The following is a 72089-nucleotide window of genomic DNA, read 5'->3' on the forward strand; positions in this document are numbered from 1 at the left end:
TGAGCCGCAATGGTAGAAGTCAAGGTGGACAACTTAGATGAAGCAGTTGCCATCCAGTTGTTAAAGCTATGAAATGTCTGGATCAGCTGATGGGCGGTGATAGGATGGGCCCAGAAAGATGGAATCCCCGGGCCATCTGAAGTCGAGGGACCAACAAAAATGGAAGGTCCGGGAGGCATGTCAACAACTGTGGAAGTAGTCTTAGTGGAGGGCTCTAGCGCAACCGGCTCTTCAGACTGGCCGGTTGGGGCAGAAGTAGGCGGCTTGTAATTTGTGTCCTTGGGGTTATCTGACCCCTTCAAACTGTACCATGAAAACGGAGCCACAGGTTTGACCTTTACGTCAAAGGTCTCTTCTCCACCTCCAGGTCCCGGAAATACATAGTGAGGGTGCTGGGAAAAGGGTAGTTCCGGTCATGCTCAAACCCCCACTGCAGAAATGACGCGGGACATCACATTGCCTACGTTGATATGATATCCTGCCATAATAGAAGCAACAAGAACAGCCCGAGCAAGTGGAATAGTCTGATCATGGGTAGTGGGGTCGAGCCGACTTCACACAAAAGTCAACCACCCTCTAGCCTCAAAATTGAAAGTTCTCCGAAGTATTTTGGCCCCTACTTGCAACCACTCTGGAACCGTACCCGGGATTTCTAGGTATGAAGCTAACCACGGACGAACCTCCTCGCCCATTGCCAACTTTTCATTATAAAGGGACTCATCTTCATCATTGAACCCCAGGTATTCATTTATTGCCTTCCCGGTAAATACCATATTTTTGTTTCTCACTTTCGTCACCTTAGTGCCCTTCAAGATGTAGGCCACATTGCTAGAGAACTCCTTGACCATATGCTCATTCGCCTTCACACAATTATCTTTAAAGAACTCCCAACCCACCCGAGCCTGAAACTGTCTATGTACATTGGGGTATAGGGGTAGGAGGTCTCTGTCAACGAAAATCCTCTCAAGAATCAATTTCCATGCCGGCCACCATTCCCTAAACTTGTGGAATGCCACCTGGCTGATGAATCTATCCTCCCAAACAGCGAGATTTCTAGTCCAGTCAACACCCCCAACCTGCGGCACACCACCCTCCGGTAACTCCCCATCTCCCTCATCACCTTTAGCACCATCTCTAGATATTGATGATGTGGTAGAGGTAGAGCATTCATCCCCACAACCTGCCGCTGAGCCCTCAGACGACCCAGAAGAAATGTTGATTGAGACTCGAGTATCGGGGGAAGATGGGGGAGTGTCTCTATGTATGACGTTCTCCGGATATGGGATGTATAGAGGGACTAAATCTGAAGAGATTTCCCGAGAGGGCTCGTACTCACTCCCCAAGGTGTCAAGGGCTCATCGGCCGCTTTGATTGCTTTCCTCATGTCCTTTATGTTTTGTCTAGCCTGGAGAGTGAGTTTTACCATACGTTGCTTCCCTCCCCGGGAGGAATTACCTCGGCCGGTTTGTTTGGCACCTTTACCTCGTTTTTTGACCATTATCTGCAAGTATACACATCTAACATGGTTAGTATTAGCACAGGCAGTGAAACAAGTCTTAAAATTGAATTGCAGACAGCAGGTTAAATGTTGCAGAAACAGTTGCAGAACATGGCACCGCGGCCCGCCCAAACAGGAGTGTGGCTGCACTGGGGGCACCACGGACCGCGCAAAGGCGACCGCGGTCCGCATTGGGACAAGGCCCTGGACAACATCTTTTTGATTCTCCCCACCGCGGCCTGCACAAAAAGTAGTGCGGCTGCATTGGGGCACCGTGGACCGCATAAAGTAGCACTGCGGTCCGCACTAATGTAAGGACTGTAACACCACCTCTTTGAATCCAACCACCGTGGCCTGCACAAAGTAACACCGCAGCCGCGGTGGGCCAGTGCAGACCGCATAAAGTGCAATGCGGATGCACTGGGCATAGGTTCAATTTCAATCACTTGGGCACCGCGGTCCGCTCAAAATGGAAATACGGACCGCGTCAGGCCACCGTGGACCGCACAAAGGTGACCGCAGGCCGCGGAGAGTAATTTGCACAGGCACTAAGTTAGGGTTTCATTTTTTTGCACAATTGTTCAAATTTGTTCACCTACTTTGTCCCTACTCACTTGCCCAACCATTATGCATATTTAGCACACAAATCTAGCATTTAAAACTACCCTAAGCTAACAACTAAAATAAAGAAGAAGAAACTAACGAGAAGAAAAAGAAGTTATGAGCTAATGATAATAAAATAAAACAAAATTAATCAAGTAAATGTACAAGGACTGAGTGAAACATTACCAGATGAGAAAATGAAATGTAATTAGTCAATCTTAAGCAAGAATCACGACCAAGAGAGGTTATGAACAATACTTTTATTTCTCTGAGTGTAAAAAGTTCGAAAAAGGTAAATAGTGACCCATGAGTTCTATTTATAGAAAACAGTGGGACCCAGCCTTACCTACCAGCGCAGCCGCACAAAACCGACCGCGGACCGCGCTGGGTTTGTTCAAAATGAAGCTCGAGTAGGCAACCTCCGCGGACCGCACAAAACAGACCGCGGCCGCAGAGGTCCACCGCGGACAACACTAAATGGAATACGGCCGCGGTGACAAACTTCAGAGAGCACCACTTTTGACCATCACCAGTATGGACCGCACAAAAGCAACCACGGTCGCACTGGAAATCTTCAGAGACTATTCAACTCTTTTTCAAACTATTTTGTACTGCATCAACTCAATCCCTGCAACATCTCACAATCAGTTAGCTCAAAAATCAAACCTACACTATTAAGAAAACACAGAAAACAACAAAAAGGAAAAAAAAGACATGGGTTGCCTCCCAAGCAGCGCCTGATTTAACGTCGCGGCACGACGCATGTTACCAACACACCACTTTAGATGGAGAAGTGACACCACGTGGCTATCATCAAATTTCCCAAGATAATGCTTGACCCGATGTCCATTGACTCTGAATACTTTACCATTCTTGTTCCTTCGATTAAGAGTACCAAATGGGGTCACAAACACAACTTCAAACGACCCACTCCACTTTGACTTGAGCTTACCCAGAAACAGATGTAGCCGGGAATTGAACAAGAGAACCATATCCCCAACCTTGAACTCCTTGACCTGAGCATATTTGTCGTGAAGGTACTTCATTTTGTCCTTGTACAAAGACGAGCTGGAGTAGGCATGGAATCTAAACTCATCAAGCTCATTAAGTTGTTCAACCCGCAGATTTGCCGCAATATCCCATTCTAAGTTTAACTTCCCCAAAGCCCACATGGCCTTGTGCTCTAATTCCACCGAAAGATGACAAGCTTTCCCAAACACCAATCGATACGGTGACATACCAATCAGAGTTTTGTAAGCCGTCCGATAAGCCCAAAGAACGTCATCCAACTTTTTCGACCAATCGGACCTATTAGCATTAACAGTTTTAGACAAGATACTCTTAATTTCTTTGTTGGAGACTTCCACTTGGCCACTAGCTTGAGGATGATATGGTGTCGAAACCTTATGATTGACATCGTACTTAGAAAGCAACGTGTCGAAAGCCTTGTTGCAAAAGTGGGACCCCCATCACTAATGATAGCACGAGGAGTGCCAAACTTTGTGAAGATACTCTTTTTCAAAAATGCCACAACACTCCGGGCTTCATTTTTGGGCAAAGCCACGGCTTCAACCCATTTTGAGACATAGTCCACCGCCACAAGAATGTAAGTGTTCCCACAAGATCTCACAAAATGACCCATGAAATCGATGCCCCAAACATAAAAAATATCCACTTCGAGAATTGTATTGAGGGGCATCTCATCCCTTTTAGAAATTTCGCCGTCTCTTTGGCACTCATCACATCTCTTCACCAAATCGCACGCATCTTTAAATAGGGTAGGCCAGTAAAATCCGCAACTAAGCACTTTAGAAGCCGTTCTCGCCCTGCCATGATGGCCACCATAGGGAGAGGAATGGAAAGCCTCTAAAATACCCAATTGTTCCTCCTCCGAGACACGTCGTCAAATCACACCATCCATGCAAATCTTGAACAAGTATGGCTCATCCCAATAGAAATCCAAACTATCCCGCTTGAGCTTCTTCCTTTGGTTAGAAAAGAGCTCACATGAGATTATTCTGGTCACAAGGTAATTGGCAACATCGGCAAACCATGGCATTTATTGACACCACAAGGAGTTGTTCGTCGGGAAATGAATCATTGATCTCAAGGCTGTCACAAGGCCTCCCCTCCTCCTCCAAACGGGACAAGTGGTCTGCCACTTGATTCTCACTACCCTTCCGGTCAACAATTTCTAGATCAAACTCTTGAAGAAGTAACACCCATCTCATAAATCTTGCCTTGGAGTCTTTCTTGGTCATCAAATACCTAAGGGCGGCGTGATCGGTGTGCACTATAACTTTGGCCCCCATAAGGTAAGGTCGAAACTTTTCCATAGCAAACACAATAGCCAACAATTCTTTCTCGGTGATTGTATAGTTTCTTTGAGCCTCATTCATGGTCTTGCTTGCATAGTAAACTAGATGAAACATCTTGTTGATTCTTTGGTCCGAAGTGGCCCTAACCGCAGCGTCACTAGCATCGCACATGAGCTCAAAAGGCAAGCTCTAATTTTGTGCGGTAATGATAGGGGTAGAAGTCAACTTGAGCTTAAGAAGCTCGAATGCATGCATACAACTCTCATCGAACAAAAACTTTGCATCTTTTTCTAGCAACTTGCACAACGGATGTACCACTTTACAAAAATCTTTTATGAACCTCCGGTAGAAACCCGCGTGCCCAAGGAAACTCCTCATCCCTTTGACAGAAGTTGGGGGAGGGAGCCTCGAAATAACCTCAATCTTGGCCTTATCAACTTCAATTCCTCGCTTCGAGATTTTGTGACCCAACATTATACCTTCTTCTACAATAAAATGGCATTTTTCCCATTTGAGAACAAGGTTGGTGTCTTCACATCGGGCCAACACTCTATCCAAGTTTACCAAGAACTCCTCAAAAGAATCCCCAAGCACGTTGAAATCATCCATGAAGACCTCCAAGATATCCTCCACCATGTCGGTGAAAATAGCCATCATGCAACGTTGGAAGGTCACCGGAGCATTACACAATCCAAATGGCATTCTAGAGAAAGCGAATGTGCCATAAGGACATGTAAAGGTGGTCTTCTCTTGGTCCTCTAGGGAAATTAGAATTTGATTGTACCCCAAGTAACCATCTAGAAAACAATAGAAAGCCCGGCCCGCAAGACGATCAAGCATTTGGTCAAGGAATGGCAATAGGAAATGATCTTTTCTAGTCACCTTGTTCAGATTCTGGTAATCCATACAAACTCTCCACCTGGTGACCGTTCTAGTGGGAATGAGCTCGTTGTTGTCATTGGTCACCATGGTCATACCACCCTTTTTCGGCATACACTACACCGGAGAAGTCCACGAACTGTCAGAAATAGGATAAACCACCCCAGCATCTAACCACTTGATAACCTCTTTCTTCACCACCTCTTGCATTGCCTCATTTAGTCTTCTTTGATTCTCCAAGGAAGGCTTTGCATCCTCCTCCAAGATGATTTTGTGCATGCAAAATGCGGGGCTTATTCCCCGAATATCAGCTAGAGTCCATCCGATTGCCCTTTTCCGCTTTTGAAGAACCTCCAAGGTGGCCTTAACCTGCATGTTAGTAAGGCAAAAAGAAAGAATAACAGGTAAAGTAGAATTTGAACCCAAGAATTCATACCTGAGGTGTGGAGGAAGTGGCTTCAACTCCAACACTGGTGTCTCCTCAATCGATGGCTTTGTTGGTGGAGTTTTGCGGTTTTCAAGATCCAAAGATAGCCTCCTAGGCTCATATGAATATGAACTCATACCATGCAATGCATTCACACACTCCACTCTACTAGTATCATCATTGACATCCATATTAAGAAGCACAGCCTCAAGGGGATCTTCAACATGGATCATGGAACTTGTGTCATCCACTATCACAGCTGTGACAATGTCTACAAATGAACACACCTCCGTGCTATTAGGTTGTCTCATTGATTTGCAAACATGGAATACCACCTTCTCATCCCCCACTCGGAAAGTCAACTCACCCGCTTTAATATCAACCAATGCCTTCCCTGTAGCTACGAGAGGCCTACCAAGAATAATCGAAACTTCAAAGTCCACCTCACAATCCAATATGACAAAGTCGGCCGGCAGTATAAACTTATCCACCCGGACAAGTACATCATCGATTATGCCAAAGGTCGTTTCATCGATCGATCTGCCATTTGAAGTCTCATTGAGGTGGGTCGAGGTTGTCCAATTACCAAAGTCTTGAAGACCGAGTACGGCATCAAATTTATGCTAGCCCCCAAGTCACAAAGGGCCTTGGCAAAATTTGCACTTCCGATAGTACAAGGGATAGTAAAAGCTCCGGGGTCCTCAAGCTTGGGTGCCATTGAATGCACTATGGCACTCACTTGATGAGTCATTTTAATTGTTTCACACTCCATCGACCTCTTCTTTGTTACCAAATCTTTCATGAACTTAGCGTACCCCGGCATTTGCTCAAGCGCCTCCACCAAAAGCACATTGATTGTGAGGCTCTTCATCATGTCAATGAACTTTTTGAATTGATTGTCACTCTTTTGCTTTGCTAACCATTGAGGATAAGGTGGAAGTGGCCTAGGAAAAGGTGCCTTATCCTTTTGTACAACCGGCTCGGGCATGTCAATCACGTATTCCCTAGACGGGTTCACAACATCTTGAGTCTCTACCTCAGCTTCATCATCAATGTCAATCTGCACATTATTGTTCACATTTTGATTAACCACATCATCAACAATCAAATGTACATCATCATCCCGCAATTCAACATCTTCTTCCATAATTTGCTTTTGCTTTGAGGCATTTACATCACCGCCTCTCCCACTTCTTGTTGTAACCACCATCACATGATTATTATTCCCACCCTTCGGGTTCACTACCGTATCACTCGGTGGCGCACCCTTGGGATGAGTATTCAACGCTTGAGAGATTTGGCCTAATTGCACCTCCAAGTTTCGGATAGATGTATTATGAGAAGCTAATTGGGCATCCGAATCTTGGTTCTTTTTCATCATTTGCTCGAACATGCTTTCAATTCGCCCCACATCACTCCCGGAGGAACTCGGACCTTGAGAAGAAAAGAAGGTGGATTGTTCGGTTGTTGGTATATGGGGGCATTTGAAAGCCTTGCCCCCGGTTGCCTTGGTTCCCGCTATTGTTCCACCCTCCTTGATTGTTGTTGTTGCCCCAATTATTGTTATTACCATTCCAATTCCCTTGGTCGCTTTGATTACCCCAATTGTTGTTTTGGTTGTTATTATTCCAATTGCCACTACATTGTTGTTGATTGTTGTTATTCCAATTACCTTTGCCTTGTTGTTGATTTCCCTAATTTCCTTGAGGACGCCATTGTTGATTCGAAGAGTTGCCTCTATTCCCTTGGTAGTTATTGACATATTGGACCTCTTCGCTTTGATCATCATAACACTCATTTGAATAACCACCACCATCATTGTTGTTGTCATATTGTTCACAATTACCTTGAGGATGTTGTCCTCTTTACCTCCTTTTCAACATAGAAACACCTTCCATTGCATTGACTTGGCGCGGGTTTTGGACTTGTTGCAATTGTGCCTTTGCCAATTGATTCATAGTTGTTGTAAGCTCGGCAATAGCTTGGCCATGATCGTGCAATTCCTTGTGCAAATGGATGACTATAGGGTCACCTTGGGGCACATTTGCTCGGCTTTGCCATACCGAAGAGGTGTCGGCCATTTCATCAAGTACATCACATGCCTCTTGGTAAGAAAGTTTCATAAAGTTCCCTCCGGCCAATTGGTTCACAATGCATTGATTTGTGTTTTTGATGCCCCGATAAAAGGTTTGTTGAATCATAGCCTCGGTCATGTCGTTATTGGGGCACTCTTTCACCATTGTTCTATATCTTTCCCATAGCTCGTGCAAAGGTTCCTTTGGCTCTTGCTTGAAGGCTAGAATTTCATCCCGAAGAGCCGCCATATGACTTGGAGAAAAGAACTTGGCAATAAATTTGTCCGCCAATTCATCCCATGTTGTAATAGAATGATTGAGGAGCCTTTCTAACCAATCCAATGCTTTACCCGGAAGAGAGAACGGGAAAAGCCTCAATCTCAATGCATCCTCGGACACGTTTGTCTGCTTGCTACCCCAGCATGTATCCACGAACCCCTTCAAGTGCTTGTAGGCATTTTGATCTAAAGCGCTCGTGAAATACCCTCTTTGCTCGAGCAAGGTCAACATAACATTTGTGATTTGAAAGTTCCCCGCCCGGATTCAGCGAGGAACAATAGCACTGGCGTATCCTTGATTTGGTAAAACTCTGGGAGCCACTCTCTGCGGTTGCGGAGGAGGGTCTGGAACATTGTTGTTCTCATTAGCATTTATATTGGCATTTCGTCCTCTCCGTGGAACTTGAGGTAAGACCTCATCTTGTTCTAGATCCTCTACCTCCTCCCTCGCTATCACGTTGCTGAGAGGGTCATTTGCATTAAGATCCATTTGTACCTGATTGATCGACACAAACAAAATTAGTAAACAAGAAGGAAAGAGAAGCAAAACACAAAACTAAATAAACAGATAGTCAACACCGTAAGATCCTAGGCAATGGCGCCAAAAAGGGATCACTGCCAACTCAACGCTACACTAAGGTAGGAAGAGTGGGTCGCAATAGCTTTTACCCGATATGAAGGTCGGGATCGAATTCCTCAGGGAGCTAGTAGTGGAGTTGGATTGTCTATCTATCCTAGAGATGTGTTTGTACTCCAAATGTCACTTCAAACATTTTTAGGTTTTCAAATTATAACTATTTTTGTAAAACTATTGATTAACACTAAATTATGCTACGAGAATATTGCTAAGTTGTATCTAATGGGAAGTCGGGCACTAGGGTCGTGACACTACCTAGGTGACTAATTAACGGGTAGATGTTACTAAGGTCCGATTGACATAATTGGGGCTTATGCTATAACCGTTGCGCAATTTTACCCACTCTCACACCTCTTGGTAGAGAAAGTGACTTTGCCCAATTGACTCTCTCGAGACCAAATGGGTAGGCAAATTAGACCAAGCAACTAGGGTTCAAGTAGGGTAATTACTCTCTCGAGGTTTAACCCGTTAATTGGGACTATCATTTCTCACGAGTCCATCCCAATTCCTTGTTGGGTCAATTTTGGGGTTATGGACTCTCTTTCTCAAGAAGAGTTAAACCCACAAAGCTTGAATAAGTGTTTGCAACCACTAATTCTAGATTAAAATATAAAATCAACCCAAATAGCAAACACCCACAGTCAATCTAACACTAGATGGCAACACCCATCAATTACCCACACTAGGGTTGAGCCACAACCCTAGCTAATGGGTTTAGCTACTCATGCTAGATAAAGAAATTGAAGAAATAGATGAAGAACTAAGCATATTAATTAATTGCTAAAATTAAATGACAAAAATCTATCGTAAATGTAAAGCAAAAGTGCCAAAAATGGCTACAAAATACGTTCTCTCGAGCGTAGCTCTCCACTGATATATCTCATTACCTAAAAATGGTAAAATGTTCTATTTATACTAGGCTAGAAAAACTGGACAAAAATACCCCTGCGGGGTCAGTGCGGGCCACATTAAATAGACCGCGGTCACACTGGGCTCACTCCTGCTTCTCTGAACTTGGACTCCGTAGACCGTGTAGAATGGACCGCGGCCACGGAGGGAGCTGGTGTGGTCCGCGCAACCACGACTGCGAACCGCATGGCACTGGCTTTGCAAACTTCATCTCTTTGAACCTCATTACCGCACAAAAGAGTAGTGCGGCCGCGGAGCCTTCACCGCGGATCGCGAGATGTGTACCACGATCGCGCTTCTTCTAGCCTGATTCACCAACTCTCTGAACCGTCTAGTGCGGCCGCATTCCACTTTGCGCGGTCCGCACTAGGCCTTCTTTTTTTTAAATTTCTTGGTCTTTGGTACTTGAGTAGGTTTCACTCCTTTTTGAGCCGATCTTTGACATTTTGTCACTTTGTCGATCAAACCTGCGATCAAGCACAACTTGTGAGCCTTTTAGGACTATTTTGTAACAATATATGATCAAAGAATAGGCAAGTAGGGGCATAAAACATGTTAAAATCCTAACTTATCAGTCTCCAAGGTGACGCCCTCGGCCAGGAAGGGCAGTGTGATCTCTCCAGATGTCCGCTCGACTACATTGTTAAAACCTGGTAGCGTGATGCAGCGTGGAACATCTTGTCCTCGAACTTCATTTAGGTGAGAACTCGAGGATGGATGATGCACACGCCGCTTCCATCATCGACCATAATACATCTTACGTAAAGTTCGTAGAGGGCATTTGACCCTTCCTCAATCGCTCATCAACTTTTTGGTCAGTGATAATAGGCGAAATCTAGGTGATTTAGCTATTGTTTATGCTTCCGCTTGATTATATTCCAATGACATATTATGGTTAATTGATTAAAAATAGGCTTTAATTGTGATATGTATACATTGCAGGACGAGGAGCCTGTATGATGCTTTCAAGAGGATATTGGAATGATTTATGAGCAAGAACAACCCCTCAGAGTTGAGTGCGCGCAAGGACGAGATGAAAAAATGGACGAAATCAAGCTCCAGGTGCGCGAAGGCGCGCAGGAGTTCACGCGTAAGAAAGGCTAAGGCAGAATCATGCGCAAAGAATCGCGTGAAGTTATGCACGAGCTCGCGCGTGTCCGGTCAGGAAAAACATTATTTAGGGGTAAAATTGGAAATCTGGAGAGAAACCCACTTAACCTATATAAAGTCAAGCTCGCCCAAGGTTAAATCAAAAAGGGTTTTCATAGTTTAGTGCAAGAAATAGAGAGGCAAGAGGCAAGGAGGAGTTTTTACCATCAAGTTCTTCTTTTCTTCTCTTGTTTTTGCTATTTTGTGATGAAATTGAACTTATTTGGGATGAACACTAGTATGAGTGGCTAAGACCCATTGTTCTGGGGTCATGGATAAAACATAAATGTTGTTGTTTGGAGTTTAATTTGACAAAGTGGGTTTATCATATTGGGTTGTTTATTTAATTCTGCGTTCAATTATTCTGCTGAGTAGCTAACAGTGAAATACTATCTACGAATCTTTAGTTGAACTCGAAAGTGGGAACTTTAGATTGCATATAGAATTAAATAGAGCAAGTTCTTGAACCTGGGTCTCGGGGAACAGATTCGCAATTGGGATAGACATATACCCAATTGTCTTGCTTGGTTGAAATACAGGAATTGTAAATGTGTTCTTGTTAATCTTAATTCCATAGACATATAGGCATTGAGTTGACTTGAATATTCGAGTAAGAACTCGACAGATTCTTATGAGTAATATCAACCCTGTCAATCAATAACCCAGATAAATTGATTAGTCATTCTAAGCCAAGAACACAACACGATTGTTAACTATGCCCGTGACCCTGGAATATCCTATCCTACTGTTTGTTACTCGAAAGTGGTATTTGTTTGGTTACTTGCTTTAGTTAGATTAATTCTTTATAGTTTAAGCAGTAAAACAATTACATCTCTCTTTTGTGAACAATCTCTTGGGTAGATATAGAAATTGGGTTTGAATCAGTCAACAGTTAATCATAAGTCTTCGTGGGAATGATACTCTACTCACTACTCTATTACTTGATGATCACGTGCACTTGCGTGAGTGTTTTTGGTCACAACAAGTTTTTGGCGCAGTTGCCGGGGACTTAGAAATTAGCTACTTGACTGAATTGAGCTTTTATTATTTATTTATTCGAGTTTTAACTCTCAGTTCACTTTGTTTGTGCTAATACAAGAGTTTCTATTGAATGTGAAGAAGTAGAAGCGCAAACAATCTCCTTCCTCTCGATCCTGAAATTGAACGAACACTTCACAGATTGAGGAGAGAGGTGGACACTAGAACCAGAATTGAAAGAGAGTTGGACATCGTAGTTCAACCACAGCCAATTGAGATGGCAGGTAATGAGGAACGCGCGGTGATTGAAGTCGCAAGGCCCAGTCTGGCTAATATGACTCAGGCTATTGTGAAGCCTGACATCACTCGACACTTTAAGCTGAAACAATACATGGTGCAGCTGATCCAATCCATAAGGCTGTTTGTGGGTTTACCTCATGAAGACCCCCAGAGGCATATTCAGAATTTCTTGGAAATTACGGATACCTACAACTATCCGAACGTTTCCAAGGACTATGTCAGGCTGACACTTTTCCCCTTTTCAACCATTGGGGAAGCTAAGGAGTGGTTGAATAAAGAGCCAACAAATTCAATCCGCACTTGGGATGATTTTCTCGAGGAAATTCTTAATCAAGTTTTTCCCCATTAAGAAAACAAAGGTATTGAGGAGTCAAATTCTTGGGTTTGAACAACGAGCTGGCGAGACACTGCGTCAAGCATGGGAAAGGTACAAGAAGATGCTCAGAGACTGTCCTCATTATTGCCAGACGGACGAGGTATTGGGTCACACTTTTGTAGATGGGTTAGATGATGCTTCAAAGATGAATCTTGATTCAGCTTGTGGGGGTAGTTGCATGGCCAGACCGTATAGTGAAATCCAAATCTTGCTGAATAACTTCACTGCTAATGATAAGAACTGACAAGGTGAGGGTGATTCACGAAAGGCAGTTAAGCAAAAATCAGCTGGGTTACTTGAGTTAGACGAAGTGTCAGCCTTGAGAGCCGATATTTCAAAGCTGGCCAATCTTATGACTAAGATGACAATGAAGCAACCACAGACAATGCAACACGTACAACAAATGACTATTTGTTGCGAACTTTGTGATGACAGTCATATGAGTGATATGTGCCCCACGAATCCAGAATCCATCTATTATGTGGGGCAACAGAACAGAGGTCCACCGAATCAGCATGCATAATACGGAAATTCTTACAATCCAAATTGGAGGAATCATCCCAACTTCTCAAGGGGTGGAAATCAGCAGAATCAGAATCAGCATAGACCCCAAGGGAATTTCAATCAGCCTCAGAGAACACCCCAACAAATGGAAGAAAGTACCAATGATCTGCTAAAGAAATTGTTGATTGACAATCAGCAACTCAGGATCGACTTCAGAAATCTTGAAAGGCAAATGGGGCAGTTAGCAACAAATCAAAACACTAGACCTGCAGGCGCCCTCCCCAGTGATACATAAAAGAACCCTCAAGTGAATGCAGTTACACTTAGAAACGGGAGGGAGCTAGAGGAAGTGCCAAAGAAAAAGAAAGATAAGCCCATACCTGAGGGAGAGTTGATCCCTAAAGTGACTCAAGAGCCAAATAATGCTGCTGAAATTTCAGAGCCAGTGGAGGCCCCAAGACCACCACCACCTTTTCCCCAGAGATTGCAGAAAAAGAATGATGATCGCATGTTCACAAAATTCCTCTCTATGTTGAGCCAGGTTCAATTGAATATCCCACTTGTTGATGTGCTTCGTGAAATTCCAAAGTATGCTAAATACATAAAAGATATAGTGGCTCATAAGAGAAGATTAACTAAATTTGAGACAGTGGCACTTACTAAGGAGTGCACTTCAAGGGTCCAAAATAAGCTCCCTCAAAAGCTTAAGGATCCTGGCAGCTTCACGATTCCTGTGCGCATTGGAAATATTGATGTGGGTCGTGCTCTTTGCGATTTGGGGGCGAGCATAAATCTAATGCCCATATCCTTATTCAAGCAACTGGGCCTGGGAGCTCCAAGGCCCACTACTGTGATGTTACAACTGGCTGACAGATCGATAGCACACCCTGAAGGGGTGATTGAAGATGTGTTGCTGCAGATTGGGAAATTCATCTTCCCTGCTGATTTCATTATCCTCGATTATGAGGCTGACGAACTGGTTCCAATCATATTGGGGTGACCTCTCTTAGCTACTGGTGATGCAATTATCAAAGTGAGAGAGGGAAAGATGATTTTGAGGGTAGATGATGAGGAAGCACTTTTTAATGTCTACAAAGCAATCCAACTTCCCTGCCACTATGAGGAGCTCTCAATGATATCTGTTATTGAGGCCGATGAGCAGATTCATTATCCGAGTATATATCTAGATGATTCTCTAGAGAAAGCACTTATGTTGCTTGATAGCCTGGGGGTTGATGAGGAGGTTGAGGAGATGATACACATCCTTGATACATCTTGTGCGTACCTGCAAGGGACGCACCCCTTCGAGCCTTTGAATAGACCAGAAGGGCCTCCTTCAAAGACGTCAATTGAGGAAGACCCAAAATTGGAACTTAAACCCCTTCCACCTCACCTACAATATGCTTATTTGGGTGACTCTAACACTTTACCTGTTATTGTCTCGTCTGACTTGTCTAAATTGCAGGAAGAAAAGCTGTTGAGAGTGCTACGTGAGCATAAGCGAGCACTTGGGTGGACTATGTCTGACATTAAGGGCATTAGTCCAGCCTTCTGCATGCACAAAATCCTCATGGAGGACGGACACAAGCCCAGTGTAGAGCAACAACGCCGACTCAATCCAATCATGAAAGAGGTGGTAAGAAAAGAAGTTATTAAGTGGCTCGATGCAGGTATTGTATTTCCTATCTCAGACAACAAATGGGTAAGCCCCGTCCAATGTGTACCGAAGAAAGGGGGATGACTGTAGTAGTTAATGAGAATAATGATTTAATACCTACACGAACTGTCACCAGGTGGAGAATTTGCATTGATTATAGAAAATTGACCAATGCCACCCGGAAGGACCACTTTCCCCTCCCCTTTATTGACCAAATGCTTGATAGATTAGCTTGCCAAGAGTACTACTGCTTCTTATATGGTTACTCGGGGTATAATCAGATTGTTATAGCCCTAGAGGACCAAGAGAAGACCACTTTTACGTGTCCTTATGGCACGTATGCGTTCAAGCGAATGCCCTTTGGTCTGTGTAATGCACCTGCGACTTTTCAAAGGTGTATGATGGTCATTTTTACTGACATGGTTGAGAGGTTTTTGGAAGTGTTCATGGATGATTTTTCTGTGTTTGGATGTTCTTTTGATAACTGCTTGATGAACCTTGATAAAGTACTTGCTAGGTGTGAAGAAACTAACTTGGTGCTAAACTGGGAAAAGTGCCATTTCATGATACGTGAAGGTATAGTCCTGGGGCACAAGGTTTCCAAAGATGGTTTGCAGGTGGACAAGGCAAAGGTGGAAGCGATTGAAAAATTACCTCCACCGATATCTGTCAAAGGCATTCGCAGTTTCTTGGGCCATGCAGGTTTTTATCGTCATTTCATTAAAGATTTCTCGAAAATTTCCTCTCCCTTGTGCAGGTTGCTTGAGAAAGATGTCGCCTTCAAATTTGATGATGCCTGTCTGAAGGCATTCGATGAGCTGAAAGGAAGGTTGGTTACTGCACCAATCATAATTGCTCTGGATTGGGAGCAGCCATTTGAGTTGATGTGCGATGCGAGCGACTTGGCTATTGGTGTTGTCTTGGGAAAATGAGAAATAAGATATTCCACTCCATCTACTATGCGAGCAAAACTCTGAATCTAGCTCAGATGAACTATACCGTCACGGAAAAAGAGTTGCTTGCAGTGGTGTGGGCATTTGACAAGTTCAGGTCATATCTTGTGGGGACCAAAGTCATCGTCTACACAGATCATTCAGCTATCAGATACCTATTTGAGAAGAAGGATGCCAAGCCGAGACTGATTCGGTGGGTCCTGCTCTTGCAGGAGTTTGATTTAGAGATCCGAGATCGCAAAGGAACAGAGAACCAAGCGGCTGATCACTTGTCCAGGTTAGAAAATCGGAACCATGTGGTTGAAGGGGGTGCAATCAAAGAAACATTCCCTGATGAGCAGTTATTGGCAATCACCTCAAGCACAGACCCGTGGTATGCAGATTATGTGAACTTTATTGCAAGTGGGGTGACACCACCAGAATTGACACCAGACAATAGATGAAGGTTCTTGCATGATGTGAGGCTCTACATGTGGGATGAGCCATTCTTATACAGGCTATGTGCAGATCAGTTGATGCGGAGATGTGTACCTGAGGAGGGGATGAGTGCCATACTTCATAGTTGTCACGCCTCGTCATACGGAGGTCATCACGGTAGAGACAGGACCGCCCAAAAAGTGCTACAATCAGGTTTCTATTAGCCAAAATTGTTTAGGGATGCACACACCTTTGTTAACATGTGTGACAGGTGCCAAAGAACCGGGATGATCACTAAGAAGCACGAGATGTCGCTGCAAAATATCCTGGTAGTGGATCTTTTTGATGTTTGGGGAATTGACTTCATGTGACCTTTTCCATACTCGAACGGCCATAGATACATCTTGGTGGCAGTTGATTATGTGTCTAAGTGGGTGGAGGCCATTGCTCTTCCCTCTAATGATGCGAAGGTGGTGGTAAACTTTATCAAGAAGCATATCTTCACACGCTTTGGAACTCCCAGAGTGTTGATCAGCGATGGAGGTACGCATTTCTGCAACAAACTGTTAAACAATGTCCTTGCAAAGTACGGGGTCAAGCATAAGGTCTCCACTGCCTATCACCCACAGATGAGTGGTCAAGTGGAGGTTTCAAACAGAGAGTTAAAGCAAATTATTGAGAAAACAGTGAGTGCAAATAGAAAAGATTGGGCCGAAAAGTTAGACGACGCATTGTGGGCGTATCGAACAGCATACAAAACTCCCATAGGTGCTTCTCCTTATAGATTGGTGTATGGGAAGGCATGTCACTTGCCGGTCGAACTTGAGCACAAGGCCTATTGGGCAATAAAGAAGCTGAATATGGATGGGGACTTAGCTGGAGAGAAGAGGTTGCTGCTACTCGATGAGCTCGAGGAGTTTTGATTACATGCATATGAGAATGCCAAATTGTATAAAGAGAAGACTAAGAGGTGGCATGACAAGCACATTCAACATCGAGAGTTCGAGCCAGGGCAAGAAGTTCTGCTGTTCAATTCGAGGTTGAAGTTTTTCCCCGGAAAGCTTAAATCTCGTTGGTCGGGCCCTTTTGTTGTGGTAAACGTGAAGCCTCATGGAGCCGTGAAGTTGAGAGATATGAGTTCAACTGGCACTTTCTTGGTGAACGGTCAACGGATAAAACATTACTGGGGTGGTGACTTTTCACGTCACAAGACCTCAGTGGACTTGAAGGATGCTTGAGAACATGTTGAGTCGTGCCGCGACGTTAAATCAGGTGCTGGATGGGAGGCAACCCATTGAAATGTTGTAACCGTCGTGCCACGACGTTAAATAAGACGCTGGTTGGGAGGCAACCCAACGATAGTAGTAGTGTTTTAGTTTGAGCTTTAACTTACTAACAAATGCAGGCAACGAAGGGCGGGTGAAAGGACCATCAACTACAAGCAAACCAGGTGAAAATAAATGCAAAAATAAACGCCCAGGAGCGTGACTTTGCGCCCACTTCGCGCACAAGTTCACGCGCCTGGGCGAACTATTCTGCTTGGAACTCAACAGCACCACGCGAAGAAACGCGCGAGCTCCAAAACTTCGCGCACAAGTTCGCGCGCCTGTGCGAACCATTCTGCCTGGAACTCAACAGCACCGCGCGAAGAAACGCGCGAGCTCCAAAACTTCGCGCACAAGTTTGCGCGCCTGGGCGGACCATTCTGCCTGGAACTTTTCAGGCGTTTTGTTTTTCTTTTTAGTTTTAGTTTTTCTTTTTAGTTTTTTTTATTTTTGTGGTTTAATTGGTTATTTGTTTTAGACACAATTACCCCCCATTCTATTAAACAAAACCCAAATCCCCTCTTCCAAACTCTCCCAACTCCTTCAAAAACACCAAATTCCAGCACCCCTGCCCCCATCCCCCTCTCTCATGATTTTCAACAAGGTATGAGCCCTAGTTGTAGTTTTCTTTATTTTTCTCTTTCTACTTTCAGATTTTTTTATGTTGTATCTTATACCATTAGTGTAGATGTGTTTTGTGATTTGGTGTTCAAACTTGGTGAAATATGTTTTGGGGTTAGTTTGTTGTAAGTGTGGGGTGGGTAGCACTTGAGTTGGGTTCTGGATAAGATTTTGTGGGGGAGCCTTGTTGCAAGACACTTAGAAAAAAGTTGTGAGAGCCTAATGCCCACAAGGTGTTTGTGGAAAGGCCTCAATGAGCATGATTATGTATTTGTGACCAATTTTGCGCGTGAAGTGAGTAACCACATTAAGTCACACTAATTTTGTTGGGCTGAGCTAATGTGTTCACATTTTGCAGGTATTATGGCACCATCGAAAAAGCGCCAAGCCACAGGTCCATCCTAAGCCGCCAAAGGGTAGCTCCTGCACGTCCCTATGACAGCAACAAATTTGTCTCCCCTGAGGCTCAGACCCGTTTTACAGAGAAGGCTGCCAAGAAGCCAATTCCGGAGAGGGGCATTGACATCAAAAAGGTCAAGGAACGATGCCCCCACATGTACAATGAGTTGATGGAGCAGAGTTTGTAGGCCTTCATTGACGAGCCAGGGGAGGCTAATGTAATGGGTTGGTTGCGAGCTTTGGGGCGTGCGTGCAACGTGAACCCCGAAACCATTTCCGATCAAGAGTGAAGCTTCAGGGAAGTCTCTTTACCTCACTGCTCTTGTAAATTTTAAGCCATGGGGACATGTCTTCTTTTTAAGTGTGGGGTGGGGGATTCCTTCATTGTATGTTGTATGTAGTTGTACAAATTGCCGGGTTGTTTTGTTTGTTTCATGTAGACTTGATAGTTTTTGTTAAGCAGGAGTAGTTTTTTTTGTTAATTTAGATAAATGGCTCGGCCCGACGATGGATCCCTTTCGACGGGGTTCTTGAGTGACTAGGTCGAGAAAGAAAAACTGAAAAAATTGTAGGCTCTTCCTGATGACGGATCATTTAGACGATTTTCTTGAGGGAAGTGAGTCTAGAGAAAACAACAAAAAGATTTTTTCATTTTTTTCTTAGGTAGTGTAGCAATTCCCCCTTGGTTTTTCTTTAAGCCGCGGTTCTTTTCCAAGGGTTTAGCTTGAACCGGGCATAAGTAGTTTTTATTTTTGTTTTCTTTTTGATTTGTAGATTAGGGTAATGGGCTACGAGCTATAAAATTGAAAGAGAACCCATAGCGTTGACACACCTGAACACAATAGACCCTAGAGTGTAACGCTTAGTCCTAATTGCTGAATCTCACAGAAAGTGCCTTAATTTGTATGTTTGTTACTGAATTGAATGCTCGTAATGGAGTGTCTTGATGAGCTGATCTGGAATGAGTCTTATGCCATATGTGGTGAGTTTTGTGTAGTCCATGTATTGTACTTGTGTCTAGAACTTGCCCGGTATGTGAGTTGAAGCGAAATTTTAGGTGATGCTCGGTTTGAAAAATGATGTTAGGCTTTCTTTGACCTTTTTGAGCTTAATTGCTTATCACAAATAAAATTTGTCCCTAGTTAACCTTTTTGAGCCTTTAGACTTTTGGTTGGCACCCGCATTACAAGCCTATACCCTTTTATTCTTAATTGACATTGTTTTGATCCGTTTACCTCTTAAAGCACTTCAATTATGAGAGGAGCGCTAAAAGAAGTAAGAAGGAAATAAGTATGGGGTGGATTTTGAGTGGAACCAATAAAAGGATGAAAGGTGCACTTATGTTGTAAACGAATACAGCACTAGCAGAAATTGAGTGACAAGAAGAATAAACTAAAAAAAAAGGGAGATGATTACATTGTGTCTTGTTCCAGCTAGTGGGAATGAATTAATAGAGTGCTTAAAGAAGAAGGGAGTATTTGTGGGATGATATTGTGTGTGAATGAGAAGTGGGTTGAAGAATTTGCGCTAAAAATTGCTCATGTGATGTGTTAAAGTGCTTATGGGTTGAGTCACTATTCCTAAATACATCATACCCGTCTCTTAGCCCACATTACAACCATGAAAAAATCCTAATTGATTTTGGATCGAGCTAGCCTACATTAGTAGAGATTTACATTAAGGGCAAGCTTATGGTACCAATTGCATGCATGTGACCTCTTTTGTGAGAGTGAGTGATTTCCTTGATATATGTGAGTATATGAATTGAATGTGGTGGATTGAACTCAGTTTTTGTTGATGTAATTGTGAGGGCATATGATTCGTGACGGAAAAGCAAGTCTTGACTTATGTGTAGAGTACTTTGAGGAAGTGTGAATAGTGCATGGCACTTGAGAGTCGACTTTGAGGCTAGGATTGTTCACTGCTAGGCGTAATACATGTACATTGTTCTAGGTGTAATGCATTAAGGGAAATGGTTGAGTGAAGGATTCTCTAGAGAGTATAGTTGATTGCTCGAGGACTAGCAATGAATTAAGTGTGGGGTGTTGATAATAGGCGAAATCTAGGTAATTTAGCTATTGTTTATGCTTCCGCTTGATTATATTCCAATGACATATTATGGTTAATTGATGAAAAGTAAGCTTTAATTGTGATATGTATACATTGCAGGACGAGGAGCCTGTATGATGCTTTCAAGAGGATATTGGAATGATTTATGAGCAAGAACAACCCCTCGGAGTTGAGTGCGCGCAAGGACGAGATGAAAAAATGGACGAAATCAAGCTCCAGGTGTGCGAAGAAACGCGCGAAGGCGCGCAGGAGTTCACATGTAAGAAAGGCCGAGGCAGAATCATGCGCGAAGTTATGCGCGAGCTCGCGCGTGTCCGGTCCGGAAAAACGTTATTTAGGGGTAAAATTGGAAATCTGGAGAGAAACCTACTTAACCTATATAAAGTCAAGCTCACCCAAGGTTAAATCAAAAAGGGTTTTCATAGTTTGGTGCAAGAAATAGAGAGGCAAGAGGCAAGGAGGAGTTTTGACCATCAAGTTCTTCTTTTCTTCTCTTGTTTTTGCTATTTTGTGATGAAATTGAACTTATTTAGGATGAACACTAGTATGAGTGGCTAAGATCCATTGTTCTGGGGTCATGGGTAAAACATGAATGTTGTTGTTTGGAGTTTAATTTGACAAAATGGGTTTATCATATTGGGTTGTTTATTTAATTCTGCGTTCAATTATTTTGCTGAGTAGCTAACAGTGAAATACTATCTACGAATCTTTAGTTGAACTCGAAAGTGGGAACTTTAGATTGCATATAGAATTAAATAGAGCAAGTTCTTGAACCTGGGTCTCGGGGAACGGATTCGCAATTGGGATAGACATATACCCAATTGCCTTGCTTGGTTGAAATACAGGAATTGTAAATGCGTTCTTTTTAATCTTAATTCCATAGACATATAGGCATTGAGTTGACTTGAATAGGCAAGTAAGAACTCGACAGATTCTTATGAGTAATATCAACCCTATCAATTAATAACCCAGATAAATTGATTAGTCATTCTAAGCCAAGAACACAACACGATTGTTAACTATGCTCGTGACCCTGAAATATCCTCTTCTACTGTTTGTTACTCGAAATTGCTATTCGTTTGGTTACTTGCTTTAGTTAGATTAATTCTTTATAGTTTAAGCAGTAAAACAATTGCATCTCTCTTTTGTGAACAATCTCTTGGGTAGATACAGAAATTGGGTTTGAATCAGTCAACAGTTAATCATAAGTCTTCGTGGGAATGATACTCTACTCACTACTCTATTACTTGTCGATCACGTGCACTTGCGTGAGTGTTTTTGGTCGCAACAGTCAGCTTAGCAACTTTTTGGTCGCCCGCAACCCACTTCTGTTCAGCCCATTCTGGAAAGAAGCTACCGTCATTCCTTTAGATACATTCAGGAGGGTCATTCTTACACGGTTGAACTGGGCGAGGAAGTCCCTGAGTCCTTCGCTAGGTGATTGCTTAATAGCGAATATGTCGTTCACCCTTGCCTCCGCTTTTTTGGCCCTAGCATGGGCGGTGACGAACTTGTCAGCCATTTCCTCGAATGTTTCTATGGAGAGCACAGGTAACTGCGAGTACTAAGTCAGGGCCCCGCCGGTTGGGGCCTCTCCAAACTTCTTCAACAATATGGATAATACTTGTTCTTTTGCGAGGTCGTTGCCTTTCACTGCAGTGACATAGTGGGTCACATGATCCTCCGGGTCCGTCGTGACATCATATATTTGCAAGTATGGTGGCATTTTGAAAGTTTTTGGTATTGTGTGTGGTGCAGCCTCGTCACTATATGGTTGCTCGACAAAACGACTGGCGTTTCTTTTTGGCAGCAGCTTTGGGGCACCTCGTATTTTGTCTACCCTTTCTTGGTGCTCTTTCATTTGGCTACGGAGCGTTTTGTTATCGTTCTCCATATCCTCCATTTTCCTCAATATAGCTGTGAGGATGTCATTACCTGCATCACTAACATTGTGAGTAATACCTGATGTGGGGGGAGCGTATTGTTCGTCAGCTGCTGATGCGGCACCAACTCTTGTTTCTTTCCTATTCGATATCCGAGCGGGCTTGACGAGGAAGCCGGTTAGCGTATTTGTCAACCATGCCTCAAGTAATTATCTCACTGCTGGTGGTGCTTCTTCTGTCGTGGACGTAGAGGTGCCCTTTCCGTGCGAGGTCGTGACACTGTCGGGAGGTGGAGTCGAGTTGTTTTGCCTGGGAGAGGTGTTTGGTGTTATATCCACACCCTCCATTTCATCTATTTCGTTGATGGTGTTGAGGAGATTGGCGGTGAGATCGGCTATCGCCTTTCTCTTTTCTTCTCCAGTGCCTGCTATATCAGATTTGAGCAAACAACGAGATACGACATTTTGCAAAGTTTTGTGCGTTTTGCGTTTTTTTTTTATCTAGAAAAAACTAAAAATTTTAACTAGAAAATCCTCACAAATGGCACCAAAATTGTTTGACCAAAAAGTGTTAAGCCTTTTTGTTAAACTAATTAAACAAATGATAATGGGTAAATTCTAATTAAATATAAAAAATCCTAGATTCAAGATTGATGGATAGTAATAGTTTAGAAACCGAATTTAAAGCTATTAAATGCCAAAAGGAGGTTTAATGATATTGTTATAAATGAATGAGGGGATAAGGACAAACAATAAATATGATAGATGACAATAACTGTAAATAGAGAGAATAATTCACCCAAATGTATAACAAGGTGGATGATTCTCCCTCTGACAATGATATAAGGTAACCAAACGTGGGAATATCAAATACTTTATCGGATCTGATGTGGGAAAGCTAGGAATAAACAGCAAATCGAATCTTGTGTAAAGATGATGTTTGTAGTTACTTGAGAGTCAACTTTCAAGAAAGAGCTTATCAAAATAGAAAATTATATGTCACATTCTTTCTCTCTCTATTCCTGCTTATATGAGACATATCTCTTACCTACTGAAAGTACAAATGCAGAGAGTATTCCTCAGAATATTCCTTTAAAAATATCTTATTGCTAAACTAGCCGTTTTTCCCGATGTAAGTGCTCGACCTTGACATTAGCTACTCAGCTCGCCAGTATTGCTTCTTAAACACGACCTCAGCCTAACTGATTCTTGATTGCCTTACTTCAGGCGAGGGCCTCTTGATCATATTTTGACCCGTACATTTTTCTTCTTTATTTTTTCTTGTTTCACTTTTTTTCTTATTTCTTTGGATTCATTTGCATGATCCTTAAAAGACCAAAATAAAGAAAGCGACAATTTCATGCCAAAAGCTGGTCCAATCTTCAGGCTTTTCTTCTTGTTATAAGAAGATTTTACAAAAGACTAAACTTTTGAAAAAGTAAAAGATAGACAACGAGATGGGCGGGCCAGCAATTTCCTTAAATTATAACTATTATTCATTAAAAATTGAGCTACTTATAAATATATATTTTTTTTGGTCGGACTGATAAGTTTCAATAACTATCAGCTGAGACAATTCAAATTTCAAAATAATAACATTTTTCAAATAAAGATTTGTTTTTATTTTTATAGGCTTCAAATTAAGTATCACTATGAGCACATCCTTCTAATTAACGTGGTCAATTCTATAGGAGGAGAAGTTTTCCTTTGTTCTACTTTGTACTATCATTATCTAGAGAGTCAAACTATTATTTTCTTTTGCCTATAACATTTTTCAAATAAACATTTTTCAAATAAATGTTAGTTTTAACTATGTACAAAAAATTATGAATCATAGTATTTTTTCAAACATGAAAATTTTAGTTCTTAAAGAAGAAACGGAAAAGGCCTAAAAATGCCACTCAACTTTCAGAAAAGGCCTATTCATGTCATCCGTTAAAAAATGTTCATTTGATGTCACTGTCGTTACACATATGGCTCACCTATGCCATTATTGACTAACGACTCAATTTTTATTTGGTTCATTCATGCCACTGCTGTTAGTCAATAATGACATGGATGAGCCAAATGTGTAACGATAGTGACATGAAATGAACATTTTTTTAACGGATGACATGAATAGACCATTTCTGAAAGTTAAATGGCATTTTTAGGTCTTCTCCATAAATACAATGTTTGAGTTCTTGTATGAGCTGAATAATATTGTATTTCCCTGGTCGTTCAATCTTCATGCTTTAAGAATATAAAGATCATCAATTATAGGTCAACCTCTTTTCCCTTTTTATTGTCTTTATATTCCCAAATTTGTTTTTGCTATAACTTGACGTCCCCAGGAAGAATAGTACATATCCCAGTTCTTATTGTACTTGAATAAATCTATTATTTCCTGGCGCCAACCGCGCGCAACTATAGAACCTAACGCCACGAATTGAAAAGAATTATTCCCTCCTTTTCAATTACATTTAACTTGGCACGACATTTAAGTTTTTTTTAAAAAGAACTTTTGTAATTTTAAATATTGCACAATATTCGTATGAATATAAAAATTTCTCACTTAAATTGTTTTCAAATATAAAATAAATTATTCTTTTTAAGCCGTAAGAAAATAAAGTGATGTTCAATTTAGTATATACCGAGATTAATAAATGAAGAACAATTAGTATACGCTAGCTATAAGCAAATAAAATAATACATTTGTCTCATGTACTTCACAGAAGACCTAAACTAATATTACTCTTGTCAAAGAGTGTTTGATAAAAATTATTAAATGGCAGATTAGAAAGTATAATGTGAGGATAATAAGCTTCTATCAATCAAAGGCAAGAATTTAGTTAAAGCATGGGACCAGAAAGTTTGAGTCTTAATTAAGCTAATCATACATTCTTTTTCACGCAAAAGATGCAAATAAAAAGTTGCTTGCTACAGCTACTTGTGTCGGGAATATATAACTAAAAAATAATGAGGGAAAGGGGGGGAGAATAAGTGGTTAATGTCCATAAATATATGCAGAAGATACTGAAAATAATAGTATTTCCTTTTCTGGTGTAGTTATTTAATGAATAGTATTGGCTCTAAATAAGTGTATTTTTGTACACTCTTTTATTTTTGTCTTTGTTAGGGAGTGGGGAGGTTTGTGTAATTCAATCCATGTTTTTTTTAAAACTCAAACAAACAACTTTATTAAACTTAATCAGCCACCAACAAGTTTATAATAAAATTAGGAGCATGCTTTCAATAAAAAGAACTAGTATAAGTTCTCGACTTTCTTGCCAAACAATAAACTACTAGATTTGCTTGCTTTTTAACCCAAACCAAGAAAACATTAGAATTTCTTTTTAATAAAAAACGACAATCATATAACTAATTAACACTCCAAACAACACCAATCATAATTTCCTTAACATCACATTCAACTATACCCGAGCTATCAAAATGTTTAAACAATCAGTCGAGATCAAACTCCATATTTCTCAATTTATTTGAAAGCGATCTTCTTTAATGTCACTTGCTCCTTTTAATTATGTTTTTACTATTAACGAAAGAGGAAAACAAAACCTTAACTGAAAAAAGTACTGTTCTTTCGTAAAATTTTAAAAAGATATCGGACTTGGTAGCTAATGATCAATTAAAGAGGAAAGAAGAGATAGGGGCATATTTTATCCTAACTCGTTAATTAGGATGAGGAGTGCATGCAGTAAGATGACACATTATTAACTTTAAAAGAAGACGAAATTATAAATTTCACTTAGATACAGTAAATTGTCCAAAATGAACTACTTTTTAATCCTTAAGAGGCTAATTAGTTCAAAATCAAGTTATTCAAGGATTATAATCTTGAAATTATAAGCAAAACTAAAATTTGAATAAGTTATCTCACCTTTGTCAAGATCTTGGTATAAAAATAATATACCAAATACGGATAAATTTAATCCTAAAGTTTATATCGAGATAATTAACCCACCTAATTTCTTGAGCCAAACAAGGAGATGTCTCACTAAATAAACTGAATTAACTCTCTTATCCGATGAATCTTGATGAACTACGTCTACTTCTTCCGTGTCATATTATGTGTCGTGTTTCTCTTTTACACACCCCTTAAAAAATATTAATAGGAAAGGGACAAGACTATCTACCCTTATTTATGTCTTGAGATATAATCTTTTTTCATTGAATATTTATTTTATTTATGTGTTACCTCTATCTTCAAGAACAATTATTACTAAGGGTAAAAAGGAAAAAAAATAATCAATTTTGTCTTGAATTTCTAAAATAACAAATAATTTAAAACAACTATTTTTAGTAACTATGACTATTAATATGGGATAGAGGGAGTAATAAGTATTATAGGAGCAATGTCCAGTAAAGTAGGAGCCTATTTTCTTGTTCTTATCGAGCTATAAATATACTCCGCAGTAATAAAATGTTTTAATTACCAAAACAAAGTATTATAGGAAGGAAAAATCCTTTTGGCCACACCGTTTTTGGCCAGATTGATCCAAATGGGGTCATTTAGGTAATTTTACGCCCTTGTCACGACCCTGGTTCGTCCTTCGTGAACCATCGTGATGGCACCTAGTCTCTACGACTAGGTAAGCCTAACTTTGCGAAAGATAACCAAACTTGCAGAAGTAAAACAATTTAAAAACAGAAATAAGGCAATAACGGTGGGTAAATGTGTCGCTCGGCATACACCATGTTTAACTCTCAACAGCAAACATAAATACAAAACCCGAAAACCCATGAATCACAAGCTAAGAAAAGAAATACTACATGGCTCTAACTCCAGAATTTCTAATAAAGAACAGAAAAGTACATAAAGGCTAAATACTAAAGGCAGGAATAGAAAGGGACTCCTTGGTCTGCGGACGCGGCAGATGTACCTCGGAGTCTCTAAGCAGTTGTCTCCCTCAACGATATTAGGCCTGATCAGCGGTACCTGGATTTGCACATGAAAAACATGCGCAGAAAGGGCATGAGTACACCATAGCGGTACTCAGTAAATGCTAAGCCTAACCTCGGTTGGGTAGTGATGAGGAAGGTTAGGGTCCCACTGAGATTAAATACAATATAAGGGTTAACTGTATGGAATACAACAATATAGATAAGTGCAACAGTAAGAAATAACATAGAATTGACAGAACAACAACAACTAGAACAAAGACAACACAAGCCACGGAAAGAAATACAGCTCAACATAAAGATAACAACCGGGGGCACCTTCCAGGATACCATCCTGTAGTCCCATCTTTACATGTCCAGTGGATCTCCCGGGATACCGTCTCGTAGTCCATCATATATATATATATATACGAAAGATCTCCCGGGATACCGTCCCTTAGTCCAACTCATAGTGCGTGGGGATCTATCGGAATCCCGTTCCGTAGTCCCAAATGTAAATACCCAGTACTAGAGGAATCTACCGGGTGCATTCCCATAGTTCCATATAACTGTGTAGGGGGATCTACCGGGAATCTAACCCTTAGTCCCAAAGTAAATATGCAGGAGGATGTACCGGGAATCTAACCTGTAGTCCCAAAGTAAACAGACAAGGGGGGAGCTACCGGAATGCCACATCCGTAGTCCCAATGTAAATACGCAGCAACAACAAGAAGATATTCATAAATGAAATTTCATATCAAGAAAATGAGTAATTCTAGCCTAACATGCTTCACGTAGTGCAATCAAGGCAATTTAAGCAAAAAGGCATTCAAGTCAAGTAAACATGTTTTCTAACTAACAACATGCTAAATTTTGCAAGTATAATAAAGCAGGAAAGGAATCATGCTAATAAATACTTTAAGAAAACTGGATTTCCAACAATTTGCACAAGTACGCGCCCGCCACCTCATGCACAAGGCAATTCAATTACCAAACATATCAATCCTAAGGGGGAGGTCCCCCACACAAGGTTAGACAAGCCACTTACCTCGAACCGGCTCAAAATCAACTTGAAACCACACTTTTGCCACGAGTATCCGACTCCAAATGGCCCAAATCTATTCAATTCAATCGCATATTGTAAATAACACTTCAAGTAACTGATTCTACAATTAAATTCTAAGCTAATACACGAAAACATGTAAAATGACCAAAACGACCCTCAGTCCAACGTCTCGGAATCGAGTAAAATATATATTTTTAGAACTCTCGTACTCTCACGAGTCTATACATAACAAGAACACTGAAATCGGAGTTTAAATGGCCCCTCAAATCCTCAATTAAAGGTCTTTTAATCTCAAGCTCTAATTACCCATTTTTTTTCAAATTTCTCACCATTAATTAGGTTTTAAATCACATAAAAACGAGTTATGAAGTCAAGGACATTACCTCCAATCGATATCCCTTTGATTTCCTCAAGAATCCCTCTCAAAAGCTCCAAACCCGGATGAAAATGGTGGAAGAACAGCCAATTTTCGCAAAGGCAACTATTTATATGTTCTGCCCAGCGATTTCCGCATTTGCGACTCTGGGACCGTATCTGCGGTCCCGCTTCTGCGGACCACATGTCGCATCTGCGACTTTTATTAAACAGCCTAGGAGTCGCATCTGCAATACTTCTTTCGCATATGTGAGACCGCATCTTCGGTGAACCTTCCGCATCTGCGAAACCTGAAGGAGAATCGAGAATCCGCTTCTGTGGCTCATACGCCGCTTCTGCGGCTCCGCACCTGCGGAACCCAAACCACAGGTGCGGTTATGACAGACACTAGCAAATTTTCTGAAATCTCTGACTTCAAAATCTTTCCGTCAATCATCCAAAATCATCCCGAGGCCCATGGGACCTCAACCAAAAACACCAACGTCACCTAATACCTTATTCAAACTTGTACCAATCCTTAAAACACCTAAAACAGCATCGAAACCTCGGATTAATCAAGAATTTAAGCCTAAGAACTCCAAATTTTCTCAAAATACGTTTTCGATAAAAAACCTAACCAAACCACGTCCGAATGACCTAAAATTTTGCACACACATCCCCAAATGACATGACGCAACTATTGCAACTTCCAGAATTTCATTCCGACTCTTGGATCAAAATCTCACTATCGGACCGGAAACTTCGAAAATTCAACTTTCGGCATTTCAAGCCTAAATTAGCTACAGACCTCCAAAACACCTTCCAATCACGCCCCTATTCCGAAATCACCTAACGGAGCTAACAAAACCATCAGTTTTCTATTCCGAGGTCGTCTTCACACTGCTCTGACTATGATCAACTTCCCAATACTTTTAAGCTCTCATTTAGGGACTAAGTGTCCCAAAACTCTCCGAAACTCAAAACCAAACGTCTCGGCAAACCAAAATAGCAGAAATAAACACGGGAAAGCAGTTAATAAGGGATCAGGGTATTAATTCTTAAGACGACCGAACGGTTATCACATCCTCTTACACTTCAACATTCGTTCATCCTCGAACGAGCATAGAGACATACCTCAAGTAGTGAAGAGATGAGGGTAACGGCTACGCATATCCTGCTCGGTCTCCCAGGATGCCTCCTCGATCGGCTGGCCCCGCCACAGAACCTTCACCGGAGAAATGTTCTTTGACCTCAGCTTTCTAATCTGCCTGTCCAATATTGCCACCAGCTCCTCAACATAAGATAGATCTTTGTCCAACTGGACTGAACTGAAATCCAACATATGCGACGGGTCGCAATGATACCTCCTGAGCATCGAAATGTGACGACCCGGCCGGTTGTCTTAAGAATTAATGTCTCGATCCCCTATTAACTACTTTCCCCAAGTTTATTTCTGCTAATGTGATTTGCCGGGATGCTCGGTTTTCAGTTTTGAGGAGTTTTGGGACACTTAGTCCCTAAATGAGAGCTTAAGTGTTAGAAAGTTGACCGAAGTCGGAACAGTGTGGAGACATCCTCGGAATGGAAATCTAACGGTTCCGTTAGCTCCTTTAGGTGAATTTCGGGCTGGGAGCGTGTTCGGAATGTATTTTGGAGGTCCGTAGCTAATTTACGCTTGAAATGCCGAAGTTTGAATTTTTGAAGTTTCCGGTCCGATAGTGAGATTTTGATCCGAGGGTCGGAATGGAATTCTGGAAGTTTCAGTAGCTCTGTCATGTCATTTGGGATGTGTGTGTAAAATTTTAGGTCATTCGGACGAGATTTGATACAGGTTTTGATCGAAAACATAATTTAAGAGTTCTTGGAGTTCTTAGGCTTGAATCCTATGTGAAATTGGTGATTTGATGTTGTTATAAGCATTCCGAAGTGTTGATCAAGTTTGAACGATGTCATGGGATGTGTTGGTATAATTGGTTTGAAGTTCCGGGAGTTCCCGGTAGGTTCCGAGATGTTTTAGTGCAAAAATCATAGCTGTACCAGGTCTACAGGGGTTGCAGGCCCCAGAACTCACTCACGCGGTCCGCTCAAAAATTAGTGCGCCCGCGTTGAGTGTTGTACGGACCGCACAAAAGCGGGCGCGGCCGCGGTAGGCGTCGCGCGGACCGCACAAAGTGGGGCGCGGCCGCGGTGAAGGGCCCTCCCGCTGGTCCTATTTCGGAAGCTCATATTTTTTGATCTACAAGGAATTTTGAGGTGATTCAAAAACAAAAGTTGTAGCCCTTCGTGTCTTGTTTCCATAAAGGTACAGATATTGCAATCGGACATCTGTAGCAAAAGTTATGGCCAAAATACTAAAGCCTGTGACTGCAGAGGGAGGCCTGTGCGGCCGCACGTTGCCTTTGCGCGGACCGCACTGGCTTGCGCTGACCGCGTGAGTTTTGGTGCGGCCCGCACTAGCTGGAAACCTGAGGGGTACCTATAAATACGAGGTTTTGGGTTTTATTTAATATTTTGACCTAGAGAGCTCGGATTTTGGCGATTTTTGAAAGGTTTTTCAAGAAATTCATCGGGTAAGTGATTTTAACTAAGATTTGGCTAGGATACATGAATCTAACACTGAATTCATCATTTAATTCGTGATTTGAGATGGAATTTGGGAAGAAAATTGTGAAACCTTTCAAAAATGTAAAATGATGATTTAAAGGACCAAATAGTGTCGGAATTGTATAATTTTCATATGGTTAGACTCGTGGGAGTGCGAGATTCCTGGGAATATAAATTTTTACCGATTCCGAGACGTGGTCCCAAGGGGAGTTTTGGTCATTTTCCATAATTTCGCGTATTAGCTTTGAATTAAAATATAGGATCATTTGTTTGAGATGATATTTACGATATGCAATTGAATTGATTAGATTTGGGCCATTTGGAGTCGGATACTCGTGGCAAAAATGTGGTTTCTAGTTGATTTTGAGCCAGTTCGAGGTAAGTGGCTTGTCTAACCTTGTGTGGGGGACCTTTCCCCTTAGGATGTGCTATATTTGATAATTGAAATTCCCTGTACGTGAGGTGACGAGCGCGTACTTGAGCTAATTGTTGAAAATCCGGTTTTTCCTTAAGTATTTCAATTGAGTTCTTTTCTTGTTTTATTCTACTTGTGAATTTAGCATGTTGCTAGTCTAGAAAGGCATGTTTAGTTGACTTAATTGCTTATTTGCTTAAATTACCTAAATTGCATTACGTGAAGCATGTTAGGCTAGAAGTAAATGTTTACTTGGTACGAAATTAGCGTTTAATTTAATATTCTTGTGTTGTTGCTCTGTGTTTTAAATTGGGACTACGGGTTAGATTCCCAGGAGATTCCCCCTGCACATTTACTTTGGGACTACGGGTTAGATTCCCGGGAGATTCCCCCTGCACATTTACTTTGGGACTACGGGTTAGATTCCCGGGAGATTCCCCCTACACATTTACTTTGGGACTACGGGTTAGATTCCCGGGAGATCCCCCGTACATATATTGAGGATACCGAGAGATCCTCGGGATACCAAGAGATCCCTAGTACATATTGAGGATACCAAGAGATCCCGGACTTTTATTGAGGATACCGAGAGATCCTCGGGATACCAAGAGATCCCTAGTACATGTCGAGGATACTAAGAGATCCTCGGGATACTTAGAGATCCCCGATTACTTTCCTTATGGTTTGCTTTCATCATCGTTTCCGTTATTGTACTCTTATTATCCTGCATAGATTCTTACTGTAGGTTCTCAATTGCACTGCTTATCTTATCCTGACATCTTTATATTTTATATAACCTCAGTAGGCCCTGACCTTCCTTGTCACTACCCAACCGAGGTTAGGCTTGGCACTTACTAAGTACCGCTGTGGTGTACTCACGCCTCTTCTGCGCATGTTTTCATGTGCAGATCCAGGTACCTCTACTCAGGCACACTATCAGTGAGGCAGGAGGACTACAGAGACTTCGAGGTAGATCTGCTGCGTCCGCAGACCGACGAGTCTCCCTCTTTATTCTATCTTTAGTACTTAGTCCTCTTTCCTTCCGTTTGTTAGATATTCTGGAGTTTGGAGCCTCACTATACATTTCTGTAGCCTGTGTTTTCCGGTGAGTTTCCGGGTTTTGGGATTGTTTTAGTCTTGAGATATTGAGTCGTATATGCCGAGTGACATTCAGTACAATTTCCTTTTTAGATAATTAAATATGGTATTCTATTTTTCCGCAATTATTAGGTTTCCGCAAGTGTTAGGCTTACCTGGTCACAGAGACTAGGTGCCGTCATGACATGTTCACGGTTGGTGAACTAGGGTCGTGACACGAAACATGAAATACCAGATGAACTCCTGCCAAGCTGGGAGGTAAGGCCAGCTCATAATCAACCTCCCCAACATGCCTCAATATCTCAAAAGGGCCAATAAACCTCAGACTCAACTTCCCTTTCTTCCCGAACCTCATAACGCCCTTCATAGGCGAGACCCGAAGCAGAACCCGCTCTCCAACCATATAGGAAACATCGTGAACCTTCCGGTCCGCATAACTCTTCTGTCTGGACTGGGCTGTACATAGTCTATCCTGAATCACTTTAACCTTCTCCAAAGCATCCTGAACCAAATCTGTGCCCAATAGTCTAGCCTCACCCGGCTCAAACCAACCCACCGGATATCTGCATCGCCTACCATATAAAGCCTCATACAGGGCCATCTAAATGATGGACTGATAGCTGTTGTTGTAAGCAAACTCCGCCAATGGCAAGAACCAATCCCAAGACCCTCCAAACTCAATCACACACGCTCGGAGCATATCCTCAAGAATCTGAATAGTGCACTCGGACTGTCCGTCCGTCTGAGAGTGAAATGACGTACTCAACTCTACCTGAGTACCTAACTCATGCTGAACAGCCCTCTAGAACCATGATGTGAACTGGGTACCTCTATCTGAAATGATGGAAACTAGAATACCATGCAGACGAACAATCTCTCGGATATAAATCTTCGCCAACCGCTCCAAAGAATAAGTAGTACACATAGGAATGAAATGAGCGGACTTGGTTAGTCGATCCACAATCACCCAAATAACATCAAACTTCTTCAAAGTCCATGGGAGCCCAACTACAAAGTCTATGGTGATCCGCTCCCACTTCCACTCCGGAATCTCTATCTGCTGAAGCAACCTACCCGGTCTCTGGTGCTCATACTTCACCTGCTGACAGTTGAGACACCGAGATACAAATATGACTATATCTATCTTCATCCGCCTCCACCAATAGTGCTGCCTCAAATCTCGATACATCTTCGCGGCACCCGGATGAATGGAATACTGCGAGCTATGTGCCTCCTCCAGAATCAACTCCCGAAGCCCCTCAACATTGGGTATACAAATCTGACCCTGCATCCTCATACCCCGTCATGACCAATAGTCACATCCCTAGCATCACCGTGTTGAACCTTGTCCTTGAGGACAAGCAAATGAGGGTCATCATACTGTCGCTACTTGATACGATCAAATAAAGAAGACCGAGAAATCACGCAAGCTAGAACCCGGCTGGGCTCCGAAAGATCCAATCTCATAAACTGGCTGGCTAAGGCCTGAATATCCATCGCCATAGGCCTCTCTGATGCTGGTAAATAAGCCAAACTCCCCAAACTCTCTGCCCGGCGACTCAAAGCATCGGCAACCATATTAGCCTTGCTCGGGTGATACAAAATAATGATATCATAGTCCTTTAGCAACTCCAACCACCTCCTCTGGCGCAAATTTAGATCCTTTTGTTTGAACAAATGTTGCAAGCTCCGATGGTCAGGATAAATCTCACAAGGCACACCGTATAAGTAATGGCACCAAATCTTTAGGGCGTGAACAATGGCAGCTAACTCAAGGTCGTGAACATGGTAGTTCTTCTCATGTATCTTTAACTATCTGGATGCGTAGACAATCACCCTACCGTCCTACATCAACACCGCTCTGAGGCCAACCCTCGAGGCGTCACAATAGACCGTATAAGACCTTGAACTTGTAGGCAGTATCAAAATTGGGGTTGTAGTCAATGCTGTCTTGAGCTTCTGAAACCTCGTCTCACACTCCTCCATCCACTGAAATGGAGCACCCTTCTGGGTCAATCTGGTCATGGGGGCTGCAATCGATGAAAACCCCTCCACAAAACGATGGTAGTAGCCAGCCAAACCAAGGAAACTACGGATTTTGGTAGCTGAGAATGGTCTGGGCCAACTCTGCACGACCTCTATCTTCTTCGAATCCACCTGAATACCCTCACTCGATACCACGTGGCCTAAGAATGCCACTGAATCCAACCAAAACTCACATTTCGAGAACTTTGCATATAACTTCTTCTCTCTCAGAGTTTGAAGCACGGTCCTCAGGTGTTGCTCATGATCTTCCCAACTCCGGAAATACACCAGAATATCAACAATAAAAACAATGATGAACGAGTCAAGATAGGGCCGGAACACACTATGCATCAAATGGATAAAAGTTGTTAGGCATTGGTCAGCCCAAATGACATAACAAGGAACTCGTAATGACCATACCGAGTCCTGAAAGCAGTCTTCGGGATATCTGGCTCCCGAATCTTCAACTGATGGTAACCTAAGCGCAAATCAATCTTATAAAACACCCGTACGCCCTGAAGCTGGTCAAACAGATCATCAATACTAGGCAAAGGATAACGATTCTTCACTATAACCTTGTTCAACTGGCGATAATCAATACACATACGCATAGAACCATCATTCTTCTTCACAAACAAAATAGGAACACCCCAAAGTGATACACTATGACGAATAAAACCCTTATCAAGCAATTCCTGTAACTGATCATTCAACTCATTCAACTCAGGAGGAGCCATACGATACGGAGGAATAGAAATGGGCTAACTGCTCGGCAATAGATCAATGCCAAAATCAATATCTCTATCAAGCGGCATGCTTGAAAGGTCAGCTGGAAACACATCAGGAAAATCCTGTACTACTGGAACTGAATCAACTGAAGGGGTATCAATACGGACATCCCTTACATAAGCTAAATATGCGTCACACCCCTTCTCAACCATACGAAGAGCTTTAAGAAAATAAATGACTCTACTGGGGGTGTAATCTAAGGTACCTCTCCACTCAATACGTGGTACACCTGGCATAGCCAGCGTCACGGTTTTGACGTGACAATCAAGAATAGCATAATGGGGCGACAACCATTCCATGCCCAAGATAATATCAAAGTCGACCATACTGAGTAACAATAGATCGGCTCTGGTATCAAAACCACTAAGAGAAACCAAACACGACCGATAAACGCGGTCTACAATGAGAGAATCTCCCACAGGAGTAGAAACATAAACAGGGGAACTCAAAGAATCCTGAGGTACACCCAAATGCGGAGCAAACCAGTATAATACCTGTGATGACAGAATCGGAGGCAACAGCCTCGGTACGGGCAGGAAGGGCATAGTATCTAGCCTGGCCTCCCCCTCTAGGGCAACCTCTACCTCCCCGACCTCCACCTCTACCTGGCCGAACAGGTGGGGTAGCAACTGGAGCTGTGATCATAGCCTGAGAACTCTGTGGGGCACGCTGTGGCTGAGAAGTCTGTGAAGGTGCGCCCCTCCCAAGTTTGGGGCAATCCCTAACCATATGGTGTGTGTCACCACACTCAAATAAAGCTTTGGGAGGACGTGGTGGTTGTGACTGGCTAGGGCCAGGCCTGCTGGACTGACCTCTGAAAGCACCCCGCGCAGGAGACGCGCTAGATACCAACGGTGCATAATAAGGCTCCTGAGATCTAGGAGGAGCTGGAGCACTACTGGCTGCTCGAAGAGCTGAATGAATAGGGTGACTCATATAACCCCTACCATGACGACCTGTAGCTGGAGTACGGGCACCAGAATAATGGCCCAACTCTCGAAACCTCTTGGCCTCTCTCCTCTCTCTCCCTAGCATGCATACCCTCAATCCTCCTAGAAATGCTCACCACCTGCTGATAAGAGATGTCCATCTCCAACTCACGAGCCATGCTAGACCTGATGCTAGGAATGAGCCCCTCAATAAACCGGCGAACCCTCTCGCGAACAGTGGAAACCAAGGCTGGTGCATGCCTATCCAATCTAGTGTAACGGATAACATACTCTGAAACAGTCATAGCACCCTGGCGCAAATGCTCAAACTATGTGAGCCGCGCGTCCCTGAGGCTCTGAGGAACAAACTCTCTCAGGAACAGCTCTGAGAACTAAATCCAAGTAAGTGAAGCAGCCTCGTCTAGACTGTCTAACTCATAGGTGCGCCGCCACTCATAGGCAGCTCCCGAAGCTGGAAAGCAATGAAGGAAACCCCGCTCGATCCTAATATACCCATAGTGCAAAGGATACAGTGACACTTCTCCAGAAATCCCAGGGCATCATCTGATGCTAGTCCACTGAATACCGGAGGATCATACTTCTTGAACCTCTCAAGTCTCTGTTGCTCATCCTCTGAAGCAGCTGCCCCGTCCTCGGGCTGAACTGGCACTGCAGGTGGTGCTGGAATGATCTCTAGGACCTGCTTAACATGAAATCGCTGCTCAGGAGTGCGGGCGGCGGGAGTCTGTGCTCCTCCTCCGGCCTGGGATGTGGTTGCAGCAAGGGGAAACAGCCATGCCTGAGCTAAGGTGGTGTACATACTCATGAACTATGCCAGAGTCTCCGGGAGAGTTGGAGTGGTAGTAGCAGTAGGCGTGTCAGGTGCCTGGACTCCGGCTGGATCCGCTGGTAGTACCTCGGCGGCAGCTCGTGCAGGTGCTCTGGCTGCACCACATGCGCGTCCTCGACCTCTACCCCGACCCCAGCCTCTGACGGCTGCAGTAGGGGGCGCGGGTGCCTGATCATCTCGGGTAGCACGTGTCCTCACCATCTGTGAGAGAATAGAAGATAGAAGTTTAGAATGGTGATGTCAAAATATCGCATGACAAGGAAATAAAATGAAGTGGAATTTTTCCTAAGAGTTACATAGCCTCTCTTAGATAAGTACAGACGCCTCCGTACCAATCAGCGAGACTCTAATAAACCGGCTTGTGATCCATGACTCCTATGAACCTAGAGCTCTGATACCAACTTGTCACGACCCTGGTTCTCCCTCCGTGAACTATCGTGATGGCACCTAGTCTCTACGACTAGGTAAGCCTAACTTTGCGGAAAATAACCAAACTTGCGGAAGTAAAATAATTTAAAAACAGAAATAAGGCAATAACAACGTGTAAATGTGCCACTCGGCATACACCATGTTTAAATCTCAACACCAAACATAAATCCAAGACCCGGAAACCCATGAATCACAAGCTAAGAAAAGAAATACTACATGGCTCTAACTCCGGAATTTCTAATAAAGAACAGAAAAGTACAGAAGGGTTAAATACTAAAGGCAGGAATAGAAAGGGACTTCTTGGTCTGCGGATGCGGCAGATGTACCTCGGAGTCTCTAAGAAGTCGCCTCCCTCAACGATAGTAGGCCTGATCAGCGGTACCTGGATCTGCACATGAAAAATATGCGCAGAAGGGGCATGAAAACACCACAGCAGTACTCAGTAAGTGCCAAGCCTAACCTCAGTTGAGTAGTGACGAGGAAGGTCAAGGCCCTACTGAGATTAAATACAATATAAGGGTTAACTGTGTGGAATAAAACAGTATAGATAAGTGCAATAGTAAGAAATAACATAGAATTGACAGAACAACAACAACTAGAATAGAGACAACACAAGCCACAGAAAGAAATACAGCTCAACACAAAGATAACAACCGAGGGCACCTTCCAGAATATCGTCCTGTAGTCCCATCTTTACATGTCCAGTGGATCTCCCAGGATACCATCCCGTAGTCCTATATATATATATATATATATATATATATATATATGAAGGATTTCCTAGGATATCGTCCTGTAGTCCAACTCATAGTGCGCGGGGATCTACCGGAATCCTGTTCCGTTGTCCCAAATGTAAATACCCAGTACTGGGAGAATCTACCAGGTGCATTCCCGTAGTTCCATATAACTGTGCAGGGGGAGCTACCGGGAACACAACCCTTAGTCCCAAAGTAAATATGCACGAGGATCTACCGGGAATCTAACCCGTAGTCCCAAAGTAAACAGACAAGGGGGGAGCTACCGGAATCCCACATCCATAGTCCCAATATAAATACACAGCAACAACAAGAAGATATTCATAAATGAAATTTCATATCAAGGAAACGAGTAATTCTCGCCTAACATGCTTCAGGTAGTGCAATCAAGGCAATTTAAGCAAATAGGCAATTCAAGTCAACTAAACATGTTTTCTAACTAACAACATGCTAAATTTTGCAAGTATAATAAAGCAAGAAAGGAATCATGCTAATAAATACTTTAAGAAAACTGGATTTCCAACAATTTGCACAAGTACGCGCCCGCCACCTCACGCACAAGGAAATTCAATTACCAAACATATCAATCCTAAGGTGGAGGTCCCCCACACAAGGTTAGACAAGCCACTTACCTCGAACCGGCTCAAAATCAACTTGAAACCACACTTTTGCCACGAGTATCCGACTCCAAATGGCCCAAATCTATTCAATTCAATCGCATATTGTAAATAACACTTCAAGTAATCGATTCTACAATTAAATTCTAAGCTAATACGCGAAAACAATGACCAAAACTCCCCTCAGGCCAACGTCTCGGAATCGGGTGAAATTTATATTTTCAGAACCCTCGTACTCTCTCGAGTCTAAACATAACAAGAACACTGAAATCGGAGTCCAAATGACCCCTCAAATCCTCAATTAAAGGTCTCTTAAGCTCAAGCCCTAATTACCTGTTTTTCCAAATTTCTCACCATTACTTAGGTTTTTAATCACATAAAAACGAGTTATAAAGTCAAGGACATTACCTCCAATCGTTTTCCCTTTGCTTTCCTCAAGAATCCCTCACAAAAGCTCCAAACCCGGATGAAAATGGTGGAAGAATAGCCAATTTTCGCAAAGGCAACTATTTATATGTTCTTCCCAGCGAATTCCGTATTTGCGGCTCTGGGACCGCTTCTGGGGACCACATGTCGCATCTGCGACTTTAAATAAACAGCCAAGGAGCCGCATCTGCGATACTTCTAACCGCATCTGCGGTGCTTCCGCATCTGCGGTGCTTCCGCATCTGCGGAACCTGAAGGAGAATCGAAAATCCGCTTTCTGAAATCTGCGGAATCTGCGGTTTGGGTTCCGCAGGTGCGGTTATGACAGACACTAGCAAATTTTCTGAAATCTCTGACTTCAAAATCTTTCTGTCAATCATCTAAAATCATCCTGAGGCCCATGAGACCTCAACCAAAAACACCAACGTCACCTAATACCTTATTCAAACTTGTACCAATCCTTAAAACACCTAAAACAACATCGAAACCTCGGATTAATCAAGAATTTAAGCCTAAGAACTCCAAATTTCCTCAAAATACGTTTTCGATCAAAAACCTAACGAAACCATGTCCGAATGACCTAAAATTTTGCGCACACATCCCCAAATGACATGACGGAACTATTGCAACTTCCAGAATTTCATTCCGACCCTCGGATCAAAATTTCACTATCGGACCGGAAACTTCGAAAATTCGACTTTCGGCATTTCAAGCCTAAATTAGCTACGGACCTCCAAAACACCTTCCGATCACGCTCCTACTCCGAAATCACCTAACGGAGCTAACGGAACCATCAATTTTCTATTCCGAGGCCGTCTTCACACTGCTCCGACTACGGTCAACTTCCCAACATGTTAAGCTCTCATTTAGGGACTAAGTGTCCCAAAACTCTCCGAAACTCAAAACCAAACGTCCCGGCAAACCAAAATAGCAGAAATAAATACGGGAAAAGTAGTTAATAGGGGATCAGGGCGTTAATTCTTAAGACGACCGGTTGGGTCGTCACATCCCTAATTAGGGTTTCGGGCGTATTTTTATACCCAAAATGCCCTTTCAATAACCTTTTGAATATTTCTCTCCCACTATTAAATATTTGTCTTCCCAATACATGGAAGATCTCAAGGGTTCAAACCCTATTTTCTATAAAGCTTTTTTTTTTTTTTTTTACGTATTTCCATCCTTTTTTTGTAGTATACACTCATATAATTCGAAATAACTCATCTATATACATGTATTTAATTGTGCATTTCGTATATGTTTAGTATTGAGTGTGTATTTCTTATATTTTTTAGTAGGTCTTCAAAGCCCTACTATTTAAACACATGATACCCTACTTAATCACTACAACAAATTTGATTATCTGTGACGAATTATTTTGTCACTTAAAGCTTATATTTCGTCACAAAAAAATTTTGTGACGAAAATTAATTCGTCAATTGCTCGTCCTTAAAAGAGGGTATACAAAGACAACTTCGTGTTTTGTCGCTAAATATCGTTATATTAACAACGATGTTTTTTTTCCAACCCCTTATTCGTAAAAAAAATATAAAAAATTTATAGCTGGTTGTTTGTTTTCGTCACTAAAAAGGTTATTAATGCGGACAAACGACCTTTGTCACTAATTATTTAGTTTAATTAGTAACGATATCAATTGTCTCTAAAGTTACGTATATTTCATAGTTGAATAAATGTAATTTTGTCACTAAAGATCGCCTTTTAGATACAAATAATATTTCGTCCCTAAATATATAAATTTGTGACAATTTACTTTTATAAAAATGGTTTACAATTTTGTAGTTAAAACTATCATCTGATCACTAAATATATTATTTTACGGACAAAAAAAATTATCATAAAATGTCATAATTAGTGATAAATATAATAGTCACAAAGTTCAAAGTTAATCCATCGTCAATAAGATAATCCTTGAAAAACTTTATTTTGTCATTAGTTACCTAATTTTTCTTTAATTCTAGAAATTATTATTATATAAATTGGAAGTAACAGGATATAACATGCAAGGTAAAAACAAAAATCTCCATCCATGAACATAAAATTAAAAAGAACTAATACTATATTGAGATAATATTTCGTTACAAACTTCATAAGTTAAAACACAAATAAAGTAAAATATATCCAACATTAAAGTCTAATGGAAATACAAGAATATTGTCAAATTAAAAAATATATAAAAATTTGTTGCTTCCTCAAATTGCTAATGTAACCACTTGTCTAATATTCAATCCTGAAGAAATTTCCACCTTCATATACCTGTGAAAAGAAAATCAAGTAATAATAAATTAAACTTTCAAACATTAATAGTGAAGCAAATGGGATATAAGTAAAGATATTTACTCGAGTTTAAGCAATGGAGTATTTATTATCAATTCTTCTTTGGCTACAAATAATCACAAGAATTAAGAGTAAAGATATAAAATTTTAAGTATTTAACCACTCCAAAAGTAAGAAAACCAAACAAAATTTCTTTATACCTTAACAATAAAATTACAATAAATAAGAACCCTAATACATAAATGCAGCATACCTTCAGGAGAAAACCAAATTTATAAATTCCCAACAAATGCAAGGAAAGGAAATTCTGCATGAGAAATAATATGGCATGCCCTGGATCTGTAATGAAACAAAAGAAGCATGAGAAATAAATGCACAACGTTGCAGATTTAGTCTTCTAAAATTATTAAATAAAAAACTTTTTTTTGAAGAAAATCAAACATTGTAAATAGTGTGTATGTGCTTGTGAGAAGGAGAGAAATTGAAATGATATATTATGGTGTTAATGTGGCAGATCTTACTGGAGCAAGGGCTAGATGAGAGTTGAAGATCACATAGAGAGATGGGCGAAGAAATGGCCTAGAAGAAGGGGATGAGAGTTAGGATTACAGATGCGACAGAAGTAAATTAAAAGAGGGATTTGGGGAATTGAAAAAAACAAGGAGGGAACTTTGCCGCTTATACTTTTCGCACAACTTTGAAAAAAGAATATAACCTAAACAAAGTTATTGAAAAAATCTAGTATTTTATCAATAATAAAAAAAATCATGAAAATGTATTCAATCTGTTTACACTTAAAATTTATTATATTACCACAAAATATCACAAGATTAAAATATTTAATAATAAGCAACAAGTCATGATTAAAAGTTAATTATATACATAAATAATTAAATTAAATTTTTGTTGTTTATTACAAATGACAAACAATACTAGGTTGTTGTTTTGTTTTTTCAATTTTTTAAAATGATCTTATACTAGGCTGTTGGTTAAAAAACTGTCGTCAAATATGAATTATTTAAACTAATTTAATTTAACGACGTTTCAAACATTTTAACAAAAAAATATTTATCAGTATTTTTTAACAAAGCACACCAATTATTCATCATCAGTTATGTCATTTTATCCAAACACATAAATTTTAATAATAAAATTATATTTAGTGCTTAAAATAGTTTTAAATATTTGACTCTTATAAGTTAACAATAAGCAATGTCGGAACCAACTGTGTTGAACGGGTCAATTGAATCTCCTCTATTAGAGAATTAAATTATACAAGTAGTACAGTCAGACCTCTCTGTAACAACATCCTTATAAATAAGCCGAATGAACAAGTCCATAAAAAATATAGAAGAAGAACTTAAGGTGCAACCTTATAAATAAGCTAAATGAACATCCTTATCGGCCACTAATTATTCGTAGCAACTATATAATTCAATTGCTTTAAAGTTACTTTCATTTTTTTTTGCTCTTTATAGTTATATTGAATGTCTTAATTTCATTTCGTTCTCATACTATATCATGTTTCATCTCTTTTGTGACTATAAAGTTTTATTTTAAACATAAGAATTTAATATGTTTGATATTAAAGTATATGACTCAACTAACTATTATATTATATTTTAAATAACTATGCAACTATAGTCATCACTAAACTAGTATATATGATAGGTAGATATTGATAGCGACCATAAATTACGTTTACTACGGTTCCACTAGTCAATTGTCACCAATCGTTATATTTTGAGATATAATTAGCAATTTAATTATGAAATATAAATAATAAGTAGATATTGATACTAGTTAATTACATTGTTGTGCTTTATAAATAGTTACATTAAACGTCTTTATATATATATATAATAAATAGATATTGATAGCGACCATAAATTACGTTTACTACGGTTCCACTAGTCAATTGACACCAATCACTATATTTTAGGATATAATTAGCAATTTAATTATGAAATATAAATAATAAATAGATATTGATGCTAGTTAATTACATTGTTGCGCTTTATATATAGTTACATTGAACGTCTATATATATGTGTATAGTAGCCAACATATAATTTGATTCATTAAGGCCATGCGTATATTGATAACGACCATATAATTACGTTTACTATGGTTCCACTAGTCAATTGACACCAATCGTTATATTTTTGAGATATAATTAGCAATTTAATTATGAAATATAAATAATAAGTAGATATGAATTCATATTTTCTTGCACCACCGAATTTTCTTGGTTTGAATCCATTTTTTAGATAGGGTAAAGTGTCCACTTGACTTGGTTTGATATGAAGGAAGTATAATAAATCGTATACCGTATGTATTTTTAAGAAAGGAAGAAAATATAATAATTTGTATACACACTAAATCGTATAATTTGTATAAACATAAAATACACATAAATACAAATATAATACATAAGATTCTTTATCTCCTAACATTTAATTTTCGTATATTTCAAGACTTGAAATTTAATTTTGTGTTTTGGAGGGATAAATATAGGTTAATTAGTTAGAGGATCATTCATGTCTTTTTACTGGTGTGACCAAAGTTGGGTTCTGGTGTGGTCGTTTAGCATCTCTCTTATAGGAATTAGTAAAGCATGTATACCGTTCTAAGCACGGCAAAAGACCATAGCTAAAGAAAGTGAAAGTAAAAAGGACAGACAAGAAAGAGTGGCACAAAAAACGAGTAGATGGTAAAAACATTCCATAGGAAAACAGAAGTAAACAAAAGCATGAAAGAGGGAGCCTTTGTCCCTTCATTTTGTTTCCTGCTTTGGGACAAAGATATCCCCTTCCAAATTATTGTGGTTTTAAGGTACACTAATAGGAGCAAGCTTAATCTCGTACTTAGTCGTCAAGCTTTCTGTGTAATTATCGTGATGTTCGAATCAACCTGTGTGCATAGTAATTAATTTCATCGTGTACCTGCAATAACTTGAAACACAAACGAGAAGGAATAGTCTAGTAATTTTGTTCCTCGAGGATTATTTTAATATAAATAGAGACAGAGTTAGGATTTAAAATTTATGGATTCGATATTATGATCCCTTTAAGTTACTAGGTTCCAAATTAATAATTTATACATATTTAATAAATTTTATGAGACAAATACAGGCTATGGACCAAAGCTATTGGGTTCGGCTGAACCCGTAAGGCGTATGCGAGTTCCGCCCCTAAGCATAAAACTTCGTGATTTTCTGCTACTTTATTGACTACTAAGTTACACCCTTTTGAGTTTTTATTTTGTGATTAATCAAGATATTACAGTAGAAGAATAAATAATGATGAGGCCTAAATATTTGTCACCTACACTTCAACTATGTGTCAGCAAGGGCTCACCCTAAAGCTTGGGTTTATATATGCCAGATTAACCAACTTTTAGTAATGCATGAAATCGCCAAATTAAGGAATTGATCCCTTATCAAAGGGAAAAAAGTATTCCATATGAGTTTAATGAAAAAGACAAGTAGTCATGGGGCCTATTCCTATCTCCAGTTAAAGGTTTTTCTGCTTCCAATTCGTAATACGGGACAAGAGATATTAATTAGTAATACCATTCTAATGAGAGTTTTGTTCTTCCTTTATAAATGTTTGAGATATCTGATCGTACCAATCTTTTAGTTGACACTAAAACGCTTTTATGTTTTGCAGCAACCGAAATTTTCAGGATGATGGACGGAAATGGCCCGTGAGAAAGCTGGTCTTAGTCCAATGTCCTTAAAATTGACGGTATTTAAAAAATAGCCCAAGAGAACTAGTGATACAGTAGAGACCCAACTGTTCTCGTATCCATGCCTAAGCCCATAAAGGCCCAGCCTAATTTCTCTACTATTTAATACTTTCATGTGAAAATGACTCCAGGTAGCTACTTTTAAGTATGGTGTTTAAAATAAACTCAAAGTATACAATTTATTTAAAAATTAGCTAATTTCGCTCAAATTTCAAGATACGGCGTCCTAGAGTTTAAACCTCAAAATTCAAACTTCAGTACATCGTGTTCGAAAGTACGAAAATTGTGTCTAGAAGTTCGAATCTTATATCCTGAATTTTAAATTAGTAGTTCCGAAAATCAGAAGTTTGAATGAAAGAGTATTTTAAATTGTAGGAATAATACTTTCTTTTTCAACCAAAAGAAAGAATATTTTTTTTAGTTATGGAGCACAAACTTCAACGTTTTTTTTGCGTAAAAAAATAAAGCAACACATTAGTTCATTTGGGTTTGTGTGAATTTTTAGAAGAATAATTAAATTTTGAAAGAAAACAAAGTCATGAAAATGTAGGGTATTTGGGGGGGGGGGGAGGAGGGAGCACAGGAAACATAGGGACTTGGGGGAAGGGGGTGAGGAGAGTAGAAAATATTTTCCGGAAAAAAGTTTTCACTAACAAGCCAAACAAGAAAAAATAAGTGATAAAACCACTCATTTTCCAAAAAAACATTTTGCACGGAAAACATTTTCCTTCGTTCCAAACACACCCTTAATCTTGAACGATTTTGATGTCATCATTATATTTTATTACTTTATGTGCACATGAAAATATTACATACGTATCTTATATATTATGTATTCTAGAATACACTATAACTAATACATTGACTTTTAATGTAATCTAAATCCACAAATTCGTCAAATAAGAAAATATGGATAAAAAAACTTGAAATAGAATTTCACGCATAAAAGAATACCATTGTCTGCTGGTTTCGGTATCAATTTCTCAATATCATTTTTTGCATTGAAATGTAAAAATAGCACGACTAGCTAGTTTTCGGATTGGTCATTCAAAAATAGTCAGCATTTGTAAAGTCATTAAAAAATAGCTACTATTTTGCTGCAACACGGAATGTTCCAACATAATATACTGGAGATCGGTGCACCTTTGTATGAACTTCCAGCATATTAAGCTGGAACCCCAACACGCAAAAAGTTCCAGTATAATATACTGGAGACTGAACTGGTATATTATAATACTGGAACTCCAGTATATTATACTAGAGTATTTTTTCGGATTTTGAACAGTATTTTCGCTAAGATTTATCTTTACATGAAAAATGGCTAAATTTCGATTACTTTTGAAATTGTGGCTATTTTTGAATGACCACTTGTAAATCTGGATATTTTTGAATTTCTCCCTGTTGAAATGTTTTCGGGAGAAATTCAAAAATAGCCAGATTTACAATTGGTCATTCAAAAAATAACTCAATTTCAAAAGTAATCGAAATTTAGCCACTTTTCATGTATAGATAAATCTGAGCGAAAACACTGTTCAAAATCTGGAAAATACACCAGTATATTATACTGAAGTTCCAGGATAAGTATACTGGAACTCCAACATAATATGATGGAGTTCCAGCATAAGTACACTAGAACTCCAGCATAATATACTCGAGTTCCAGCAAGTATAATTGTCCAGTATAATATACTGGAGTTTGGAGCACCAGTGCTCCAGTCTCAAGTATATTATACTGGAGTTCATACACAGGTGCACCGAACTCTTGTATATTATGCTGTACCGGTCTCTGTTGCAGCAAAATAGTGGCTATTTTTCATTGACTTCATAAATGCTGGCTATTTTTGAATGACCACACCGAAAACTGATTACACCGTGCTATTTTTACAATGTTTTCCTGAGTAGGCCCATTATCATAAATGGGCCTAAGGGCTGGTTCAGCCGTTGTTTTTTGTTTCTATGACTCCTTTTTATTTAAGGTATTAAATCTATCAACTTGTGTACTAATTTGGAGAGATTATTCTTGATTCAGCTTTGATACTTTGAAATAATCTCATGGACCTTTTTTGTCTGATTATAATGTACTTCACCTTTTGACGTCTAGAGTTGTACTCCTATGCTTTCTTTCTTAAACTTCTAAATCTGAAACGGAAAATCGATGAATTTGTGTAGGGTGATATGTAGTGAAATATATTTCTTAGACTTTAAAATCATCTTTTTTTTCCACATATACTTTAAAATCATCTTTTTTTTCCACATATAGTTCATTTATTTCATCGACCAAACCAAAAATATGGCTAATGGGGGTGGTTAAACACTAGGAAATATACATATATTTACCTTGACTGAATATGAAAGATTTGTCGAACCCTCTATTCTTGTATGTTAGACACTAGGAAATATTGTCCTTTTGCACTCATTGCTAATATTTCAACCCCATTACAGGTTTTAATCACTTGACTACTATTTGGCATTTCTGCACTCTTATGTGTGGTCAAAATAATACTTACTAGATGCTTTAAGTTCTCGTGGTCCACTAAAATTTTCTGTCAAGTCAAAATGTTTCTCATTATATATATATCAGGTTATTAGTGGGACTGGCTTTTATTTGAGGATTACCAGTAGAGTTTGTATATTTTGATGTTAACGTAATGAGTAATTACTTGCTATATTTCTATTGGATTATCTGCTTAAGGCTAATGAGTATAAAAGTTTCAAGCTCTAAAACTTTTAGCTCCTTTGCTTATAGAAATGACAAAACGTCAAACACGTTTGATGGGACTCCTTGTGAAGTCTCTTTCTATACCTATAATGCGACAAATTTTATTTCAATTCTTTACATTAACAATGTTTGTCTGCTTAATTTCTCCCAACTGTATACTTTACATTGTGTTGATGTCACCATGAGGAGGAAAAAGCAGTATTTATAAATCACTCGATCAAAAAGATCATCTACGTCGTGTTAATTTGTTTATCCCAAATAAGTTGAGGTCGGTTATATAAATATTTTTTTTATTTTGCTATATTTGAGCCAATTAAGTGTCACAAAGATTAATCTAAGTTCAATTAGGAGTACTTTTTAATCTTCATCAATTACCTCTATTCTCTTTTTGTGGAATATGGAGAACCAGCTGTTTTTTTGCGTCCATTTGGATAAATTCTCTTGTTAAGAATACAATGTAAAAGCTATTTTGAGGGTGGAGCTTTTAGTAACAGTACAAAAATAGGAGAAATTCAAAAATAGTCATATTTATAAGTGGTCATTTAAAAATAGGCACAGTTTCAAAAGTAATCGAAATTTAGCCACTTTTCATGTAAAGATAAATTTGAACGAAAATATTGTTCAAAATCCGGAAAAATACTCCAGCATAATATACTGAAGTTCCAGTATATTATACTAGAACTCCAGTCTAATATACTGGAGTTCCAGTATAATATACCGGTCCAGCCTAATATACTGGAGTTTGGAGCATCGGTGCTCCAGTCTCCAGTATATTATACTATAGCCAGCAAAGTATACCGGTCCAGCATAATATGCTGGAAGTTCATACACGGGTGCACCGAACTCCAGTATATTATGCTGGACCGGTCTTTGAGCAAAATAATGGCTATTTTTCAATGACTTGACAAACCCTGGCTATTTTTGAATGACCAGTCCAGAATAGACCGTGCCATTTTAACACAAAAAAATCAGTGTATCAATACCGTGTTTGAAAAGTTGACTAAAATGGCGTGTTAGGATCGAAATAATTAGGTGTCACGTGAAAGCTAGTAAAACAAACCTTGAACGACAATAAATCAGACAATAAAAGAGGAATATATCAAAAGAGACACAAATATTTAACGTGGTTCGGTCAATTGGCCTACATCTACGGGCAGAAATGAACAATTCATTATATAAAATAGAGTACAAAATATCGAGAGGACAACCTCACAAAGAGACGCACACAAGTATCACGCTAACACTTGTCCTAAAAATTCTTCCCATAAACAAGATTCTCAAACCTCATATGGCTACATCGTGGATACTACTGAATAAAAAGGAAGAATCCTTAATTTGTAGAAGTTAAAACTTTTTTCTCCAAAAAAAAGACTACCCAAATATAAAAGAATTATATTTTAAACAGATGAGGAGTAGCAGTCAAGAAAAATAGCAGAAGCAATTTTAAACAAAATTTGTCTGTAATAATTAAGCAGCAGCCTCTTTTGGGGGATAATGCGGCCGATCCAAGTCTCAAATTGGCAAGTCGGCAAAACCCCACATGTCGCTATTCTTTCTTGCTTGGTGCGTAGTAGTCGAACTAATATTGCTAGTGGCCAACCTCTTGAATCGTCATCCTACATTGTTCATGTTTCGATACTCTTAATTGATTGTTTAGGAAAAAATAATCGTTGCATTATTTAATGCATTGTTTGGTTGGCGATTCAAATAATACTTGCATAAAATTATGTATATATGTATAATTTTACTGCGAGATAAAAAATAAAATAAGGATAGTGCATTAATAATATGGGATTAGACTATTTAAATTCGAAAATGCCCGTAAAATAGGTAATTTATCTATATCTATCTATCTATATCTATATTATTATAAAAGCATGAATCTTAATGTCAGATTACCAAAATAGCCTTAAAATATTAAGCATAATAACTCACAATAAAAGGACATAATCGGAATTCTAGATAGTAACTTTGTAATCCTATTACTTTTAGGACATACTTATGAATTTTAATTAATATTCATGGAATTGAAAACAAGTAGGTTGACAATCATTGGTTACCAAACACATAATAAAATATTTTAATAATATTTCTTTAGTTACAACTTTTAAATAATAGAACCTGATACAACCATAATATAAGTACTGATACGAAGTTGTACATTAAGCACGTGAATTTAATCATTATATTCTACTTTTTTAAATTTTTTATTTTTTTGCATTTATTGAACAAGCGATTCTCTGAATAAAACGAAAAGAATATGGAGGATTTCCATGAGCATGTCGGCCCCAAGCTTGCAGATGGAGAGTAACCATTGTTGATAAGGTAAAAATAAAAATAAAAATCTATCTATCTATATCTATATCCATATCTATATTATTATAAAGGCATAAATAAAATATTAGATTACAAAAATAACCTTTTAATAATAAACATAATAACTCACAATATAATAAAAGAACATAATCGGAATTCTAGACATTACCCTTGTAATCCTATTAGTTTTAGGACATAATACTACACGTAATCCTACATGATTACCTTTAGGAATTCTATTACTATAATTATTTTCGGACATAGATATTAGTCTTGTAATACTATCACTTTTAGGATATACTTCTTAAAAATTCCTATTACTAATTTAATTTGAAAATGTATTATATTATTTAAATTTATTTAGAAATAGGAGAGCCTATATTATTATAAAAGTACAAATATAATATTAATAGACCAAAATAGCCCTAAAATATTAAATAGAAGAACTCATAGGGAAAAGACATAGTTGTAATAACTTATTTTTTTGGACTACAATAATTTCTATATAATTTTTTTAATGTTTAAGATTTTATAATCAATATAATCTTGTCTATTGAATTCTTATTAAAAATATGTAGGAAGGTTTAATAAAATCAATTTCATAAGAATTCTCCATATTGGTAATACATTACCACTTTATAATATTCAATACCAAAAAATAAAAGTAATGCTAAACAGACTGCATAAAGCATTGAAATTGAGAAAAAAAATCCCCAAGATAATATATTACTATATTATATTTGAAGTGCTTTCTTATTCAAATAAAAAAATTATAATTAATTTTTCGTGTAATATAGAAAATTATACCCAATTATTAAAGAACAACTAAGAAAATTTTTAGGAATATAAATGCGTGCGAAAAGAAAGAAAAATGTTAGTAATAGGCAACACCACTAATGATTTTGCAAACATAAAAATCTAAAAGCGGAATGTCATCTATCATTTCTCTTTGAGAATAAGATTTATGGTGGATAAAATTATAATCACGGTTAAATATTCAAATATGAGATGAACTAATATTAAGAATCTAATTCAACAGAAAATAAATTATATTTCATGTTAAAACCAAATAATTAAATCTTTCAATTAATTATTTAGGAAGAGAATTCAATTAAATTATTTTTTAAATTAATCGTATGAGTAAAATTATTTTTCAAGTTGAAAAAAATATAATATTAAGAAGGTCATACAAGTGTTTGAGGAAGCACAATCAAAGCTAAATCCTGAACAAGAATAAGCTTTCAAGACTATATTATAAAAACTCGATCCTCGTATAGCGAGATTATCCTTTTTAGATGCCTCCACGCGGAATCAAAATGATACTGCTATGTCATGCATTACTTGAAAATGTCAGATCCGGAGGCATGATATTATTAGCAATAAGAACAAGTGGTGTACCAAAAACGATTTTATTATGAGGTCATACAACTCACTTTAGATTAATATACCTTTTCAAATAACTGAAATAATCATCACAAATATATCAAATCAGATCTATAGTACTATTTTTATAAGGAAAGCAAAAGTGATAATATGGGATGAAATGCTTTTGGCTAAGCGTAGACGATCGAATCAATTGCCCATAGTTTTAGCAATATATTGGATATCGATGAACCATTTGGTAGAAAAGTAATAGTTTGGGAGGTGATTTTTGTCAAGTGCGATCAGTTGTTTCAAAATTGACCAAAACAGAAACTGTACAAGTTAACTTGCCAAAATTATACTTATGATCTCAAATGAAAAATATTCAAATGACAAGAAATATAAAAGTTAGAACCGTTCCAACATTCAATGCCTTCTTGGCTCGCGTTAGAAACAAAGAAGAGCATCCAATAAAAGATGATTTGGTTCTTCTAGAACACTTGGTTATCAACCCCAATGGTAATAGTAGTGCATTTAATAAAAAAAATATCTTCATCATTAGATTAAAACGCAATTTGTGAAAATTACATAATAGAAATTAAAGAGCTATCTTAGCTAGCAGAAATTAATATGTTGATCAACTAAATAAAACGTTGATTGCTAAGTTTTATGGTAAAAATAAAATATTTTTTTAATTTTGACTCAACAGAAGATGATATCAACAATAACTACCAAGAAAAATACTTAAATACTTTAATACCAATTGGCCTTCTATTGTACATATTTGTTGTCAAGTTCATTATTTCCTACGTATATTAGTATCACTATATATATAATAGACTAAGTTAAAATTGATCTTCCATTTAATATAGGTTTATGCCCGTCATGCTAATGCAAAATTAGATTCGCTAAATAACTTATGTAATAATATACATATGGTATATAGAAGTCTTGACAATAACGTCATACATGCAGAACTTATGATATTGGTCAATGTGCGTCTAAGTATGCGTTTATCCCCAAAATCAACGTTCGTCTTCCGAAACTAAAGAATATCTTCTTGAATTTGTGTGAAAATAATTTTCAGTATGTTTATGTTTTGTAGTTATAATAAATAAAGCACAAGGACAGACATCTTAAATATTGAACTATATTTATCACAATATGTTTTCTTACACGAATAATTATATGTTTGCATTTTTCAAGAGAGGTATCAACATCGACAATAAGTGTTCTGGTTTTAGAAGGAAACATATACAAAAAAATATCATCTATAAAGAAGCGTTCGGTAAGATACCATCACATTAGATATATTTATATTACAATACATAATTATTTACTTAACATGACTAAAACTGATCATTTATGTATGTCCCGATGATATCCTTTCATTTTGAATTCACGTATTATGCTAATGTAACAATATTTTTTGGCATTTAAATTATTGTTGTAGTATTACATATAACTTTTCTCTCATTAATTTAATTTTATTATTTTTCATATAAGTAAATATTTAAACCATCATGTGCCATTATTAACGTGCAACGCACGTTTATAGATACTAGTATTATTATAAAAGCATGAATATAATGTTGGATTACAAAAATAACCTTTTAATATTAAGCATAATAATTCACAGTAAAAGGACATAATCGGAATTCTAGATATTAGCCTTGTAATCCTATTAGTTTTAGGACATAATACTAAACGTTAGGAATCCTACATGATTACCTTTAGGAATCCTATTAGTATAATTATTTTCGGGCATTAGATATATAATACTACATGCTAGCATGTAAACCTAATACCTTTAGGAACATGTTAGATTTTCTATTAGTTCACAAAAAGAGACGAAAATATTTTATGTTAGTATTGATAATCACAAAAGATACATAATAATTATGAAATATATAGACTATTTCGGTAAACAGAAGAAAATTAGAGTTCTAAATAGATTCTACCTTTGTATTTTGGTTTCAAAATAAAGAGCGGCTACATATTATTATTTGTTCAGGAGTTGGTTGTATTAAACATTAGTCACAACGCCAATTAAATTTTCTACTTCTTATTTTTTGACACTAATTACAACTTTTTGCATTAGTTTCATTAGTTTCTTCAGTTAACTGAATTTCTTAAAGCAAAAGTTTTGATTAATCTATAATATAGAAACTCTTTGAATAGAGTGATGGCGAGATTATGTATTATGTGAATAGATTTGATCTAAAGTATTATTTCCGACTATGTTTGTAATCCATACATATATTGCACGGTAATTGCTGTTAAAAGTCCTCAAAAAGGTTCTATAATCGCAGCTATATGTTCATGTATATTGGAAGAATTCATGAAAAGGTGCATATCGATAGAGCATGGAAGTAGTTATACAAAAGTGAAGTATACCATATATGGATGTTGTATATTGAAGTGAGAGCACATATTACTTAATTGTATTAAATAATAAATATATGTTTAAATCACATAAATCTTGTATTCATTTGTTAAATATAAATATTGAGTTCTAATAAATCTTTAAAATAATATTCTAGCACTAAAAGTTTGCAAGTTGTATTAGCTCGATATTTTTCCTACAAAAAATTTGCTTTAGATGTTAGGATATTATTCGGAAGGATTCTCTTGTATACTAATTGTATTAAACAAAAAAATATTTCAGGAGATAGCTAGGAGTTGATACCTCGAAAATCGTAGCTTTCTTTAGTCAAAAGATAGAAAGGCATAATCCTGTAATTCATTAAATTTTAGACTCTTTAAAAAAATTAAATGATTCTTTCAAACAAGTAATTCATATTGGATAAAAATAGTGATTCACAATTTAATTTGTTGAAACTTAGACTATAAATCAAGCTCTAAGGTGTACTGCTTACTATCCCATATACTAATATTAGGACTTTGAAACAAAATTAGTAACTTATTTTACATATACAAGAATTTCTTATTGTAATGACTCGACCGGTCGTTTTGAGAAATTAAGTTCCGTCCAACGACGTAAGGTCTGGAACAGCTTCAGAATATGAGTATCAACTTGCGTGCATGGTGGAATTCAGTTAACGGATGGTTTAGAGTCAAATTGGAAGAAGCAATTTAGTTTTGGAAGTTCGAACGGTGAAAATTTGATCGGAATTGGACTTTAGGTAAACGGCCCCGGAATGGGTTGTGGATGATATCAACAGCTTCGTATGGTGATTTTGGACTTAGGCACGCGTTTGGATTCAGATTTGGAGGTCCGTAAGGTAATTTGAGGCATTTTTTCGGCGAAAGTTGAAAAAGTTGAAGTTTGGAAAATGAAGAAGTTTGACCCATAGTTGACTTTTGTGATATAAGGGTCGGAATGTGATTCTGAGAGTTGGAGCAGCTCCGTTATGTCATTTTGGACTTGTCCGCAAAATTTGGCGTCATTCCGGGTTGATTTGGTAGGTTTCGGCACGAGTTTAGAAATTTGAAGATTTGAAAGTTCATAAGTTCAATTTATGGTTTGATTCGTTTTTTGGTGTTGTTTTGTGTGATTTGAAACCTCGAGCGAGTCCGTGTTAGGTTATGTGACTGGTTTGTGTGATTAGACGGGGTTCCGGGAGCCTCGGGTGTGTTTCGGATGGGCTACGGATCATTTTTTCCCCATTTTGGCACTGCTATTTTGCTGCTTCTGATATCTTTCTTCGCGATCGCGAACAGCCTCTCGCGTTCGTGATGCATTGTTGCTGACCACCTCGAAATCCTTCTTCGCGTTCACGAAGCCCTGCATTCTTCTTCTTCGCGTTCGCGTCTCTCCCTTCACGATCGTGAAGCCTCGCATTTTTCTTCTCCACGTTCGCGAGCTCATCATCGCGTTCGTGATGAGCAACCCGGACAGCCTTAAAATTTCTTCTAAGCGATCGCGACTCTTCTCCCGCGATCGCGATGCACAAATACCTGGGCAGACAGAATATATCCCAAAGTCGAGGGTTTCACCATTTTCATCATATTTTGACTTCTAGAGCTCGGTTCTTGGCAATGTTTGAAGGAATTTTCACCTGGGCAACTTGGATAAGTGATTCTTACTCGGTTTAGACTAATTTCCATGAATCTTCTCTTAAATTCGTCTTTTAATTTCGGAATTTTGGTAAAAATTGGAGAAAAAGTTCTTAGACCTAGAGATTGAGTTTTGATTGGGTATTTGACATCGTATTGGGATAATTTTGATATGGTTAAACTCGTGAGAGTGTTAGTATTCTGAAAATATAAATTTTATTCGATTCCGAGGCATGGGCCCGAGGGGCGTTTTGGTCATTTTACATAATTCCGCCTATTAGCTTAGAATTTAATTGTAGAATCAGTTTCTTGAAGTGTTATTTACATTATGAAATTGAATTGAATAGATTTGGGTTATTTGTAGTCGAGTACTCATGGCAAGAACGTGGTTTCTAGTTGATTTTGAGCCGGTTCGAGGTAAGTATCTTGCCTAACCTTGTGTGGGGGACTTCCCCTTAGGATTTAAGTCTTCTCTGTTGATTGTAATCCGTGTACGCGATGTGACGAGTGCGTGCTCGGACTTATTTGTGGAAAATTGGCCTTTTAGGTTCTTAGGTCCTTATATTCACCCAGTATGAATTGTTCTTGATATGATTGAATTCCTTATTACTAGTTTCACCTCTACATGTCTTAATTGGAATTAATTGCTTTATGGTTCATTCTTATTGCCTAATTGACTCTTACTTTGCTTAACTGAAGATCTTTATCCCTTCTATTGTCATGTTATCTTTCATAACTGCTTGTCTTTACTGGAAATCATTATTACCTCTCATGTAATTATTTAGTCTTAATTGAGGTCAGGATTATCTTCCCGTTGCTCATCCTTAATTGAAATTATTGTATATCTTTTGTAACTTGCCCAACTTTAAAAGGAGTTTAGATATCCTATGTTTAGTTGACATTTCCTTATTTGATTCATGTTAACTTCCTTGTTGTTGAACCACATATTATGGAATTGTTGCTTCATATTGTTTTCTCTCTTGTTGAGTTGTTCTTATTATGCTTAGTATTCTCTGTTATGGTTATTCCTTGTGAGTTAGTTTTATCGTCCCCTGGTGAACGAAAGTTCTTGAGTTGATTCACTTGTCGTGCTCTTGTATATATTCCCATTGTTGTTGTTGTACTTGTGATGGTGGTGCACGAGGTTTCTGACATGCGGTTGTTGATATTGTGATGCACGAGGTTTCTGCCGTGCATTTGCTGATATTGTGATGCACGAGGTTTCTGTCGTGCGATTGTTGTTGAGAGGTTGTATGAGGTCTTTGCCGTGCTATTGTTGTTATTGATATATTGCACATGCGGTGTAACAAGGAGGGATATGTTTATATGCTTATATGTGGGTTGCGCATGTGGCGAGACAAGGTGGGAACATTATGATGCACGTGTGGCGAAACAAGGTGGGCACTTATTATGTTATTATTTGCACATGTGGCGATATAAGGTAGGCTATGTCAGGGATTGATCGTGATGATTTGTGATGGCTTGAGGGGCATCCTTGTTGTTGGATATTGTGATTGTGGAACGCTTACTGGTATGAGCTTTATCTCGTGGAAGTTGTGAGGAAACATCGTACTGCTGCCCGTTCTTCTTCTCACGCTTATTAGCTGGTAGAAATTATGTTAAAGCACTTGCACTAGCATACACGTAGTTGAGCACTCCTATTGTACGTAAAGTCCCCCTGATTTTGCTAAGCATAAATGTACGCCCTCGTTATTTATTATATATGTGAGAGTGGCCATAGTTAGCAAGTGAGTCGTCAGTATGACCGTGAGGCTGATGGGGGCGCAGGAATGCCAAGTGTTAGATTTCAAGTACTGAGTCGTAATTTGTCCGAGATTCGGTAATTCGAGGAAATTGTTGGATAAGACCTGATGTGAACATTGTCATAGGATCTGAGCTATTATTTTGTTTTTCCTTTACTGTATTGTAATTTTAGGATTTGGGTTGTGTTTTGCTCGTTTTTATGTGTCTTCATTCTTAATACTTTCGTTGTTACTTGTTGTCCCCTTCCCTTATTGTGACTATAGCATTGTTAGTCGTTTCGTGAAGCCTTTATATATATATATATATATATATATATATATATATATATATATATATATATATATATATATATATATATCATGATCCGTTGTTCCTATAGTTATATTGTTTATTAGACCGGTAGGTGTCTTGACTGTTCCTCATCACTACTCTACCGAGGTTAGTATTGATACTTACTGGGCACCGCTGTGGTGTGCTTATGCTACTCTTCTGCACATTTTTGTTGTGTAGATACAGGTACTCCCACTCAGTTCTGTCAGCCTTGGAAGGAGGCATTTCTTGTAGAGACTTCGAGGTATATTTGCTTCGTCCGCAGACCGAGGAGTCCCTCTCTATCTTTCTGTAATAAGTATAGCCCTTTCTGTATTTTCCTTTGTTTAGACATTTCCGGAGTTAGAACTTCTTATGTACCCTTTAACTTGTGATTTGTGAGATTCCGGGTTTTGGGAATTATGTTAGCTTCGAGAGTTGTTATTGAATGTGTCGAGCGACACCTTAAACACTGTTTTATTTTACTATTTCTGTTTTAATTATTTCTTCCACAATTATTGTTTATATTCCGCATTGTTAGGCTTACCTAGTCGTAGAGACTAGGTGCCGTCACGATGGTTCACGGAGGGCGAACCGGGATCGTGACAAGTTGGTATCAGAGCTTTAGGTTCATAGGAGTCACAAATCACAAGCCGGTTTATTAGAGTCTCGTGGATTGGTACGGAGACGTCTATACTCATTTGCGAGAGGCTATGTAACAGTTAGGAAAATTTCACTTCATTTGATCTCCCTGTTGTGCGAGATTTTTGACATCACAATCCTAAACCTCTGTCTTCCATTCTCTCACAGATGGTGAGGACACGTGCTACCCGAGATGATCAGGCACCCGCGCCCCCTACTGTAGCCGTCAAAGGTTGGGGCCGGGGTAGAGGCCGAGGATGTGCATGTGGTGCAGCCAGAGCACCCACACGAGCTGCCACCGAGGTACCACCAGCAGATCCAGCCGGAGTCCAGGCACCTGACACGCCTAATGTTACTACTACTCCAGCCCTTCAGGAGACTTTGGCACAATTCATGAGCATATACACTACTTTGGATCAGGCGGGGTTACTTCCCCTTGCTGCAACCACATCCCAGGCCGGGGGAAGAGCACAGACTTCTGCCGCCCGCACTCCTGAGTAGCGAGTGCATGTCGAGCAGGTCCCTGAGATTATTCCTGCACCGCCTGCAGTGCCAGTTTAGCCTGAGGGCATGACAGCGGCTTCCGAGCAGGAGCAGCTAAGGCTTGAGAGGTTCAAGAGGTACAAACCTCCTGAGTTGAGTGGTCTACCATCGGAGGATGCTCTGGGATTTCTTGATGAGTGTTACCGCATTGTCCATACTATAGGAATCTCAAGATCGAGCAGGGTTTCCTCCACTACTTTCCAGCTTCAAGGAGCCGCCTATGATTGGTGGCGCACCTATGAGTTAGACAGTCCAGACGAGGCAGTTTCACTGACTTGGACCCAGTTTTTAGATATGTTCCTGAGAGAGTTTGTCCCTCAGAGCCTCAAGGATGCATGGCGCGTGGAGTTTGAGCATTTGCGCTAGGGTACTATGACCGTCTCAGATTATGCTGTCCATTACACCAGCTTGGCTAGGCATGCCCCAGCCTTGGTTTCTACTGTCCGTGAGGAGGTTTGCCAGCTCATTGAGGGGCTTATTACCAGCATCAGGCCTAGCATGGCTTGTGAGTTGGAGATGGATATTTCTTATCAACAGGTGGTGAACATTGCCAAAAGGATAGAGGGTATGCATACTAGGAAGAGAGAGGACAGGCGGGGTCATGAGAGATAGGGCAGGCGAGATCAAGAGAGAGAGTTTGAGGAGGCGAGGAGACCTCGTAGACCGGTGAGATATACTAGTCCTTATTTTGGAGGCAGGGTGCGTCATGGTAGAGGTTTTGTGGGTCAGCCAGTTCAGTTCACACTTCAGGCTTTGCATGGTGACTCAGGTGTTCATGGGTCTCGGAATACCCGTACCGCACAGTTCCCACCGCCTCATCAGCAGAGAAGGTACTTTGAGTGTGGAGATACTAGCCATATGTTGAGAGATTGTCCCCGACTTTGGACTGATGTGTCACAGCAAGGTATTTAGGGGAGTAGAGGGTGCCCAAGAGGGGGAGGCCCGGCTCGTTGATGTGTTTCATATAGTAGGCTTGAGGCCGGCGCGCCAGCTTAATGTCATATAGGTATGAATTTAGTTTGTTATAGAGGGGCATTATCTATAGTTCATTACAGTTATGTTTATCGGGGTGAGTTCCCTTATTTATTGCTCCATTTATGGGTGCGATTCATGATTTGCACTTTGTTTATGTGATTATCCTGTTGGGAGGTTCTATGAGTGATAGCCGTGCATATCGTCTGTTTCTAGCCATTGTCGGGAGTTATAAGACTAGTAGTAAATTCCTGTTGTCCGTTTCGGTAGGTTTGATGTAATTTCTGAGTATTCTAGGTTACGAGCAGTGATTTTTATGCTCCACCGGTGTGGGAGCCATTCCGTGTTGTAATTTTGTTGACGGAATTGATCTAGTGAGAGTTTCTAGATGGCTTGATGGGCACCCTACTTGTGATTCAGAGTTGAGGGCGGGACCCTCGTGATTTGATGTGATGATACCGGGCTGTGTACCGCGGTGAGAGTTATATCAGTATAACATCCTTGTGATTCTTTTATATGCTTTCATTCTTTCTTGTTAGATTGTTTTGTAGATTAGTGTTTTAGAAAATTTGCGCTTGTCCGACTTGTTTGATAGTCCCCTTATATGTTTCTCTTCCCATATTCAGTCATTTTCGTTCTGTGATTCTTGAGTTTTAACTTGTGGGGTGTGTGTCCGTTGGTATTAGCTGAGGTTTGGTGATTCGAGTGTTTAGTTATGTGGTTTTTGTGGTTATTGTATCATCGCCAGTATTGTGGAGGTTTGAAAAGAGTTCCTATTGAATATGAGGCTTATGGCCGGTGCGGATTTGATTTCGGGCAAGTATTGTTATCAGGAATGTATTGTGGGCCTATGTATGATGTGTCATGTTGTGTGGTTGTACCTTATGGGTGTTGGAATGAATTGAAGTAGCAGGTTAAAACTGATACCGGGTATGGATTCAGAATCGGGTCTTTTGGAAATGGATGGGAGGTGAGAATTCTGGTTCTAAGGCTTATTGGTATTGCTAGGAAGGCTAAATTTCAGTTGAGATGATGTTGTCAGGTTTATGTGGAATAGGGTGATGCGGGATTACCCAAGGGTGTATGTTGGGAGTGTGCATTCAGTGACTTGAGGACTTCGAGGCGAATCTTAGCACGTTCGAGGATGAACGTTGGTTTTAAGAGGGGGAGGATGTAACGACCCGACCAGTTGTTTTGAGAAATTAAGCTCCGTCCAGCAGCGTAAGGTCTGGAACAACTTCAGAATATGAGTATCAACTTACGTGTATGGTGGAATTCAGTTAACGGATGGTTTAGAGTCAAATTGGAAGAAGGAATCTAGTTTTGGAAGTTTGAACGGTGAAAATTTGATTGGAATTGGACTTTGGGTAAACAGCCCCGGAATGGGTTGTGGATGATATCAACAACTTTATATGGTGATTTTGGACTTAGGCGCGCGTCCGGATTCAGATTTGGAGGTCCGTAGGGTAAATTGAGGCATTTTTCGGCGAAAGTTGGAAAAGTTCAAGTTTGGAAAATGAAGAAGTTTGACCCATAGTTGACTTTTGTGATATCGGGGTCAGAATGCGATTTCGAAAGTTGGAGCAGCTCCGTTATGTCATTTTGGACTTGTCCGCAAAATTTGGCGTCATTCCGGGTTGATTTGGTAGGTTTCGGCACGAGTTTAGAAATTTGAAAATTTGAAAGTTCATACGTTTAATTTATGGTTTGATTCATTTTTCGGTGTTGTTTTGTGTGATTTGAAACCTTGAGCTAGTCCATGTTAGGTTATGTGACTGGTTTGTGTGATTAGACGGGGTTTCGGGAGCCTCGGGTGTGTTTCGGATGGGCTACGGATCATTTTCCCCCCATTTTGGAACTGCTATTTTGCTGCTTCTGATATCCTTCTTCGCGATCGCGAACAGCCTCTCGCGTTCGCGATGCATTGTTGCTGACCACCTCGAAATCCTTCTTCGCGTTCGCGAAGCCCTGCATTCTTCTTCTTCGCGTTCGCGTCTCTTCCTTCGCGATCGCGAAGCCTCACATTTTTCTTCTCCGCGTTCGCGATGAGCAACATGGGCAGCCTTAAAATTTCTTCTACGCGATCGTGACTCTTCTCCCGCGATCGCGATGCACAAATACCTGGGCAGACAGAATATATCCCAAAGTCGAGGGTTTCATCATTTTCATCATATTTTGACTTCTAGAGCTCGGTTCTTGGCGATCTTTGAAGGGGTTTTCACCTGGGCAACTTGGGTAAGTGATTCTTACTTGGTTTAGACTAGTTTCCATGAATCTTCTCTAAAATTCATCCTTTAATTTCGGAATTTTGGTAGAAATTGGGGAAAAAGTTCTTAGACCTAGAGATTGGGTTTTGACTGGGTATTTGACATCGGATTGGGATAATTTTGATATGGTTAGACTCATGAGAGTGTGAGGATTCTAAAAATATAAATTTTATCCGATTCCGAGGCATGGGACCGAGGGGCATTTTGGTCATTTTACATAATACCGCGTATTAGCTTAGAATTTAATTGTAGAATCAGTTACTTGAAGTGTTATTTACATTATGAAATTGAATTGAATAGATTTGGGCCATTTGTAGTCGAGTACTCGTGGCAAGAACGTGGTTTCTAGTTGATTTTGAGCCGGTTCGAGGTAAGTATCTTGCCTAACCTTGTGTGGGGGACTTCCCCTTAGGATTTAAGTCTTCTCTATTGATTATAATCCGTGTACGCGAGGTGACGAGTGCGTGCTCGGACTTATTTGTGGAAAATTGGCCTTTTAGGTTCTTAGGTCCTTATATTCACCGAGTATGAATTGTTCTTGATATGATTGAATTCCTTATTACTAGTTTCACCTCTACATGTCTTACTTGGAATTAATTGCTTTATGGTTCATTCTTATTGCCTAATTGACTCTTACTTTGCTTAACTGAAGATCTTTACCCCTTCTATTGTCACGTTATCTTTCATAACTGCTTATCTTTACTGGAAATCATTATTACCTCTCATGTAATTATTTAGTCTTAATTGAGGTCACGATTATCTTTTCGCTGCTCATCCTTAATTGAAATTGTTGTATATCTTTTGTAACTTGCCCAACTTTAAAACGAGTTTAGATATCCTATGTTTAGTTGACATTTCCTTATTTGAAATTATTTGATTCATGTTAACTTCCTTGTTGTTGAACTACATATTATGGAATCGTTGCTTTATATTGTTTCCTCCCTTGTTGATTTGTTCTTATTACGCTTAGTATTCTCTGTTGCGGTTATTCCTTGTGAGTTAGTTTTACCGTCCCCTGGTGAACGAAAGTTCTTGAGTTGATTCACTTGTCGTGCTCTTGTATATATTGCCATTGTTGTTGTTGTACTTGTGATGGTGGTGCACAAGGTTTCTGCCGTGCGGTTGTTGATACTGTGATGCACGGGGTTTCTGCCGTGCATTTGTTGATATTATGATGCATGAGGTTTCTTCCGTGCGGTTGTTTTTGAGAGGTTGCACGAGGTATTTGCCGTGCTATTGTTGTTATTGATATATTGCACATGCGGTGTAACAAGGATGGATATGTTTATATGCTTATATGTGGGTTACACATGTGGCGAGACAAGGTGGGAACATTATGATGCACGTGTGGCAAAACAAGGCGGGCACTTATTATGTTATTATTTGCACACGTGGCGATATAAGGTGGGCTATGTCGGGGATTGATCGTGATGATTTGTGATGGCTTGGGGGCATCCTTGTTGTTGGATATTGTGATTGTGGCACTCTTACCAGTATGAGCTTTATCTCGTGAAAGTTGTGAGGAAACTTCGTACTGCTGCTCGTTCTTCTTTTCACGCTTATTAGCTGGCAGAAATTATGTTAAAACACTTGCACAAGCATACACGTAGTTGAACACTCCTATTGTACGTAAAGTCCTCCTGATTTTGCTAAGCATAAATGCACACCCTCGTTATTTATTATATATGTGAGAGTGGCCCTAGTTAGCAAGTGAGTCGTCAGTATGACTGTGAGGCTGATTGGGGCGCAGGAATGCCAAGTGTTAGATTTCAGGTACTGAGACTCGTGAGTCATAATTTGTCCGAGATTCGGTAATATAAGACCTGATGTGAACACTGTCGTAGGATCTGAGCTATTGTTTTGTTTTTCCTTTACTGTATTGTAATTTTAGGATTTGGGTTGTGTTTTTTGCTCGTTCTTATGTGTCTACATTCTTAATACTTTCGTTGTTACTTGTTGTCCCCTTCCCTTATTGTGACTGTAGCATTGTTAGTCTTTTCGTGCAGCCTTTATATATATATATATATATATATATATATATATATATATATATATATATATATATATATATATATATATCATGATCCGTAGTTCCTATAGTTGTACTGTTTATTAGACCGATAGGTGTCTTGACTATTCCTCGTCACTACTCTACCGAGGTTAGTCTTGATACTTACTGGGCATCGCTGTGGTGTGCTCATGCTACTCTTCTGCACATTTTTGTTGTGCAGATCCAGGTACTCCCACTTAGTTCTGTCAGCCTTGGAAGGAGGCGTTTCCTGTAGAGACTTCGAGGTATATCTGCTACGTACGCAGACCGAGGAGTCCCTTTCTATCTTTCTGTAATAAGTATAGCCCTTTCAGTATTTTCCTTTGTTGAGACATTTTCGAAGTTAGAGCTTCTTATGTACCCTTTAGCTTGTGATTTGTGAGATTCCGGGTTTTGGGAATTGTGTTAGCTTCGAGAGTTGTTATTGAATGTGCCGAGCGGCACCTTAAACACTATTTTATTTTAATATTTCTTCTGCAGTTATTGTTTATATTCCGCATTGTTAGTCTTACCTAGTCGTAGAGACTAGGTGCCATCACGATGGTTCACGGAGGGCAAACCGGGGTCGTGACACTTATGGGAACAATAATATGAAGTTTTGAGATTTTAAAAGTAACTCACTAAATCAGTGTGTAACCTAAAAACTTAAACGTAATTATCAACACTCAAATAATTTTAACTTTAACCAATCACTAACTTTTAATTTTCACCAAAGACAAGAATTTCAAGTTTCCAAAATTGAAAAACTAGGATATTCTAGGTGTGTTCTTGGTGAAGAAAAACAATTGCGGCACATATAACTCAAGAAGACTATTTTCGCAATAAAGTAAACGAATGTATAATATCTAAAGAGTAATCCTTTAAGGGGACGATCGCTGCCATAAAACCATCAAATTCACAATAGTCCTATTTTATAATATATATATATATGTGTAGTCCGAGTGCACTTGATAGGTTTTAAATGTTCTTGCCTTATGTTTTGATGATCTAACAAACTTACTGTTAAGAACCAGATAGGGAACCTGACCTACTCGGACTTACTGCAAGCTTAACGAATTCCAGCTAAAGATGAACTGTTACAGCTTCAGGAACTAGGAACCCAAAAAAGGATCTGATACCCTTGTGGTTCCCTCATCACAATACAAGTCAATTGGTCACAACTGAAAATGAAGTGACTGACTGCATTGTTTCTGCCGTACTGCACTGTCTCCAGCGCCCACTTATTCTCTAACCAAATAAAGTGCTCACATCATTTCAAGTAATGTGATCAAGGTGTACCTACAATGAGTTTATACAAAACATCACTTGACGGTTTCAGATTCTCATTCAAGCTTCTTGCCAAAAACAGAGAAATCAATCCTCACAAGCTTGAAGAACAAAGTTGAATACAACTATGGACCAATTCCTAAAATATAGCTTGTTATTGTCCTAGTTGAGTTGTAACTTTGTGATTGTACTTGTTGTATCTCCTAAACTGCTTAGCTAGAAGCGTTTGATTAGGAATCCTCTTGTAAATCCATAAACTCCTTGAATTTATGTTGTGACTAGGTTTAGTCATAAGCAAAAGCCTTTGTAACTGTAAAGTTATGATCTCTGCCAACTCAACGCTACACTAAGGTAGGAGGAGCGGGTCGCAATAGCTTTTACCCGATATGAAGGTCGGAATCGAATTCCTTGGGGAGCTAGTAGTGGAGTTGGATTGTATGTCTATCCTAGAGATGTGTTTGTACTCCTAATGTCACTTCAAACATTTTTGGGTTTTCAAATTATAACTATTTTTGTAAAATTATTGATTAACACTAAATTATGCTACGAGAATATTGCTGAGTTGTATCTAATGGGAAGAAGGGCACTAGGGTCGTGACACTACCTAGGTGACTAATTGACGGGTAGATGTTACTAAGGTTCGATTGACATAATTGGGGCTTATGCTATAACCGTTGCACAATTTTACCCACTCTCACACCTCTCGGTAGAGAAAGTGACTTTGCCCAATTGACTCTCTCGAGACCAAATGGGTAGGCAAATTAGACCAAGCAACTAGGGTTCAAGTAGGGTAATTACTCTCTCGAGGTTTAACCCGTTAATTGAGACTATCATTTCTCATGAGTCCATCCCAATTCCTTGTTGGGTCAATTTTGGGGTTATAGACTCTCTTTCTCAAGAAGAGTTAAACCCACAAAGCTTGAATCAGTGTTTGCAACCACCAATTCTAGAATTAAACATAAAATCAACCCAAATAGCAAACACCCATAGTCAATCTAACACTAGATGGCAACACCCATCAATTACCCATACTAGGATTGAGCCACAACCCTAGCTAATGGGTTTAGCTACTCATGCTAGATAAAGAAATTGAAGAAATAGATGAAGAACTAAGCATATTAATTAATTGCTAAAATTAAAATACAAGAATCTATGGTAATGTAAAGCAAAAGTGCCAAAAATGGCTACAAAATTCGTTCTCACGAGCGCAACTGTTGTCTGATATGTCTCAATACCTAAAAAATGGTAAAATGATCTATTTATACTAGGCTGAAAAAATTGGACAAAAATACCCCTGCGGGGTCAGTGCGGGCCGCATTAAATGGACCGCGGCCGCACTAGGCTTCCTTCTGCTTCTCTGAACTTGGACATCGCGGACCGCATAGAACGGACCGCAGCCACAGAAAGAGCTGGTGCGGTCCGCGCAACCACGACCGCGGAGGGAGCTGGCACGGTACGCGCAACCACGATCGCAGACCGCATGGCACTGGCTTTGCAAACTCAATCTCTCTGAACCTCAAGACCGCGGACCGCACAAAAGAGTAGTGCGGCCGCGGAGCCTTCACCGCGGACCGCGAGATGTGTACCGCGGTCGTGCTTCTTCTAGTCCTGATTCACCAACTCTCTGAACCACCTAGTGCGGCTGCATTACACTTTGCGCGGTCCGTACTAGGCCTTCTTTTCTCAATATTTCTTGGTCTTTGATACTTGAGCAGGTTTCACTCCTTTTTGAGATGATCTTTGACATTTTGTCACTTTGTCGATCAAACCTGCGATCAAGCACAACTTGTGAGCCTTTTAGGACTATTTTGTAACAATAGATGATCAAAGCATAGACAAGTAGGGGCATAAAACATGTTAAAATATTAACTTATCAAGTTACAAAGTGGCTTGTGGTGAGAGCATCACAAATTAGTAAAAGCCTTTGTAACTAGGAAGTCACAAAGTGGCTTGTGGTAAGAGTACCACAAGTTAGTTGAGTAAATTCTTTGTAATGGAGTCATTGCAAAGTGGCTTGGCTTGTAATAGGTTTTTTACAAGTTAGTGAAGTTGAAATCCTACAGGTGTAGGTCGTGATTTTTTGATCCCCTTGTGTGGGATTTTTCAATGTAAAAATCATCTCCCTTATTTACGTACTATTTTATTAGCATTCTCAGAAGAATCTTGTAGAGGACCAGGTACTCTACTATTTGATGGACTCATACAAACTAACAATTGGTATCAGAGCAGGTTCCTCCTATTAGGCTAACACCTAGGAAGGATCCTCATGGCTGCTCCACCAAATTTTAAAGAAGGTCAATCTATATACCGACCACCCAAGTTCAATGGACAATACTATGGGTGGTGGAAAATAAGAATGCACGATTTTATCATGGATGAGGATTGTGAGTTAGGGGATATCATATGCAATGGTCCTTATGTTCCAACCAAGGTACTAGAGGAACTTCCATTTTCAATGGCAAAAACAAGCAAAGAGTACACTGAAGCATACAAGAAAGCTGTAGTGAAGAATTTTTGTGCCAAGAAAATTCTAGTATGTGGAATAGGACCTGAAGACAATAGAATCTCCACCTGCGACACTGCCAAGGAGATATGGGAAGCTTTGCAAATAGCTCATGAGGGAACTACACAAGTAAAACAGTCTAAGATTGATATGCTCACTACCAAGTATGAACTCTTCAAAATGAGGGACAATCAATCCATTCAAGATATGCACACAAGGTTCATTTCCATCATAAATGAGTTACACTCACTTGGTGAAACTATTCCCAGAAACAAGCTAGTAAGGAAAATCCTTGGCTTTTTGCCTAGTTCTTGGGAAAGCAAAGTGAATGCTATTACTGAATCAAAGGACTTACAGGAGCTGACCATAGAAGAGCTAATCGGAAACTTGAAGACATATGAGTTGAAGAGAAAGATAGACAGTGAAAGAAGAGAATCAAAGAAGGAAAAAAACCTAGTACTTAAAGCTGATAACAATGATTTAAGTGAGGAAGATAGTGACATGTCTTACTTAACCAAGATATTTTAGAAGATGGTCAGAAGAAATGGAGAAATGCTAAAAAGGGATAGCTCTAACAGACCAAAAAACTATGATCTTTGTTACAAGTGTGGAAAGCCTGGACATTTCATGAAAGACTGTCCTCTCTTGAAGCAAGAATTCTCCAAGAACTACCATGAGAAAACAACTAAGACGAACCCGATTCCTTTCAAGGACTTCAAGAGAAAACGATCCGCTGACAATATGATGAGATAGGCTCTTACAACATGGGGGGATTCCTCTAGTGAGTCTGAAGATGAACCTGATACTGGTAATAATTCCATGATGGCAGTTGAAAGCGATAAGACTGGATATGACTCAACTTTTGCTTTGATAGCTCAATTAGATGATGATGAAGACAATGGCAACAAAGAGGTAAATTTCATGGATGTTCAGAGAAATCTGAAATCCTATATATTCTCCAAAAAAACTCAAGTCTTTAGCTGATGTATTAATCACTGCTTTTCATAGTCTTGTGGAGGATAGGGATTCTTTGACCTTATAATTAGGAGAATATGAACAAACTAGAGACGACTTAGTGGCTGTAGTTACTGACCATAAGAAAACCATTGAAATCCTCAGAAAAGAAAAGAATGATCTGTTGGCAGAAATTGCAGACCTAAAGGAATCAATAGATAAACCATGGACTAAGTCAAAACCTGGAAATTCTTGAAAGGGAAAGGAGATAGCAAGTGAGGAACACATTAGGCTTGAAAATGAGGTGAAAGCTATGAGATCTAGGATGTGTGCTGAAATTGAGAAAAACGAGCAACTCCAAACTAATCTGGAAAGAGTAAAGAATGATCTTGAAAAGTCCCTAAAGTGGAACTGGTCCTCAGAAGCTACTACTCCCTTGCATACTAATGATTGTGAAAATAGGCAGGGAATAGAGTTCCAAAGGGAGAAAACTCCTCACAACCCTTATAGTAAGTACGTCACTATCTCTGATAACTGGCCCTGTACCCGATGTGGGAACACTGGGCGCTACAAGGAAGATGTCCAGGCCGAGAATCAATCGGTTCAGAAAAACAAAGTGTTTGCTGAAATAGTGACTATAAAAGAGGGACCGGGTTCCACTCACAAAAAACGCACATTACCTGCATGGACTAAGAGAACTCTTATTCATCCTCTTGCCTACTACAAGGGACCCAAACTTGCTTGGGTTCCTAAAACTAACTCTTAATCTCTTGTGCATGGAACAATGAAAGGAAGCGGTCAACAATGGTTCATAGATAGTGGGTATTCAAAGCACATGAATGGGAACACCACGGACTTTCTTTCACTAAAAGCCCTGCAAGGAGGTAGTGTATCCTTTGGCAATGGTAAAAAGTGGTACATTCTTGGAGTTGGAAAAGTTGGGAAGTCACTCACTCATTATATTAAAATTTATACTATGTCAATGGCCTTAAGTACAGTCTCTTGAGTGTTTCTCAAATCTGTGATAAAGGAAACAAGGTGAAATTCTTGTCCAAAATATGTACAGTCACTGATCTTGTGACATGTGACATAGTTCTTGTGGCCAAAAGATACAAGAACATCTATGTCGCTGATTTTGAGGCCTTACAAAGTGGTGATCTGAGTTGTCTGAAAGCTGTTGATGATGATGCTGAACTATGGCACAGAAGACTAGGCCATGCAAGTTTTTCTCTTCTGAACAAACTAATTCAGAAGGACCTGGTCCATGGTCTGCCTATGTCGCAATTCAAGATGGAAAAAGTCTGTGATGCCTGTGCTAGAGGAAAACATGTGAAGTCCTCTTTTAAGTATAAAAGAGATGTGAGCACCTCAAAGCCACTAGAGCTTCTGCATATGGATCTGTGTGGACCCATGAGAGTGCAAAACAGAGGAGGAAAAAGATATATTTTTGTGATAGTAGATGACTACTCCAGATTCACATGGACTCTGTTTCTCTGAACCAAAGATGAAACTGTTGAGGTGTTTGTGGCCTTTATAAAGAAAATCCAGGTGAAGATGGAGTCTAGAGTCGCATGCATTAGATCAGATCATGGGACAGAATTTGACAATGTCAAATTTGATGAATTCTGCAACGAAAATGGCATCACTCATAACTTCACAGCTCCTAGAACTCCCCAGTAAAATGGAGTAGTAGAAAGGAAGAACAGAACTCTGGAAGAAATGGCAAGAACAATGCAGATCGACAGTGGAATTGTAAAGAACTTCTGGGCTGAAGCTGTCAATACTGCATGCTACTTGGTGAATAGGTGCATGATCAGATCACTTCTGAACAAAACCCCGTATGAATTGTTGAATGGAAGGAAACCTAAGCTGACTCACCTAAGAACATTTGGGTACAAATGGTATGTTCTCAACAATGGAAAGGATCAACTTGGTAAATTCGATGCCAAGAGTGATGAAGGAATATTTCTGGGCTACTCTTCTCAAAGCAAGGCTTACAAGATATATAATAAGCGGACTCAATGTGTTGAGGAAAGTGTCCATGTTATTTTTGATGAATCTTATCCATCATGTGAGAAAAGTGCTGAGGAAGATCAAGATGAAGAACCCTTACTAGTCCCTGGTGAAGTCATTAACATGACAAACGGAAAGGCAGATATGATGAGTCAAGTAAAGGAGCTAAATGAAGACAACGCTGCCTCATCTTCAATAGAATCAAGCACCTCAATTACAACCACTGAAGCTGAAGAAGGAGTGGTTGATGCGGTTCAGGGAACTCCACTAGCGCCTGGAGAAGGACAAAGTAAAATCATCCAAACATACCCTCTTCCTCTTAGAATGAACCTCAGACGTCTAATTGGAGACACCAAAGCTCTCATCCAATAGACAACATTATTACTCCTCTAGATTCCGGAGTACAAACTAGGTCAAGAGCCAGAAATTCACTTGCCTTCTCAGCCTTTCTCTCCCAGATAGAACCCAAAAATATCAAGGAAGCCTTGAAAGATGCAGATTGGATTACAGCCATGCAAGACGAGCTACATCAGTTTGAGAGAAACAATGTGTGGCACCTGGTACCTAGACCCCCAAATCAAACCATTATTGGAAACAGGTGGGTATTTGGAAACAAGCTCGATGAACATAGAATTACCATAAGGAACAAGGCCAGGCTAGTGGTCCAAGGCTACAATCAGGAGGAAGGAATTGACTATGATGAAACATTTGCTCTAGTGGCTCACATGGAAGCTATTAGAATTCTAATCGCTTTTGCATCTCAAATGGAATTCACCTTGTTCCAAATAGATGTCAAGAGTGCATTCTTGAATGGACTCCTTAAGGAAGAAGTCTATGTGAAGCAACCCCCAGGGTTTG

At 39.4% G+C, this 72089-nt stretch overlaps 1 protein-coding gene and 1 long non-coding RNA gene across 2 annotated transcripts; one reads left to right on the forward strand and one right to left on the reverse strand.

Moving 5' to 3' along the window:
- Positions 1 to 12085: 12085 nt before the first annotated feature.
- Positions 12086 to 13931, forward strand: LOC138890404 (uncharacterized). The gene is made up of 3 exons (XM_070173786.1): positions 12086 to 12385; positions 12519 to 12597; positions 13249 to 13931. The coding sequence occupies exons 1-3, from the start codon at positions 12086 to 12088 to the stop codon at positions 13929 to 13931; spliced, it is 1062 nt and encodes a 353-aa protein (XP_070029887.1).
- A 27615-nt stretch (positions 13932 to 41546) lies between these two features.
- LOC104242837 (uncharacterized) lies at positions 41547 to 42392 on the reverse strand. The gene is made up of 3 exons (XR_715085.2): positions 42304 to 42392; positions 42036 to 42121; positions 41547 to 41761 (listed from the first exon to the last, which is right to left on the reverse strand). It is a non-coding gene; the product is annotated as an uncharacterized lncRNA (long non-coding RNA).
- Between the last annotated feature and the right edge of the window lie 29697 nt (positions 42393 to 72089).

The sequence above is a fragment of the Nicotiana sylvestris genome, chromosome 4, assembly GCF_000393655.2.
Source record: "Nicotiana sylvestris chromosome 4, ASM39365v2, whole genome shotgun sequence".
NCBI classification, from domain to species: domain Eukaryota; kingdom Viridiplantae; phylum Streptophyta; class Magnoliopsida; order Solanales; family Solanaceae; genus Nicotiana; species Nicotiana sylvestris.

Bases quoted from the DNA above. Each gene is read 5' to 3' on its own strand.
- LOC138890404 (XM_070173786.1), top strand. From the start codon at position 12,086: ATGACTCAGGCTATTGTGAAGCCTGACATCACTCGACACTTTAAGCTG. The intron at 12,386-12,518 runs GTTTTTCCCCAT...CATTATTGCCAG, and splicing joins TCGAGGAAATTCTTAATCAA to ACGGACGAGGTATTGGGTCA. The intron at 12,598-13,248 runs GTAGTTGCATGG...AAGTGAATGCAG, and splicing joins TCTTGATTCAGCTTGTGGGG to TTACACTTAGAAACGGGAGG.